This window comes from Pezoporus flaviventris, unplaced genomic scaffold, assembly GCF_033815535.1.
Source record: "Pezoporus flaviventris isolate CSIRO_AGI_PZ_B2104156 unplaced genomic scaffold, CSIRO_AGI_Pfla_v1 ptg000007l, whole genome shotgun sequence".
Taxonomy (NCBI): Eukaryota; Metazoa; Chordata; class Aves; order Psittaciformes; family Psittacidae; genus Pezoporus; species Pezoporus flaviventris.
The window spans coordinates 771,608-841,129 of record NW_026892555.1 but is presented as its reverse complement, the minus strand read 5'-3'; the positions used below and the strand labels follow the sequence as shown (position 1 = coordinate 841,129).

At 50.5% G+C, this 69,522-nt stretch overlaps 2 protein-coding genes across 6 annotated transcripts in view; one reads left to right on the top strand and one right to left on the bottom strand.

Moving 5' to 3' along the window:
* Positions 1-17,487, bottom strand: part of TOP1MT (DNA topoisomerase I mitochondrial) — a 21,441-nt gene extending 3,954 nt beyond the window's left edge. The window contains exons 1-16 of one of the 3 annotated variants that reach the window (XM_061447593.1): positions 17,432-17,487; positions 17,076-17,175; positions 16,888-16,964; positions 16,570-16,660; positions 14,947-15,002; positions 12,826-12,898; positions 11,373-12,262; positions 8,645-8,760; positions 6,712-6,833; positions 4,982-5,104; positions 4,274-4,461; positions 3,336-3,480; positions 2,384-2,527; positions 2,007-2,192; positions 1,293-1,361; positions 54-168 (exon numbers count right to left, since the gene is read on the bottom strand). In XM_061447593.1, coding sequence (XP_061303577.1) covers positions 54-168; positions 1,293-1,361; positions 2,007-2,192; positions 2,384-2,527; positions 3,336-3,480; positions 4,274-4,461; positions 4,982-5,104; positions 6,712-6,833; positions 8,645-8,760; positions 11,373-12,262; positions 12,826-12,898; positions 14,947-15,002; positions 16,570-16,660; positions 16,888-16,964; positions 17,076-17,175; positions 17,432-17,472 — 2,536 coding nt within the window. In that variant the 5' untranslated portion in view covers positions 17,473-17,487. Of the gene's footprint in view, positions 1-53; positions 169-1,292; positions 1,362-2,006; positions 2,193-2,383; positions 2,528-3,335; positions 3,481-4,273; positions 4,462-4,981; positions 5,105-6,711; positions 6,834-8,644; positions 8,761-10,171; positions 10,431-11,372; positions 12,263-12,825; positions 12,899-14,946; positions 15,003-16,569; positions 16,661-16,887; positions 16,965-17,075; positions 17,176-17,431 lie in introns of those variants that run through there. The other 2 variants (XM_061447592.1, XM_061447594.1) reach the window with 2 other exon arrangements.
* Positions 17,488-21,850: 4,363 nt separating this feature from the next.
* Positions 21,851-55,346, top strand: RHPN1 (rhophilin Rho GTPase binding protein 1). 3 transcript variants are annotated; one of them, XM_061447616.1, is made up of 16 exons: positions 21,851-21,883; positions 21,988-22,365; positions 32,930-33,048; positions 38,608-38,736; positions 41,457-41,532; positions 41,915-41,992; positions 43,432-43,556; positions 43,851-44,017; positions 44,523-44,710; positions 44,840-44,996; positions 46,912-47,031; positions 49,861-50,055; positions 50,303-50,379; positions 51,556-51,702; positions 52,915-53,073; positions 53,193-55,346. In XM_061447616.1, exons 2-16 carry the CDS (start codon positions 22,270-22,272, stop codon positions 53,385-53,387), a joined length of 2,028 nt encoding a protein of 675 aa, XP_061303600.1. In that variant the 5' UTR covers positions 21,851-21,883; positions 21,988-22,269; the 3' UTR covers positions 53,388-55,346. The 3 variants fall into 3 exon arrangements, with proteins under 3 accessions (XP_061303600.1, XP_061303601.1, XP_061303599.1); XM_061447617.1 differs by lacking the exon at positions 21,851-21,883 and having other exon boundaries at positions 21,967-22,365; positions 32,933-33,048; XM_061447615.1 differs by lacking the exon at positions 21,851-21,883 and having other exon boundaries at positions 21,967-22,365.
* The last annotated feature ends 14,176 nt before the right edge of the window (positions 55,347-69,522 follow it).

Genomic DNA, 69,522 nt, shown 5'->3' with positions numbered 1-69,522 from the left:
CCATTGGTCACACAAAGCAGTTGGTGATACCACACACACTGTTAGTAACTCACAGTTAGTAAGGGCCTTGAGCTGCTCCTGCAGGGTGATGGAGGCGTTGTAGGTCCTGAACACTTTGGCAGTCAAACCATCCATCAGATTCTGGAGGTGTTTGTTCAGGATGGATGTCTGGAGGGAGGACAACAAGACAAGTGTGGGGGAAAGGAAGGAAGAGAACAAACAGAAGTTGTGACAATAAAACCTTCAGACCCCTTCAGACACTGGAAGCTGCTCTGAGGTCTCCACGCAGCTTCTCTTCTCCAGGCTCAACAGCCCCAATGTTCTCAGCCTGGCTCCATACAGGAGGTGCTCCAGCCCCTGAGCATCCTCGTGGCCTCCTCTGGACCTGCTTCAACAGCTCCATGTCCTTCTGATGTTGAGGACACCAGAACTGCACACAATGCTTCAAGTGGGGTCTCACCAGAGTAGAGAGTCAACAATTTCTGCTCATCCATGTCCAAAAGGACACATCTCACATCTGACATACATCATATCTGATCTCTGTTCTATGGAGCACATGGGGCTGCATTAGGACTGGAAACAGGAGATGCTAAGTTATCTGTGGTTTGAATTACACCTTATTTGTACCAAGAAAGCCTGTCCCACATAAATGCTACATAACCAGACAAGAGCAGGCTCTTCACTAGCAAGATGGGCAAGTAGCTTTGTAGGTGATGCAGGCAGAGTGATGGGTGGCAGCTTTCTATTTCCCATACTGAGGAAGAGGAGGGAGGAGGGTTTTGGAGGGGTGCAGCTTGTGCAGGAAGGCTGCAGCACCTCTCCCCAGCATCCCTATGCTCCTGCAGCCTCTCACACTTCTGCTGAGCCCCAGCGAGGTGTAAAAGCAAAGAGCTGAGGTTTGACACCTCCAGCAATGCCCCGAGCAACGTATGTGTGGGCAAGTGTTCCCAGGGTAAAAATAGAGCCCAAGCAGATGAGTTAGAGGAGGGAAGGAGCAGAAAGCCACCTCCTCAGCAGGGACACAGGTAACTCGTGGGTGCAGAGAACCAGAGATGCTACCAGTGCAGAAAGAGGATGGAGAAAGATATCACAGCATCCCAACAGCCTGTTCCAACAGTTACAGTGATGCCTCTGGAGGGGAGATAGTTAAAACCAGGGTAAGGGGTGCCAGTGATGCAACACCACAGGCTGGACAAGGGCGTCATGGGTTTGTTTCTACTCCCTCTGGGCCATCAGTGCTGCTTTAAAAGCTTCCAACCCCAACTGTTCTATGATTCTATGTACCAACTCACTTTGAGCCTGTCAAAGAGCTCATCTGCAGGGCTCTTGTTCTTCATAAACAGCTTCAGGTTCTTGAACACCTAAAAGAAGAGGAAAGGATGGCTCTGGTCAGGGACAAGAGCAAACTACTCCCAGACATCTCATCTCCATCAGTGTCCTCATTCAGATAGTCCCTTATTCAGACTCGTAATACACATCCTACCACACCTCCAACCTTCCCAACTTCATAGACCCCCAAAGTCACTGGTTTCACAGGCTGTTTTCCCCCATCTCTGCTATCCCTGGCACTCCAGTTGCCCCACAAACACCATTAAAGTCATCTACCCCAAGGGCAAAGCAAAAGAGCAAGATACCAATGAGGACAGTTCAAGTCCTAATGCCCACCAGTCAACTGAGGATGCTCCAGGAGGAGACAGGACTTCTCTGATGGTTTATGGGCTAGAAACCTTCAGCACCGTGAAAGCTGTACCCCTATGCTTGTCCAGGACAGGGTTAACAACTGTGTGTCCTCATCTTCAGGACAGGGTTAGTACCTGTGTGGCATCACCCAGCCCTGTTGCATGTCAAGCACATGCTGCCATCACGGTGTTAAGAGCCAGGAGGCATCTTTGGAAGAGGTTTCAATGCAGATTTGGGGCTGGTGATCCCTGAATGAACTGAGCCACCCATCTAACACTGCACTAAGTTGTGATGTTGGTCACTGCCTCCACTTCTGCCCCCCTCACCGGCTTCTCCACGGACACTTTGTTGTAGTAACGGATGGAGTCTTTCCCAAGGAAGTCGAACTCCACCACGTGCTTCTGCCCATCCAGCTCGGGGTGCAGCCTGATGTGCTCCACACGCAGGGAGCAGCAGCCAACTGTGTCTGCGGTCTCACCTTCCTCCTTCTCATTGCCAGCTCGCAGGGCCAACTGGAAGGAGACCACAGGTTACCCAGCCCAGCTCCCCTTTCTGAGGTTATCTGGGGCTGGAGAAGAGAAGCTGCGTGGAGACCTCAGAGCAGCTTCCAGTGTCTGAAGGGGGCTGCAAGGATGCTGGAGAGGGACTCTTCATCAGGGACTGGAGCAATGGGGACCTGGAAGCCAGGTGAGACCATGGATACCTTATCAATGAAGTAAAGGGCCACTGCTCTTTGCCGCTCCTTCATCTCCTTGGACTTCCAATCGATTTGGTACTGAGCACGGATCTTGTGGACAACATCCTTTAAGCGCCGAGCTAACTCATACTTCTGCCAGTCCTTCTGCCCCTGGAAACACAGGCAGAGACTCCTTCACCAGTGCCCCATCTTCCTTCCACCCCAACCAGTCAAGCCCTGCTCTGGGAACACCTCCAAAACCTAAATACCGCCCAAATCCCATTGTGTTCCTAAGACCCATGAAGTGGCAAAATCAGAGCAGAAACAATTCCCATTGGGTTTCTGTGCCCTCTGCTGACTGGTTGGGTTTGGGATCCTGGACAAGTCTGAGCTGCTCATAGTCTGGTGTCCTCCATCAGCTAGCACAGAGCCAAATGGTCAAGCACTGCATGGCCATGACCACTGCTGCTTGGATACCACCATGGACTGACACAATGCACTTCAGCTGTGCCCAACTTCCATGCAGTGTCCTTGATTGCTTTGAGGACTGGAAATTGCTTTAAATCACCTTTCCCTCCCCAGAAAGCATTCACTCACTTCCATGGCACTATAGACTGATCCCACCTCCCCTACCACCCATTTAATAGCAGAAATGAATTCAACCCCATTGACTCTGGTCCTCTCAGCCCTTGTCTGGCCTTCAACATCCTTCCCTGGACACACAAGCAGTATGGCACAGGGATGGCTCTGCAAGTAGCAAGCCATCTCACTGAATAGGATTGATGCTTAACAGGCATCTCTGCCCTTTCCCCCCATCACCCAATGGCACACCAGTTTAGCTTAGCCCTTTTTGGGGTGGAAAAGTATGTTTTTGGTGACGTAGAACCCACTTCTCCACTTTCCCCTGATCTTTCCCCCTGACTAAAAGCCAGTGGTCCAAAAGGCACCAGCTCTGCCTGAACAGCAGCATCCCTCCAACCTTCAGCTTGGAGCTGGGGTTCAGCATGATGTACTTCAGTGTGTGCTGGATGTTCTCTGTCCACGAGGCCAGCCAGGTAACGGTGTTATCGCAGCGCACCTCCTTCCACTTGTGTCCTTGTGGGGGCTCAGGGATCTTGGAGTCCCTGTGGGCAGAGCAGGGTTACAGCCCTCAGACCAGGAAGAAACAGGTCATCAGCTCAACCCTTTCTTCACAGTCAGCCAAGGATGATCAAGATGTTGTAGTACTGCTTATAGTAAACACACAGCCCAACCAGAACTGCTCCACAACATGAACTGGATGATCTTGAGGTCCTTTCCAACCCAAACCATTCTATGATCAGGTCTTTCTCATTTGGGTGCTGAGGAAGACAGGAGGACTTGCTGGCTGGTGGGGAGGTGTTTTAAATCAAGGTCACAATGCCTTCATATGGATGGTTTAAGACCAATCCAACTCCAGTAACTTAGAGGGCAAACCCTCTTAAATCAGTCACTGCTGTCCCTCCCTCCAGTGAGTATCATGATGCTTCCAGGCACCAAAAGGGACTCTTGTTTAGGAGGAAAGCCATTCCCAACGTGCTTCATCTGGGAGAGGAGCACAGAAAGAATACGCAGTTGGCCCTTCTTCAGAGAGACCACAGGAGCACTGCAGTGCTCGCAGTTAATGTTGGGTGAACAGTGTGGGCACCAGGGAGATGGGAGCTGCGCTAGCAGCTTCCTGCCCACCGTACACTGATAAAGAAACCAAAAGTCAGACCTAATTGCAAAGCACACCTGTGGAGGTGATAAAAGAGCACCATCGAGCACCAAGTTCAAACCTCAGGGTGTGCAAAGGAGTGACTGTAGGAGGTAGCAAAACCCCATGGGAGCCGTAGGTAGAGGTGCGGTGCTCACCCCAGTCCCAAAAGCAGCCCCACAGCTCTTCCCATAGCAACTCACTTGCTGCAGTTGATGACAACATCTTCTGGCATGATCCTTTTCTTCAGCATCCCCATCTTGGGGTGGTCACCACGGCCACGGAAGAGCCCTGGCGGCTCGGTTTTGAAGTTGCCTATCTTCTCCCGGTGCCCATCCAGGATGCAATACCCATATTCCTCCTGGATCTTATCTGCCTCCTCCTTCAGCTTCTGGAATGAGCATCACACCACAATCATCCCATGGGATGATGCCGAAACCCCGTATGCCGAAACCCCATAACTTGAGACTACCTATCAGCATCCCTAGGGATGCTCGAAAGGCACAGAGCTCAAAGGGTTAGAGGAAACATGGGTCCAAATCCAATCCCCCAGCACAGCTCATCTCCACTTACTTTGCAAACACTCACAATGATGCCTTCCCAATGCAATATGGTGATGGAACAAGCCTACGTGCCACCACCCTGTTAGCAAGTTCCACCATCTCTAGACCAAGCAGGACCCCAAACCATCGTCCAAGGATGAGGGGAACCCTACAAAACTACAGGACACGCAGGATCTACAGATGCAGTTTAATGAAGAGGAGGGTGATGGTCATGGGGACAGAGAGAGTCCAAAGGGCAAACAGGACAGGGCGTAACACGAAGAAAGGAGAGAAGCAGGAGCCAAAATACCCCAGGCTGGTCCCAAACCTTACCAGCCAGTCCCGGATGCCATAGGAAACAGTGCTCACCTGCTTCTCCTCTTTGGGGAGCGCTTTCCGTGCCTCATTTTTGTCCACGAAGTACTTGTGGATCTCACTGAAGTCGCATTTGTCCAGGTCCTTGATGATCTTCTGCTCCGCTGAGGTCATCTCCTGAGCAAGAGGAGAGAGGGGATGGGCAAAGCCAGGAGGCAAAAGGGACTCCACACACAGCTGCTGCCTATGAGTCTCCTTCACACATAAGGAAGGAGACCTACATGGAACAGTCTGGGTTGGAAAGGACCTTAAGATCATCCAGTTCCAACCCCTGCCATGAGCAGGGACGCCTTCCACTAGAGCAGGGTGCTCCAAGCCCCTGTGTCCAACCTGGCCTTGAACACTGCCAGGGATGGAGCATTTACTGCTTCTTTGGAGACCCTGTGCCAGTGCCTCAGCATCCTCACTGAAGTGAGAACTTCTTCCTTATCTCCAACCTGAACTTCCCCTGTTTCAGTTTGAACCCATTATCCCTTGTCCTATCACTGCAGTCCCTGATGAAGAGTCCCTCTCCAGCATCCTTGTACCCCCCTTCACACACTGGAAGCTGCTCTGAGGTCTCCACACAGCTTCTCTTCTCCAGGCTCAACAGCCCCAGTGTTCTCAGCCTGGCTCCATACAGGAGGTGCTCCAGCCCCTGTTCAATCTCGTAGCCTCCTTTGGACTTGCTCCAACAGCTCCATGTCCTTCTTATGCTGAGGACACCAGAACTGCACACAGTGCTGCAAGTGGGGTCTCACGAGAGCAGAGCAGAGGGGCAGGATCACCTCCTTCAACCAGCTTTTGATGCAGCCCAGGACACAGGTTATCTCTGGGTTGTTAGAACGTGCCAGTTCCTCAGGAAGCCCAGCAGGAAGCAGCTATCACATCTATCCCACTCCATCCACCCTAAGGGCACACAGAGCTGCCATGGCAGGAGGGCAGGCTGCATGTGGACACTTGAGCTTGCACCCAGAGCAGCAGAACACAGCCAGGTCTGGAGCAGAGCAAACTCTAACCTCTGCTGTGGACACAGGTGGTCCCTAAGCATGACAGCAAGCAGCACCGAAGGTGTCTGGGGACATAAACTGGCCCTAGTAAGGTCCTGCTTTTATTTGGGGACTGAGCTTTGGGACCACGAGGTTAATCCTTTAGAGGAACATAGGGATGCTGGGGATGGACTCTTCATTAGGGACTGTAGTGACAGGACAAGGGGTAACGGGTTCAAACTGAAACAAGGGAAGTTTAGATTGGATATAAGGAAGAAATTCTTTCCTGTTAGGGTGGTGAGGCACTGGAATGGGTTGCCCAGGGAGGTTGTGAATGCTCCATCCCTGATGGTGTTCAAGGCCAAGTTGGACGAGGCCTTGGGTGATACGGTTTAGTGTGAGGTGTCCCTGCCCATGGCAGGGGGTTGGAACTGGATGATCTTAAGGTCCTTTCCAATCCAAACTATTCTATGATACTATGATTTGTGATGTTATCTGCAAGTCCCAGCAACAACTTTCTTATGTAGCATCACTAAACCTCAGAGGGAACACAGTGTGAAGCCCTCAAGGATGCTGCAGGCAGCAAGCCCTGGTCCAAACCCATAAGGAAATAAACCGTATCATTTAGAATCTTACCATTATAAGCCACAAAACTCATCCCCTCCATCCCACACTGTATTCTAAGATCTACCTGGGGACAACAGGTTTAATGCTGAGTGTTTAATGCAGAGGATAGACATTAAGGAGGGTAGGTACCTTCCTCCAGTCATTGAAGAAGTTGGTCTGGAAGATCTCTTTGGTTGTATATTCGTGATCAAGCATTTTGGCATAGAAAGTGGCAATTTCCTCTGTGGCCAGGCTCAGCTTCAGGGGTTTCCCTGGGAAGGGAGAGGACCTTTAGCATCAGTGATGGGGACAGCTCAACCCCACAGCTCCTCCAAGCAATTGGTTGATGAACCCTCATGCTCAACAGTGCCCAAACAGGGATGAGGGGTGAGAACAGACACTGGCAGGACTTCAGCATCCCCTGTGGGATGCTGCTGCAGCAAACCTGCAAACACACCCTTCATCTTCTCCAGAGGAGTGGAAATCATAGAATAGAATCATGGAATGGTTTGGGTTGGAAGGGACCTTAAGAGCATCCAGTTCCAACCCCTGCCATGGGCACGGACACCTTCCACTAGACCAGGTTGCTCCAAGCCCTGTCCAACCTGGCCTTGAACACTGCCAGGGATGGGGCAGCCCATTTGTTCCCCTGCAGAGCTCCAGGGAGTGGTTCCATTCTCTCCTGCACCACACACTGTGGGGTTTGGGGTTCCTGACCTCCACCTCAACTGCAGTGCACACTGGCTCACAGCCTTACAGGAGCCTCACAACAACCTCCATACACCAGCCCAGCCATGGTGCCTTCCTACTTTGCGTTGTTGCCTGTCCGCAACCAACCTTTTCCATCCAGGAATGGTGACACCTTTGGTGACCCATCACCACCCAATATCCCAGGCCAAAGCCACCAGCCTGCATGCACACAACACACAGATGGGTCTCCAGCAGCTCAGAATAAAGCGCAAACCCCATGCAAGGACCACACAGAGCTGCCGGGGTTCCTCTTCATAGAGCCAAGTTCGACAACCACATAGATGTCCCAGCAGTGCCCTCTGGTGACAGCATTACCAGACGCTTAATTTTCCCAAATTGGCCTTTTTTTTCTTCCTTTTTCTGCTCTACAAAGTCCATAATGCACAGGAAGCCCATTGAGGGGGCTTAGGAGGACCAAGATCCTACGGGACTGAGGTTCCCTCCCATTTCTGGCATCCCTTGGTCAAGTCCTTTAGTCCTTTATGTGTTTTTCCCCTCCATTTGTTAGAAAACAGCTGAGGGATGAAGCTGAGAGAGGGAAGGAGAAAACAGCCCACGAGGAAACCAAGCACCTGTCCTGTTGATCTCAGCCCCTCACTGATGCACTAAGGTGCTGCAGTGTGATGCACAGGGACGTCAGGAACCATGACCAGGAGCTTGGAGCAGCCCAGCCAAACCCTGCAGCCTCTTGGTGGGCAAGTGATGCATTATCAGTCACTAAGGCCATGGGACAGGCAAACTGCATCTCAAAAGCTAAATCCCATTTTCCTGGCTTGTAGGGAAACCATCAGGAGCTGCCTTTAAGCTCAAACCCAAAAGGCATCTTAATGAGGAAATAAATGTGGTCTGGAGGAAATAAACATCTTCACAGCAGGTACATAAGGATTTCAAACAACAGCATCAAGATGCATTGCTTCTCCTCAGGCAACTTGGGGTCTAGACCCCCCATTGCATGTTCTGCATCCAGGAGAGGCTGTGAACAGAGGTGCACGTCCCAGATTCACACATGGCTGCATTACAACACCATAAAACCAGCTGCAAACAGCTGCATAGGAGCCCTCACCCTGCTTGGGGTGCTCTGCATGGGCTGGCATGCATGAAGCACCCTGCAGCCATCAGGGCTCATTAGCTCCCTGGTAACCCTATATCTGCTACTGTGTGCAAACCCCTCCAGCTTCAAGCCAGGGTTCTGGCTTTAAAGGGCCTAAATATCCCATTGGATAACAGTGTGTGGTCTGCAATACTTCCCCCCTTACAGAAGAGAAGACAGTGGCTCTTTGGGCAGGCAGAGGACAACTCCACATGCCCAGGTCCCATTAGAAGGTGGACGTACCATTATAATAGAACTGCACATCCTCAGGCAGCGGCTCATAGAGGGGGGCAAAGTAGGGTCCTCGGTGCTCCAGCTGGATCCATTTTATCCCATCTTCTTTCTTCTCCTCTTCCCACCTGGGACAAGTGCACAGGGACCCATGAGAGCATCCCAACCATGGAGTCTGGGATCTTCTCCCAAGAGAAGATGCTCTGAGCAGCGATGGTTGCCATAAAACCCGGGTAAAATGCTGTTGTCTCTGCTCCTGCCTCAGTTACCCCATTCTTTCAAACAAGGAAGACTGCAATAGAACCTAGGGGAAGGGGTCTTGAAGGAGGAGACATACTTGGTGTGGTGACATAAAGGGATACATAGGGAGAATGAAGGGATGGCTCAGTCAACCAAACACTGGGCATAGGCAGAGACCCCATTGCTGACCACAAAGGCTGCTTAGTTTGCATAGGAGCTGCAAGCACTAAATCATACCTTCTCTTCCCTCCCTAACCCTCACTGCCTCCTTTTCTTATTAAGGAGCACCCAGACCCAGATAAAACAAGGTTCAGAGGTTCATGTGCATAGGCCAGAGATGAGCCACACACAAATTTAACATTATACCCATGATCTTAAAGCAAGTAAGATGTTCTTGCATCTCCCCCATCCAGAACAAGCAGGATTTTAATGTCACTGCAAACATTAGCTGCGAGATTAGGCTTTAAAAGGCATTTAAAATAACAAACATATAGTATATATATGTAACATATATATATGTACTATATATAACATGTAACACCCACTCTCAAGATCAGAATAGCATTAAAAGAGATAACCAGAGGTTAAAGTGCTGCTGACACCAGTGCACAGGATCCCTACCCTGGGGCTCTGCACCAGCCCCTTAACCCCAACATCCCTGGAAAAACACAAGGATTTCTGGGGAAAAAACACAAGGATTTCTGGAAAAAACAACACAAGGATTTCTGGAAAAACACCACAAGGCTTTCTGGAAAAAAAACACAAGGATTTCTGGAAAAACACCACAAGGATTTCTGGAAAAAACAACACAAGGATTTCTGGAAAAACAACACAAGGATTTCTGGAAAAACAACACAAGGATTTCTGGAAAAAAAAAAACACAAGGATTTCTGGAAAAAAAAAAAACACAAGGATTTCACCCCAGGGAAGGAAACGCTCCCTGTTGGTGGCTGGACTTGACGATATCAAAGGTCTTTCCCAACTTATTTAAGGCCGAGTTTGCGTTTCTTGCTCAGCAGCGCCCCGGAAGCGCTTCTGACCGCTCTCCTCCCCATTAGGAACCGCGGAGGAATACACCGACTGCATCATCAAACAATGAAACGTGCCAGGAAAGCATAGGGAAAGATAAAGAAAACCCAACAAGCTACAGAAAATTTGGCTAAAAGCATCGTGGAGGCAGGCAGCCACAAAGGGGATGAGCAGGACGCTGCAGCAGTGATTGCAGGACACAGAATGGCTTCATTTCTCCTCCCAAACCTATTCAAACGCCCATCCCATCAGAGCATCACCTTCACTCACCTACCACAGCCCCCCGAGCCCAACCGCAGGCAAACTGGGGTGATGGACCCCGCGGCCAAGCAGCAAGGAGGCGAGATGCCGGTACATGGCACCAGTCACGCACAGAGCATCCGATGCGGGCGGATGGATGCTCGGGTCATCGCAAGCATCCTGCTACCCACCCGGGCACGGCGGCGGTGGGACCACCGGAGGCATCGCTATGAGAGGGCATCAACGTGCTCGAGCAGCGCAGGTTGTGGCACTTCCCATGTGGCATGGCAGTGCATTATGGGAAGTGTAGTCCTTGCATGTGTTTTGGGGTAAAACTGCCCCAAATTGGGCTGATGCCATGTACCAGCCTCTTGCCTCTGTGCCAGCCCCTCCAAGCAAGGCATTATATAGGAAGAGAAGCTGCTTAGTCTCATTTTTCATGCCATCCTGGGATGCATGCATCCCAGGATGCATGCCATCCCAAGAGCCATCCCATAGGTCTAGGCATCCACAGACACCCCTGGGCGAGGTAACAACCTAAAAGCTCCCCGCAGGTCGGGTTTGCAACCGGCTCTAAATCATCCAGCTCCCTAAATGCTCCTTTATCTTTAGGTATTGGGGTGCTCTGGGCGACAGTGACACCATGTGGCTAAAGCCACTGCTCCCAGCCACCTACAAAGGCAAATACAGCCCTTCCCAGTGCTCTCCTATCAGGAAAGCTTGCCTGGATCATCCAAAAACTGCTGCAAAAGGAGGCAAAAAGGTAAATGAAGCCTCTCTACACCTCCCTGTTATAGGTCCCACTGTCTTAGAAGTGGTTTTATTACAGGGGTGTGTGTAAATCATCTCTTTCACCAGCCACGAGCATCTCCCTTCCCTGGGTGGGCATCAGCAAAACCACTTTCAGGAGGAAAACATATTGTATGTGCTGTTATAAGGCTGAAGCATACTATTATACAAGTATTATTGTGGATGCAAACCCTTGTGTTCCCTTACCCTCTTCCTCCTGCCAAAAGCGCTGAGTTAGAGGGTTAAAACACAGCAGAGAAGTTAAAATACAGTTATATAAACATAAATAATTTATATAAAATTTATATAAAATTATATAAATATATTGTTACCAAGATATAGTAAGAAAAAAGCTGAAGCTTTACCCTAAGAAATAAAGCTAAACCCCCAATTGCATTAGGGTCAGACCTGCCCACAGGCACAAGGCATGCAGGACACTTACCATTTCCACTTGTTTTCAGTGGCTTCTTTTTCTTCCTCTTTCTTCTTTTTAGCCTTTTTATTCCTCTTTCCCCCTCCTTCTTCCTTAGATTCCCTCTTTGGCTTCTTCCTCGGGGTTTCCTCCTCTTCACTCTTCTCCCCCTTCTCCTCCATCTCCTTCTCTGCCTTTTTCACCTTCCTTTTCCGTGGCACATCTCCCTTCCCTTCCTCACCCTCCTCGTCCTTCACCTCCTCCTTGATACCTGCACTCTGTGTCTCACCCCATCCTTCATCCCCTTTCTCATCCTCCTCCTTCACCCCTTCCCTATTTTCACTTCCCTTTCCCACCCCATCTTTCTCCTCCAGTTCATCTCCCACTCCATTTTCTCCTTCCTCTTCATTTGCCTTCTCCAGCTCTTGCTCCTCTTCCAGCTTTTCCTTCTTTATTGTCTTCTTCCCCATCTTTCGCACCTTTTTAACCTCCTTGCGCTTCCCCTCTTGTCCCTTTTGCTTTTTCTTCATGCCACCCTGTTTCCGGGTGTTTTTGCTGCTCCCTTGCTTGGCTCTTCCCCTTCGCCTTGTCTTACTGCTGTCCCCATCAGCACTTTCCTCCTTGATGCTTTCCATCACATTCCCAAGGCTTTTATCCAGTTTATCCTCCTTCCTCCCTCTTTTTCTTTCCTCCACTTTATCCTTCCTCCCTCTTTCTCCCAGCAATCCCTTTTCCTTCTGCTTCCTTCTCTCTTGCTTCTCTTTTCTTGTCAGGCCTTGGGCATCCTCTTGTTGCTGTAGGACAGGGAGGTCCAGCTCCTTCTCCTCACCCGTCATAGCAGTGAGCCCCACATCCATCTCCAAAGGCTCTTCAGAGAGGGATGGAGCCTCACCAGCAACACCATCACTTGGCTTTGGGACCTGCAGGAAGCAGCCATAAGGGAAGAAATCACGGAATGGTTTGAGTTGGAAGGGACCTTAAAGCTCATCCAGTTCCAACCCCTGCCACAGGCAGGGACACCTTCCACTAGAGCAGCTTGCTCCAAGCCCCTGTGTCCAGCCTGGCCTTGAACACTGCCAGGAATGGGGCAGCCACAGCTTCTCTGGGCCTCAACACCCTCACAGGGAAGAGCTTCTGCCTAAGAGCTCATCTCAGTCTCCCCTCGGGCAGGTTAAAGCCATTCCCCTTGGCCTGTCCCTCCATCCCTTGTCCAAAGCCCCTCTCCAGGTTTCCTGCAGCCCCTTTAGGCACTGGAGCTGCTCTCAGGTCTCCCCTTCAGGAGCCTTCTCTTGTCCAGGCTGCCCCAGCCCAGCTCTCTCAGCCTGGCTCCAGAGCAGAGTAGAAGGGAAGAATCCCCTCCCTTGACACTGGGAATGGAGAGAGATTATCCCAAAGACCAGGTGAAAGGAGGAGGTACCAAGGGATGTGCCCGGTGCAGCACTGGGTTTAGGGAGTGACAGTCCCCCTGCCCCGCTTTCCTTACCCCAACTCCAGCCTTGGTCTCCAAGAGCTGTTGTCCTGCTGCAGGTCCTGCTCTCCCAGGTTTGCACTGGGATCTACAACAGAAGCACGGACACTTCTCACTGCATTGGTGAGCAGCAGCATCCACCTCTTCCATGCAAAATTAGGGGATGCTCCCAGTAAAGTCCTCATTTCCCTTCAAGCATGGCAGCACCCTGGTGCTGCAGCAGGTGGAGATACCCCAAAGCAGCAGCAACTGGCCCCAGGTTGCAGCTTATCATAGAATGGTTTGTGTTGGAAAGGACCATAAAGCTCATCCAGTTCCAAACCCTGCCACGGGCAGGGACACCTTCCACTAGAGCAGGGTGCTCCAAGCCCCTGTGTCCAACCTGGCCTTGAACACTGCCAGGGATGGGGCAGCCACAGCTTCTCTGGGCACCCTGTGCCAGCGCCTCAGCACCCTCACAGGGAAGAGCTTCTGCCTAAGAGCTCATCTCAGTCTCTCCTCTGTCAAAAAGGGAGGTGGGAAACTCATCTTTGAGTCGCTCATGTTCCAAAAAGCAAAGCAAGACGTGAATGGCAAAGCAGCAAACACAGCCTAAACCAAGCTTATGTCCTGCAGGTTGAGCCTACATCTCCACAGGGTTGAGGTGACAATGTCCCCTTGCACACATGGAAGCTTGGCGTGTCCCTGACGGGTCATTACCACCTCCCAACAGAGCAAGATGCCTGCCGGGATGCAGAGCATCCCATCTCCAGCTTGTGATCAGCACTACCACCAAAGTAAAAGCCCAACAAGTCAGCTTATCCAGACCAACCACAGCCACTTTCCTCCAATCCATGCCAGGCAAGCTTAGGGCTGAGCTCAGGCCCTTACATCAGTCCATAATGGACTGGCCAGACCCAGGACCCATCTTTCACCCCTCCTGGCATCCCTTAGCAGGGCCAGTTTGGAAGCATGGCCTGATGCTACCCAGGAATGAGGTGGGAAGCCAGGTTTCCTCTCCCAGAGAGGATGTCAATGGTTCTCCTTCACATCCAGGTGACCACAAAGACCCACAGTTTCTTCTTTTAGCCAAACCATCCCATAGACATGGTTCTACAACACCAAGTGAGATTTTGGGCTCCGTCATAAGAATCCATTTAGGCTGATGCTAAGTTACCAGCCTGTGGGACATCAGAGCAACACAGGGCTCCGGAAAGCCTTTGAGCCTGCTTAGGATGGAGGCAACAAGTCCTCATAACCAAACCAGGCCCTGGATGTCTCCCTGCAGCCAGAACACATCTTACACAATCCCCACTGAACTCATTAGGGTGAATGTCCCAGCAAAACACACTCAGCCCCTCCAATCTCATTAGCACATCCATGACTCAGAAGGTCCTGCCACCACTTGGGATCGGCTCCTTCCCCACAAGGTCTTATTAGAGGCCTCTCACTGGACATGAAAGCCCCTGTCTCTAAGAGGCAAAGAGGATTAGCCTGCTAAAGACCAGCTTTATGAGCTCAGCTTCCTATCTCTGCCCAGATCTAGCATGGAGCAAAGGGAAGAAACAGCCTTTTCCCAGGTTTTGGGAGGCTGGTTGTCCCCACCAGCTTTTCCCCACCGCCTACCTCTGTATTTATGTAGGTATGTGCACCTGAGCAATCACAGCCTGCTGACTCCAGCAGCCTTGGGGAGGTTGTATGGGGACAGGAGCCTCCATTTCCATCCTCAAAGAGCTGAGCTTAGGACATTGCACTAGTCCGTGGTGGACCAGTCAGAACCATTGCCCATCTTTCACCCCTCCTGTGGCATCCCTCAATAGGGGCAGTTGGGAAGCATGGCCTCATGCTGGGAAGCCAGGTTCCTCTTCCCAGAGAGAATGAGAATGGCCCTTCTTCACATCCAGGTAAGCACAAAGCACAATTTGTGGCCCCAAATTCCACTTGTGATGGTTTTTGGTGGGCTTTAAAGTCATTGAAGACACCAGGACATGGCCAAGCCGCCCAACGAAGGCGTCAGCAACAGGGATACAGAAGGGATACATCAGCTCAGTGGTACAGGAAGGAAAAACAGGGATGTACAACCCCACAGCAAAAAGAGAAAGGACAAATTTAAAGTTCTCTGGCCAAAAAAAGCATGCAGGAAGTGGCCCAACTCACCTTGAAGAGTCTTCTGGCCCCACTGATGGCCCTTGGTGCAGGGTTGAATCAGTCTCCTCCTGAAAGGTATTAAGTGTTGATATGGGAGAGGTTAGCTGGCATGGGTACCCCAACAGCAGCATCACCCCAAGCAACCACCCATCCCCTGTGATAGCCAGCAAGGCAACAATACCCATGTCCCATTGACATCCCCCCTTCCTCATCCATCTTGGTGAGGAACCAGGAGCCCAAACCACCTTTTTCCAAGTGTTTTTCCAAGCACAAGGAGAACTTCGATGCTTTATGGGCTTAGGAAATCCCCTTCTGACTTCCAACAGCATTGAATAGGTATTTTACAGAGCAAATACATGTGAAGTCTCACTGCTCCTCAGGCACCTGCTCACTGGACGTGTTGCTGCTATAAGGGACAGAAGGGATGGGAGGGCTCCAAAACAAAGATGCATGAAACAGCAGCTTATGTGCATCCACACCAGCTTGGTCCTTAGAAGATTAAATGACCCTTACAGCAGATGGCAAGAGGGAAGGAGAGATGAGGGCAAAGCCACAAGGTGGGAAATACAACAAGGGTGACCAGAAGGCAAGGAAAAGAAGGGAAAGCAGAAAGGAAAAGGAAAACATAGAGGAAACGGAGACAGGACCCGAGGAAAATGAGCTCAGAGGGGACTCCAACCAGAAGGGTTTGCACACTTGTTTTCAAAGCTGAAGCCAGGTTGTTCTGCATCTGACCATGCAGCACCCTGAAACCCATCCCAGCTTCACCCAGCACATCAAGGCTCTTGTTCTAAATCCCAACTTCCCCAAGTTTCTCTTCCAAAGGCTTTCAAGGGAGGCCAAAACCACACAGGGATTTGTTTGAAAGCCGCTGCTGAGAAGCTGCTGGGTTAAAACTCATTAAAGGGGGGGGAAAAACCTGACTTAATTACAGGTTGGTTACAGCAGCATAACCTTCTGTTCCCTGGGAATACGCCTGCTCTCGACTTCACAATCCTTCAGTGCTGTCAGCAATCGGGTTGGGAAGTTGAGGAGCAGACAGCCACGGTCTTCCAAAACATATCCTGCATGCAAATGCCTGGAGCTTGCACTGGGAACACCAGGACATGGACCACAGGCACCCCTGAGGGGTTTCAATGCTGCAGCATTGATAGCATCCATGCAGGAGGGTTTGCTGACCTTACAGACCCTGTTTGCAAGAGGGATGGAGGCTCATGGTGGGCAGGAGAAAAAGCATCTCTGCTGGGTTTTGGGGTATAAGTGTAACATAGCGTGGGCAAAGCACAACGGAGAGGGAACTTGTGCTCCTAGCATCATCCAGGAGCAGCAGTGGAGACCAAATGCCTCAGAAAGGGGTGCTGTGAGGGTGAGTCTTATCCCAGCCTCATGCTTGGAAAGTGATATAGACACCCAGGTGCTCCCTATTAATGCCAGTTCATGCTCTTGTTCCAAGACTCCAATGACTGTTTCAACCCCAAAACCACCTGAATCTGAGCTTTGCTGTTTAACTTAGTCCAACATGCTCAAAGGATCCCTTTCAGATCCACAAGTCAGACAACACCATCCCCACAGCTCCCTTAACAGCAACCCATGAGTACTCCTTAACTCTTAGGCACAGAGACCACCACGTACCAACCCAGAAGCAGCTCCCTCCTCTGCTTGGATCCCATCCTGCAGGCTCAAACCGAGTCCTTCCCCTTCTTCAGCCTCTTGCGTTAGGGAGCTTCTTAGCCAAAAAAGGAGAAGAAGAACACAAGGTTTTCCCCAATTAAAAGCCACCTTTTTGATGCTCAAAGCAGACCAGGGAGAGCAGAGATGGACGCTGCACTCCCATGGATGGCTCTGGGGTGAACCCAGATGGGGAACCCTAGTATGGAGGAGGCAAACCCCTGCAGCTCCCACTTCCTCCTTGATTCCCACCATCCTAGCCCCATCCAACCAAGGAGTTACCTGCTGATGATGTTTTCCTGCAGCGGCTTCACCTTCATCTCTAGTGACTTCTTCTTCTTCCCTTTTACCACAGAGGGCTGTGCACCAGGATAATACAAAAGAGAAGGAAGCTCATGCACTGGGTTTGATGCCCACAAAACAATAAGGACAGACACAAGGGTCAGAGCATGGAAAGGATTGGCTAGTACCTCCACTGTGCATGGCATCTCCTCTGGTTCCTCCTTCATCACCTTTCTCCTGGGTGCCTTCAGCTCCCCGTCCTTATTCCCTGACTCTCTCTTTCGCTTCCTATGGACAAGGGCAAATATATCCCACTGAGGCCAAAGAGGCCATTCCTTCAGCAAACCCCTTGGGGGTGAGGATAAACCATGGTGTGATGCTACCTTATGTCCAAAAGCACCAAAATGGGCTCCCAAATGGAAGTTAAAGGGATTTCCCTGCTTATCACTTCAGGGCTGAGCTGCCCAACAGAGCCACCACCACTAAGTGTGATAACATTATGGTGGCCCCCCAGAAATACCCTTCCATGCCCCATAGAACTCACCTGCTGCCGTTCTTTGCCCCACTGCCCCTTGAGACCCCCATGGCTCTGTCATCCACCAGCTCTTCAAGATGTGTTATGGGATTAAAGCAGCATCTCAAGGATGGTCACTGCAATGACACGAATCAACTCATGGCTGGTAGCACCCCAGTTCTGCTCTTGAAGTAAACCCCAACAGATGCTTACTCCACAGCTCAGTTTGCAACTATGGGATCAAGATCATTTTAACAAGGTTTTGGGGATCTCAGCATGGAACAATGCCTTATTTTGCCCCCGAAATCCAACATTTTGGGGCACATTTTGCTGGGTATCATCCCCTTCCCCACAGCCTTATTCAAATGGAAAAGGCTCAAGTTCTGCCCCTGAGCTGCTGTTGGAGGTGGTAGAAGCAAAATTGCTGCTAAAACAGATAGCAAGTCCCCCCAGACTCACATATCCAGGTACAGGGGTGAATTTGCACCCTCAGAACTTGCTGGGTATCCAGCAAGAGTTATCCAGGCCTTAATTACACTCAGAAAGCAACCACGCTGGAACTATAATGAAACACAGCTGAAAGACACGAGTAAAGATGAGATATTGAGTCCCCCACCAAAGCAGGCAGCTACCACCTCTCCTATCCTCACAGCTATAGCAACCAGATGCCCCCCCCCCCAAAATCACTGCTCCCCTAGAAGCTCAAGGCCTCAAAAAGCACAAAAGAAACTCAAACAGCACCAAGTTGGTCCCTATCTATGAAGGTTTCCCAGCAGTGGGGAGGAAAGGGGGCTTCTGAAAGAGAGAACAAGCTACAAAGCACCACGAGACATGCTGCAAGCTTCCCAAGGAGTAGAAAACACATTCAAACCCTCTATGTTTTACCACCTTTACCAAGCTGTGGGTACTTGGGGCTGCTGGTGGAACCACACTCACCCAGGACAAAGCATTGCTCCAACAAAGCATGGTACAAGATCTTACCCCAGCTGCCTCCCAAGGGAAATGCTCCCCCTACAAGTCTTATTTAAAGACTCCCTCAGCCCTGATTGGAGGCTCCCAGCTCAAGATGCACCCTGGGAAATGGAGTTTGAGCCCAAAAACTGGAACTGAGGGGAATCCCCTAACCAACATCTCAACAAGGAGAGCTGCTGGGAGGAGAGCGCATTGCACCACTCAGGTGTGGGATTGAGCCAAATGCTTTGCTTTAAAGCAGCTTAAGGAAAACCACCTTTCATGAGATAAACCCCTCTTCAATTAGTAAATTAGCCCCCAAATCCAGCCTTGCTCAGCTGCCTCTTACCCATTAAAGCCCCATGGTTGGGTTTAGAGAGGTCTTTGAGCCCAAACTTTGGAGGCAGAGATGCAGTCCTGCAGGGTACCATAAACTGGTACTTACAACCCTCATCCTGAAGCACTCACTCACCCATCCTGCCCCTCTCCAGCCCTGTTCATTGCTTTCACCTGCCCACTTTGCCATCAAGCAACTCATCGCAGCTGAGCTTCAATTGGCATCAGCCATTCCCAATCTGGTGCAAGCAGGGAAGAGAATGATGCAAAGGGACGTTGCATAGCAAAGGTTGCCCCAAAATTCTGGGTTTTGAGGGCAAAAAAAAGGCATTGCTCCATGCTGAGGTCCCCAAGCAGGGCACGTAGCGGGGCCACGCGTTCCCCTGGGAAGGTGCCACCTGGTTCTTCCCAATGATGCTCCCGGTTTGTGGCTGGGAGCGGAAAAGCCCAGAGGCAGGGCTGGCTCCGGGAAAACCTCTTTGATCTCCATTGCGCCATCCCAGGAAAAAGCATCCAAGCCACCTTTCTTGCTGGATGAGTAAAAGTTGTCAAGGGATGGGAGCCAGCCCCGGGGTAGGGAGCAGGAGAGGACGACTTCGTGCTGGGGCTTGCTCCCTCTTGGCTGCTTTCTGCCAAGCCAGGGACTCGTGCGTGTTTCGTTTTCTTCCCTTTTCCCCCATGGATCCCATCTAGATTTACGGAGCAGGTTTATCCCAAGATCTCCATGCCATTTGGGATGTTCATAATGGGAAGCAATGGGGTTTGCAGAGTGGGTAAGCTGGAATAAACCACTCCTAACTTAGACCAGCTCCAGTTATAGGTCCTAACCAAGCACAACCTGGGTTAGACCTCTTAATGACTGAGTTTTATGCCATTTCCCTTTGCAGATGGCCTTCGGGATGGGGGAGATGGAAGTGGGATGGCTCCATCCAGGGCTCTGCAACGGGGAAATGTGGACCACAAAAGGAATGTGGCTCATCCTTGGGGAAAACCAGGCTACAAATGGGGTCTCTGCATGGTCCAGTGACACCACAGCGAGCTGTTGAGGGATGTATAGGTGCTAATATCCCATGAGCTGTCAATCACAGCTCCTTCATTAGCTTTAGTAGAGGAATAAATACCTCTTCCTGCACACCCTCTGCTGTGTAGACAGTTGCAGTCACACAATTAAAGCACTTTTCTTTGCAAACCGCTGCAATATTCATCCAGAAAAGCATTGCTGCTATTCCAGATTAATCAGTAATTCCACTTTGTTGGTCCAGCAGCTCCTTTAGGATTGGGAAATCCAGAAGGGAGAGAGAAATCCTTCCTAACACACTCCCTTCTGTGGAATCGCACAATCCTTGAAGCCCCAACAAGGAAAAGCTGGCTGGAAAAGGTGGAAATGGTTTCATATATTTAGCCAGCTCTAGGTTTATTCAGTATAAAGGGGTTAATGTACGCTGGGATAATTTGTTTGCCCTTCTTAAACAGCACAGAGTTCCCTGTATCCTGTTGACATGAGTAAATTCATCACACACAAGCGTGGTCTCATTAACTTCATTATGAAAACGAAGCTAGATCCTGATAAAGACTTAAGGGACCTTTTGGTGGTGACACACACAGGTGACAACCAGCTCAGCATCCCCATGCTGGGCACTGTATCCGTTACAACCCTGTATGCATCTTGGGAATGGGATTTTCCCAACTCTTGGATATTTTTCCATAATATTTTATCGGATTTAATACTGTTGCTTCGTCTGACTCATGATCCCGATTGAGAGTAAAACCCTTCTATGGTTCAACCATATGGCTCAGAGGAGGGAAAATGGGGTAGGGTTTGCTTATATCTGCCTGGAAATAGCAAGAAATTGGGGTTTACTTTATTTCATCATATATTTTTGTGTTATATTTTGTATTATATTGTGTTTTGTACTAGAGCAGCATCTTATAGCCATAGCAGGGCAAGGGCACAGCAGTCCAGGTGTTGCTCCAGCAGCTGTGCGAGCTGCAGTGCCCCCATCCAGATGTTTTGGGGTTTATTTGGGGGGTGGGAAATGATGCAGCCAGGGGACCACACAGAGGAGAGCACCTGGAGCATAGCATTGGGGCAGAAGGCTGAATGGAGGCGCCTGTGGGTGCTCCCTTATTGCACCCCACACCACAGCAGCCCAGATGTTGCGGGGGGGGGGGTGAAGAAGCCGAAGAGGGAAGAGCGGGGATTAAGGGGGGGGGGCATCCAGATGTGTCCAGGATGGGGGGGATGCCGGCTGGAGGTGGGATCATCCAGATGTGGATGGGGTGGGAGCGGTCACGCACCCAGATGTGGGGCGGGCCCCCTGAGGGACGAGGCGAAGCCCCGCCTCCCCCCGTGACGTCACCGGCGTTCTAATTCCCACCGTTGCCACGGGCGACGGGCCCTCCGCCCCTCCCCTCCCCTCTCCGTTGCTCCCCCCACCCCTCTCCTTTCTCTCCATTGGCTATCACAGCCGTCACTCAACTCCATTCCCCTCTCCCATTGGCTAAAGCTGCTCTTAGCCCCGCCCCACCACCCTCCTTATGCCCCGCGCGGCCCCCGGGGCCGGCGTCGCGTTCGCTCCCCGTCGGCAGCGCCCGGCGGTGGGGCCGTGAGGGGCACCGAGGGGTGAGCGGGGCTCAGGGCAGCCGTGGTGTGGGGTTACACCCCCTAAGGGGGGCGGCTGTGGGGCTTCCCCTTGTCTGGGCTAGCTCTGTGACGGGGGGGGACTGTAGGGTTTGCCCCCCCCTTCGGCTGAGGTAACGCTGCACGGGGGGGGGGTGTCTGAGGGGATTTACTCCCTTTACCCATATAGGGCGGCTCTATAAGGGAGTTCTGTGGGGGTTTGCCCCTATTCCCTAGCCGGGGTAGCTCTATAAGGGGGTTCTATAGGGGTTTCCCCGCTATTTGGGGTAGCTCTGTAAGAGGAGGGTCTGTGGGGCACCCCCGTTTTGGGGTATATGTAAGGGGGGGTGTCTGTAAGCTTTGCCCCCCCCATCTTAGCTCTGCAGGGAGGGTTTATGGGGCTTTGCCTCCCATATGGGATATCTTTGTAAGGGGGTCTATAGGGTTTTGCTTCTCTTTTACCCCCACCCCATTTGGGTACCTCTGTAACTTGGAGGGGGTGGGGGGCTGTGTAGTTTCTTCTCCTCTATAGTAACTCTGTAAGGGAGGTCTGTGGGGTTTGCCCCCCAATCTGGGTTAACTGCAAGAGGGGTCTGTGGGGTTTGCCCTCCTTTACCCAGCCCCCCCAGCTGGTGTAGCTCTGCAAGGGGGCCTGGGGGGTTTGCCTCCCCCCTTATAGAGGGGTTTGTGGGCTTCCCCCCCTTCATACTGGGTGTCTCTTCAAGAGGGAGCTCAGGCTGTGGGCTTAGATCTAAGTAACTGTTATATGTATGGGGACTTGTAGCATAAGTGAGCAAGGGCTAGTGGGGGTTTAAGCCCCCCATATAGGGCAGGGCTGGGCTCTGAACCCCCTTCAAGGGGTTAGCAGGGTGTGGGGCTAACCAAGGAGAGAGCCTCGAGCCACCCAGTGAGGCCAGGCAGGAGCCCCCTCATTCAGCCTGTGGATGCTGCGCTCCTGGAGATGATGCCCCCTGAAGAGGAGAGCCCTGATGGGGAAGGGGACAGGGACAATGCCCTTGTCCTCCTGCAAGGTCTGAAGAGCAGCAGCACCCGGAAGGTGAGGCACCGCGGTGGGGTGCCATGGTGGGGGGTGCAGGATGGCAAAGCACCCAACTGATGCTATATGCGGCTGGGTATCCCTGTTTGGTCTATGGGGATGGTGGTCCCCATGGGTGGGAGTTCAGGTTCATCCTGGTTATCAAACCATGCTGGGGGGGTCAGGGTACAGTTTGATAGGTGATATAAATGTGGCCATGTGCTCATCCATAAGCAGACTTACACAACTGTCTCTTAGCTCATTGTCTCTTAAACTCCACTCTTTTACTTCTTCTTCCTCCACTAATTCCGAGCTTCCTACTGACTAATTTTAACCAAATTCTCCTTTAGTTTGGCGTTTTCTCCTTCTTGCCCATAGGAAGATGGTCCAGCCCAGCACTGCCTGTCCCTCTTGCTGTTCGAGATGTATGGGGCAGTGTATTGTTCATGGACAAACTTCTCCCTTGGGAAGTTTGCTATACATGTGAGATGGGGCTGATAGCCTGTTGCCGTCACTTGTTTAATCAGTAACAGCATGGTGAAGCCAGTAAGTGTTGTCCTCAGCCTGTGACCAACCCCACTGATTGGCTTCCCTATTGTCCCTTGGGTGTCAGTGCATGCTCCTGGGGTTGAGGAGGCATTAGGGTGTGTTTCTTGCAAGAAAAGGTGGGTAAATGCTCTCTTTTGGGGTCGTTTAAGCAGTTTTCCCGTTAGGTCTGCGCCCTGGGAGCCAACTTTATAAACCTGCACTGAATTTTCCCTGTAATCTGATCTCTCCATGCAAGTCTGTAATTTTCAGAACCCGTTCTTCAGCAGAGACCTGCACTTCTGCAGCCCTTTGGCAAAGAACAGAGCCCAAAAAAACAAATAAGCAAAACTACAACCAGGCTCTGTAGAGGTGGTTTATTTTGTGCCTCTTTCCTGAGTGAGGGTTGAGATTGCAGCCAGGGCTGAACAAGGATCAATCTGATCTTCAGTCACTTGAGCCTGGACTCTCCAGCTGCAGCTAAAGAGGTTGCAACCTTAAACCAGGTTGGAGTTTATGTAGGGCTTGTCTAAATAGGTAAGGAGAGATTAAGAGGACTTTGTTTTAACAGTTTATTCTGTGTATGGACAGGGTTTCCTTTATATGAGCAATTGGTTTACCCTGTTTGGATGGAGAGTAACATAGGAAACTATTACAGCTCTTTGGGGGGGGAACTGGCAGGGGATCTACAGCGTCTGTCATAACATGATTGCTTTTCTCATTAAAAAAACAAAGCCCCTGATTAGATTTCCTGTTAAAGATACCAACTTTTTGTTTCAAAGAAATGATCAATACAACCTCCTGTAGTTGTTTGGTTGTTATGGGGCCATTGCACATTTGCTCACTTGCAGGGGATCCTGCCCACTGCTGTGCTGGTGATTATTTGCTTTCTCTGCTAGGGCTCATGTACTGAGGCTGAAGATTTAATACATCTGTTTCCTGCTGGCACCCTGCCCCAGCTCTCACGATGCCCTGAGCCTCCCCCAGCTCTCTAAAGCAGCTTCACCCTCCTAAACTGAAGCTGAATACAGGTTTTGCTGTTTAAAGCCCCCCAGTTCTCTCATATCTTTATTTTTCTCCCTTCACCACTTTATTTTTCCTTCCTCTTCTGAGTGCATTAGCCAAGAGCGAGGCACTTTGTTGGGCAATGTAAAACCTTAATCCTCTCCTCATTTGTTAAAAGGCTGTGGTGATGTAACCATATTCTCAATAAAAGGTTTTAGAGGTTTTAGCTGGTAATGTCTCCCACAGAAACCCAGCTTGTAGCCAGAGTGCTTCATGAGATTAGGGTAGTGATAGGGACTTTTCTATATAAATACATGTTCAGGGAGCAAAAACTGCTTGTTGTGACTTAACTGTTGCTTATAGTAATAGCTCATGTTCTTCTCTGAAATTGGAGAAGAAAGAAATCATTGATAATCTTTTAAAAAGGAGGATTTTAAAGCCTGCTTTTGTATGTGGAGTGTGGCTTTTGTTTTGCTCTCTAGCCCATGGGCTAACAAAGCTAAACCAGGGTCACTTGGCCACTTGTCCTGTGCAGGCCTGCCATAAACTTGTGGGTTGCAAAGGGGAATAATAATCCCACTTGACAGCTCTGGCTCTATCAAAATAACTTATAAACCATCATAGTTCTGGAAATAAAGAGGTGCTGAGAGCTTGATGATCCAGTTACCCTGTTTCTACTACATGTTTTCCAGCTGCTGGATCATCTGTGTTCTAGGAAACATCCCTTTTTGGGGGTCAAAACTGAGTGTCAGGGAATATTATTGCCCCTGAGAGAGGAGGAGAATAAGTAACTGCATGTTTTATATTGAGTGGGGGGTGTTGTAAGCATTTACTGGGTAAAACCTGCAGGTTTGGGGTTGTTCTTAGACACCATGTGCTCATGACCACAGGGTTGAGGCTTGTGGATCAAGGATACCTCTGTTAATGACACAGTGACTTGTAGTAGTGCTTCCCAGAGCTGTAGCACTTGGTGTCATAGAACCATAGGCTATTTTGGGTTGGAAAGGACCTTAAAGCTCATCCAGTTCCATCCCCTGTCATGGGCAGGGACACCTTCCACTAGAGCAGGTTGCTGCAAGCCCCATCCAACCTGGCCCTGAACACTGCCAGGGATGGGGCAGCCACAGCTTCACCAGGCACTCTGTGCTAGCACCTCACCACCCTCACAGGGAAGAACTTTTCTTGCATACAACCTAAACTTCCCCTGTTTCAGGGAAACCCTGAAACCCATCACCCCTTGTCCTATCACTCCAGTCCCTGATGAAGAGTCCCCCTCCAGCATCCTTGTAGCCCCCTTCAGACACTGGAAGCTGTTCTGAGGTCTCCACACAGCTTCTCTTCTCCAGGCTGAACAGACCCAACTTTCTTAGGCCGTCATCTTTGACTGTGCCTTGTCTCTGCACAGATATTTTACTCTAGTTTTAACTACAGAGCAAATGTCGATATTCTGGAGTTTGCCTTGATGCAAGCTATGTGGAGAGCAAACACAGCTTAGACTTGACCAAATGTCATGGAGTTGGTCATCACTGCTTGAATTGCACTTGATGGTTGTTGCTTGACCTGCCATGCTCTGATCTTTGGCTCTTCAGTAATCATTTCTGCTTGGGTTGAAGGCTTCCCGGGTGCAAGCCAAGTGATTTCCTTGTTCTTTAGCACCTCTGTGCTGTTTTAATTCCATCGTGAGTGCAGACTGGTAGTGCTGGAAAGGTTGGTTGGTCACTCAGTTGGTGGTGGTGAACGCTGGAGGAGCTCACCCACTTAACAGCTTTGAAGCCTGGGGACCTTAAGGGTTAGTAGCAAACCATCCCCAGCACTGGCATAGTTTTTCATTGCCCATGAATCCTGGTCCTACCTAAAGGAATTCTCCTTTGGATGAAAGAGCAGTTTGCAGATGGGATGATGCTTGGAGTCCAGTGGTTGTGGTAGCTCTGTCTGAAGTGTAGCCCTCATGGGTATTGGGTGTTAAACTGAAATATCTCAGGCTTGTTGTAGCCCTGCTTGGGTTTACCTTCAGAGTTCTAGGGTTTATTTACTGTATCCTGTCTGCCTGTTCTCTCCCTGTGTGTGTAGAAGGAGCACCTGCGGTGGCTCTTGTGGGAACTACTGGGGTAGGGATGAAGTGGAGGTGAGATGTGGATCCAGGCTCCAGAAGAGCTGCTGCCATTTCATCTGAGGGGTGTATTTGTGCCCTGAGCAACCAACCTCACCTATTGCTTAGTGAAGAGGGAACAAGGGAGCACTGAAGAGGTTAAAAGAGTGTAATCCCAATGGGTTGTCCAACAGGAAAGATGAACTATGTCCTCTTCCTTCAATGGGGAAGGGCTGAATAGTAACTCTTATAAAATCATAGAGTAGTTAGGGTTGGAAAAGACCTTAAGATCATCTAGTTGCAGCTCCCCTTTTGACTCCCTTCCCTTAAATAAAGCAATAAGCTGTCTATTCCCTGGGAGGGATAATTTATACAGTTAATCCAGAATAATCCTCAAGGATTTAGGGAACATATGCAGCACTTTGGGATAATTGAAATGCTGAAGGCAGTTGAGGCTTCAGGAGATGCAGCAGTGGAGCATCACTGGTACCTTTCCCAAATGCAGCTGGGTTATGCTTAACATCCTCATGATAACCACAGTCTCCTGAGTTGGTCTCAACAACAGAAGCTGAGGTGGACCTTGTTCTGCCTTTGGTCCTCAGCTATGTCCCTAAACTCTGGTTGTCTGATTATCGAACACATCAGCTTTGCATTATGAGACTAGGGGTAAGCTCATGTTGCTGGCCATGGGGTACTTGGCCTGCAGCGCAGATGTACCCATATGCAGTGCATGATTTTAATGACAAATCTCAGTGCAGATAACTTGATTTCCATCAATGTTTCCATCCCATATTGAAAAAAAGGGGCAGAAATGCCTGACTCTGAAGCAGCAGCTCATCCCTTACATGTTGCATTGCCTGGCACCAGGGTTCACTTTATCACTGCCATGTGGGCATGCAAACATAAGGGGTTGGCTGCTGCTGTGCCCCCCTTGCAGCTTTCTCCTTGAACTTCCCTGTCCTTGGGGATGTGAAGGTTGTCCAGTTGGAGGTGATGTCTGTAGGGCCTGTGTCAGCACAAGGTAATGACTCATGTCTCGCCACTGACATATTATGGATGTCACCAGACTATGTGCAAATTAAACTTGAGCTTCTCCTCCTATTCTGTGGGTGCTCTTCAGCTGTTCCAGTTTTTAGAAGCCTTGATGGTGACTTTTGTGACTAAAGCTGGTCTTGGAGATCATAGAATCCCAGACTGGGTTGGGTTGGAAGGGAACTTTAAGCTCATCCAGCTCCAACCCCTGCCACAGTCAGGGACACCTTCCACTAGAGCAGGTTGCTCCAAGCCCCTGTATCCAACCTGGCCTTGGGCATTGCCAGGGATGGGGCAGCCACAGCTTCTCTGGGCCTCAGTACCCTCACAGGGAAGAGCTTCTGCCTAAGAGCTCATCTCGGTCTCCCCTCTGGCAGGTTAAAGCCATTCCCCTTGGCCTGTCCCTCCATCCCTTGTCCCAAGCCCCTCTCCAGGTTTCCTGCAGCCCCTTTAGGCACTGGAGCTGCTCTCAGGTCTCCCCTTCAGGAGTCTTCTCTTGTCCAGGCTGCCCCAGCCCAGCTCTCTCAGCTTGGCTCCAGAGCAGAGCTGCTTCAGCCCGCACAGCATCTCTGTGGCCCCCTCTGGGCTTGCTCCAACAGCTCCACGTCCTTATGTTTGGAGCCCCAGAGCTGGATGCATTAGTCCAGGTGGTGTAGAGGGGGAGAATCCCCTCCCTTGACCTTCTGGTGGTACAGCCCAGGATAAAGTTGACTTTCTGGACTGTGAATGGATCTTGTTCAGGTCCCATGGATTTATACACCTCCTCTTGTTTATAACTTTAACAGCATGTCCTAGGCTTGTGTCTTACCTTCTCACAGGTGTCACAGTAAGGGCTTGTGGTTGTCCTTTGATCATAGTTACCCTTTGATCACTTCACATGCTGTTTTCAGTTTTGCTTTTACTCATTTGCTTCCAGCAATTGAGCTCCTGTTTTTCTATCAGAAAATAAAGAGCAGAAATGAGTCCCTTTGTGCACAGCTTTGCCCTTTGGACTTGCTGGCATCCACCTCTTCCTCCAGGTGATTAGTTTTATCTGTTATTAGTGCTGGGAAAGCTCTGAGGCAGTGGCCTTGTTTTGGAACCAGGGTCACAGGTAAGTGCTGTAGGTGTGCCTCATCACTCAAGACATCCAGGCTCCATCTCCTTGTGTTTACTGGAGTTGTGAAGTGCAAAGGTGATCATCTCTAAACAAACATTGCCTAAGGACTTGCTTATAGAAGGAAACCTAACCACATAATTGCTCTATTTAACACCCTAGATGGGTGCTTTTGAGCTGGAAGAGGTGTTGTGGTTGTGCTTCCTGCAAATATAGGGTTTGAGTTGGCTGCAGGCTTGACATCCCTCAAAGGGGACCCGTTTGTCTTGGCCTCCTCTGGAAAAGAGGTCTTTTGGCCTCTTTCTTGCCTTTTCTTCCTCATATGAAGGCATTGGTTGAGTACTTTCTGTAACACCGATGTCTTCCCATGCTGAGGGTTGAACACAATGTCACTTGGCAGATGTCTCCTGAGCATCAAATTGGCCTTTCTACAATTATACTGCCTCTAATCCTGCTTTGTCAGAGGCAATAATCCTCAGAGCTGCACACGACTATATAACTTAATGACCCACATTCATTTCATGGCTCTCTTAACAGGCACTGTTCTCTGTGTACATACAAGCTATGCAGTTCTTTGGCTCCTGCACAGTCTATGGGCTCTTCCAGTACAAGTTATGTCCTTGCCTCTCCTTTGTGAGAGCTTTAAACTAGGAAGGCTGAGAAATCTCATATTCAACCTGGCTGTTTCTTAAGCACCCAACTTTACCCTTCTATTCATGTCCCTAGGTGCAACCTAAAGCCCATGAAACTGGTTCAACCTTAAAGGGTTGACCTCAAAAAAGAATTAAGCAAGGACAAAACCATTTTATAACCAAATAGCACATTTTGGTGGTGGTTTTTGATTTTTCCCTTATGTGAGGCATGATCAAAACCATCACTGCTTACTTTAGGAACTCTGCTGTAGTTTTTAACTTGGAGAGTATGGGCACAGGCAAAGCTTTGGGTTCCTTTGAACACAAGCTGTTGGAGGATGGGCTTTCCTCTTGTGTCTCCATCTTCCCTATCTACCTTTTGATTTAAATACGGCCTGTTTTGCTCATGATGGTATTTCCTTTCATATATATATATGGTAACCTGGCCTAAGCATAATGTTCTGAAGCTGAGTTTCCTTCATGCTCCTGTATACGTGAAATAGCGCCACTTGTGCTGTGCTCCAGGAGCAGCTGCAGACTGGGCTTGATTGTTCCCCATGGTGGCCTTGGCATAATGCTTATATTAGTCCCTGCCAGCCAAGAGTGATGCTTTGGGACCAGCAGATCTTCTGGAGGTGAGATGTGCTGTAATCCCATGGGTTACTGCGCTTACTCAACCTCATAAAGGGTGAGGAGGAAAACAACGTGTTGGGAGATCACATGAAGTCCCTAAGGACAGCAAGTCTCAAGATCCTTACTCAACATCTTCACAAGGCTTTGGTGTTACATCAGGTGCTCCAATAATACCAGACTTTCCAGTATGGTTTTGCTGTTGGCTTAGAAGCCTGGATAATTATCTTAGGAAATCCATTTGAGAAGGCATAATTTGGATGGGAGTGAGGAGAATGGGACTTTGCAGCTCTATGGATGGCTTAGTGTCTCTCAGAAGAAGTCTAGGTAAATTGTAGAATGGAATATTGGATGTTCTGGATGTTGTTGTGCTGTGTTTGGTCCCCAGCTGCATCAGGGCTTACAAGTGTTCCTGGAGGGCAGCTCCTTTGTGTTCTTGTGGAAAGATGAAGACATTAATGATCATCAGCTCTGATTATGCTTGAGGGGGTTCTTGTTCATCAGCTGTGACACTTTGACTTGAATTTTGCCTCTTGGTGTTCTCAGGCTGGGCATGGGAGAACTGGGGAGCTGCCTAGTCATTTAGTTAAACCCCTTAATGCTTTTGCAGTGAAGAGGTTTTAACACTGTCATTCTACATCTTGTAGAGCCATCCTAGTGTCTTCTGATGCCCCTTTTCTTCTTTATTTTCTTCTTTCCTTGCCTCCAGACAAGGAGCTGTTCATGGACCTTCTCTGTGGTTTCAGATAGTCCTTCCACTTGTACCTTTTCCATCATATCTCACCTGCAGTTCCTCTGGCCTCCTGCCTATGTATTCAGGAGGTCTTTGCTCCTCCCTTAAAAACCCTTTAAAATTCTTTGACCACTTCTGAGCAAAGCTTTGCAAGAAGTGGAGATGCCTCAAAGGTGAATGAAAGCTCCTGTAGGTATTGCTGAAGGCAAAGAGATGCTTCCCACCTCCACCAATTGCTACTGGGGCTGTTGAGTTTTGGATGAGGCTTTCTGGCTCTGGAGGCAGGGAGAGTCCTGGTTCCTGCTCAGTTCCATGTATTTGTATATGTTTGTGTTTGTGGCTCTGGGAATGACAAGTGCCCCCCTGTAAACCTGAGGGGCTGCTGAAGTTTTAATATGCACCAACTTTTGTTTCTCCTTTTCCTTTCCCTTAAGCTTTAACTTTCATTTCTGGTTAATGTCTGTGAAGAAACATCATTGAAGGCACAATGCTTGTAATCACCCTTTAATAGAAGGAGTACTTGTGCAACATCCTGGCCTATGTCTGCATGAGAAGCTTCTTTCTAGAGAGGAGTTTGATGTCTCTTTTACTTTGAGGGCCTCTAGGGTGCTCAGTTTTGAGAAGTCCCTGTGTGGTTGGCTTCTAGTTTTCAAGGGCCATGTTTAATAACGACTCAAGCTTCTTGCTGGAGAGAACATGGTATTGTCCATTCTTGGGCTTCATGGTGTCTAATTCCTCATCCTTCCCTTTTCAATTTATGGATTTTTCCCAATGGAGCCAACAGTGTGTGCAGGATGTGTGAGTACCCCCAGGGCACTTTGAGATCAGCCTTTCATGTTATTTGCACCTGGTTGTCTCAGACCCAAGATTTGTACAGCTATGGGGGTGTTTTCCTTAACATCCCACTTAATTACTTTTGTAGAGTAATCCTGCTCCCCTGCTCCCAGCTTGTTCCATCAGTAATTTCAATGGATTACTGTAAAGCACTAAGCCTGCAGATTTATGGACCAGATGGAATGGCTCTGATTCCTCAGTTTCCAATTAGGAGCTCGAATCTTCCACTTCAATGAAAATGCCCATGTTAATCCAGCCTCTTTTCAAAGGGGACACCACTTAATGGCCTTCAAACACAAGAAACTAATGTTCAGAAGCTGAAGTCCATGAAAATGCCAAGTTTTCCATTCCCTACTTCATCAAAACTGGTCTCATACCTTTTTGAGCAAGAATTTCTCTTTTTTTCCTTTCCTATTTCTCTTAGGAAGATAATTTTAGAAGCAAATTCTCCCAGAGTAACATTTGGACCTACAATGTTTGTTGGAGGGATAACCAAGCATTGACCTGGCTTGTTGGATCTGAGACTGTTGTGACCCATCCTGGAGGATAAGACTTGAAGCCCAGAGACATGTCTACATGGAAGAAATTAGATGAGAAGGTGTATTGGGCTGGATGAGTGGGCACTCTTGGAGCTCTGTAGAGTCTTTTAAGTGGCAAAACCCCTTCATATGGAGACAAGGGGTCCACCAGCTCTGGTGGAAGAAGAGCAATGAGGAGCAGTGTAAGACTGATGTGCACAACAAATACAGATTTTATAAAGTAAGGCAGTTGGGGCTGTTCAGCCTGGAGAAGAGAAGCTGTGTGGAGACCTCAGAGCAGCTTCCAATGTCTGAAGGGGGCTACAAGGATGCTGGAGAGGGACTCTTCATCAGGGACTGGAGTGATAGGACAAGGGGACATGGCTTCAAACTGAAACAGGGGAAGTTCAGGCTAGATTAAGGCAGAAGCTCTTCCCTGTGAGGGTGCTGAGGCACTGGCACAGGGTGCCCAGAGAAGTGGTGAATGCTCCATCCCTGGAAGTGTTCAAGGCCAGGTTGGATGGGGCTTGCAGCAACCTGGTCTAGTGCAAAGTGCCCCTGCCCATGGAGGGGGCTAGAACTGAATGATCTTAAGGTCCTTTCCAACCCAAGCCAGTCTGATTCTATGAAATAATGCCTTTGAGGAATTTATTTCAGTGCCTCAGTGGATCTTCATATGTTCTTGGAGGGATCTGCCCATGTTTTGCACTGATGTATGAAAAGCAGGAGGTCTCCATCCTCTCCTCTCCATCTCAACTGACCAACTATGTGCTCTCCCAAACAAGGTTGTTTTCCTGGGGGTTTTTGGTTGTTTGGGTGTATTTTGGGTTTGTTTTATCCAGGGGTCTTTTAGAGCCTCACTTCATCCATCTGAACCTCTCCTCAGACAATGGAAATCATTCGCTTGGGTAGAGCTTTTTGTGGCCGCTGGATTCAGAGACCCTCCTTGTTTCAACTGCACTGCCTGGGGCATCCCATAATAAACTTTTCCCTCCTGTGAGACAGAGGGATATTGCTGTCTGTCATTTCCTGAAGTCAGAGATTAAATGTGTTTCCCTGTCTGCAGAAAGAGCCAAAGCCAAGGAAGGAGGAAGGGATGGAATTCGTTTACTGCTTTGTGCAATTCATTTCTCCACCCCTGTGAACTCTTGACTTGCCATCTGCACTTGATCCCCTATAGCTGGAAGGAGATGAAAGCACTTATAGGCATGGGGTCACATCTGTTACAGAGCTTGAGGGTTATATAGAGCTCATCTGCAGCCCCCTGGGTCTTGTCTCATGTCTGGATGATAGGACATTAGGAAAGAGATGCTTAGTTCCTGTTCATGGTTGCATTTGGGAAGCATTTTGAGTAGCCTAGGAAATAAAACCCAACACATGGTGTTAAAGACTAAACCTTTTATTTCAAGTGCAATCCCAGGCTATCAAAGTGCCATTTCTAACCATAAAGTGGTGCTGGTTTTTTGGTGAGACCCTGCCCTTCTCTCTCAGCAGGGCTGTGACCCATTTGCGCAGACCCAACGCAGCAAACTGCAGCATCGCCGGGCCCGGATTAACCAGCAGATCAACAAGGAGATGAGGATGCGAGCGGGGGCAGAAAACCTCTTCAGGTGAGTGCTGGTCCCCAGAGCATCCCTCTGGCCCAGGAGGGATTTGCCAAGAGATAGAAATCCGTTATGTAGTGATGGTGGAATCCATAATTTCAGCATTAACTGCTTCCCTTGACGGTGGCTGATGCTGAAGCTGTGGCTGCCCCATCCCTGACAGTGTTCAAGGCTAGGTTGGATGGAGCTTGGAGCAGCCTGATGTAGTGGAGAGTATCACTGCCTGTGGCAGTGGGTTGTAACAGGATGAGCTTTCCAACCCAAACCATTTTATGATGCTGGCCCTTCCATGGCTATGGTTGAGGTTTGTTCAGTGTTCCCCAGGCCTTGCAGCATTCATCCTGGATATAGCTGCTTCATTCAATGCTAATGCTATGAATTTTAACAAAAGCGTCTAGTTTTAATGTCCTGCCAGACTGGTACAAAGCAGGGTGTGAGCAGATGGAATAATGGGAATAAAAGTTTAACTGGGTTTGAGCTTGGACTGCAGAGCTCCTGCCTGATAACCCCAGGGAGTGAGTCACATCCAGCTTGATTTCCAGAAAACCCATGCCAGTGCTTCCAGCAGAGCAGAACCTGAAAATTCAGGGATGTCTTTACATATGGGCATGGCCTTCACCTTCAACAGGCTCTTCACCCTGTCAGAAGATGCATTTATGGGATGGTGCAGCAGTTGGCACCTTTACATGGCTTTCAGATTGCAGCTGGACCAGCACAAGGAGAGCCTGTGCATTACTGCCTTCTGCTGTATAATGTTCATGATACAAAGACACAAATTTTGCTGCTATTTTACCTTATTTTAACCCAAGGATGACCTTTTTTGTAGGTCTTCTGTATATCTCATGTTCCTGTAGGATATTGGACCACATGGAGGATGGTCATGTCTTTAAATATAAGGAAATATCGTAAGGCTGCCCTATAATAGCCTTTTGGGGCATATTTTGCCAGTTTATTTTCTCCAATTAAATAACTGTTATATATGAGTATATATGACTATTCAGTATATATGACTATATATTGAATGATTTAACATCAGTGGCCTGGAATTGAAGGGAATATTGAATTCCATACTGAACCTGGAACAAGGGAATAATAGTTTTTCCACCAAACCATAGGAAGAAATGGTGCTTTACTGGTGGCTGACACCACTGGTGCTTCCCAGGGGAGGTGTGGATACAGTCCTTGCACACTACTGCTTCAAGCATGCTGCTATGCCTCATCTAATTAAACTGAGGCCATGAAATCTCATCATGTGCCTCTTTTTCATTATTAAAAGCAAATAATACGTAGGGGCAAATGTGCTGGCTCAGCAGAAATGTGCCTGGCTGCGGTTTGGGTGCAAACAGTGGAAATCATCACTACATGCAGGGGAGTGAACAAGAATGTGATGCAAAACACATCTTAATTACTCAGCCAGGGCAATGCAGTGATGGGGCTGCCCTCTTTTTGCTGGATCAGCACTTTGAATGTCCTTTGGGAGCAGCCACTTCTCCCTCCCTCCCACACGTCCACTTTGCGGCTGAGTGATAATGGGGGTTTCTGGGTGATCTGATGCCCAGAGCTTAGAAAATAGGGGAAATCTAGGAGGAAGAAGAATCAAGCTTGGGCCTGAAATTAAAGGCTGAGATGGGGGATATTATATTGTAATGTTTATTGCTTAAAACCTATAGACTCGAGTTGCAGGGAGAAACTTCCTTTGCATGTAAGTGCTAAATGGAAATGGATTAAAGCTGTGGATTGCCCAGCCTGAGTTTGCAGCTGAAACAAACCTAAACCAACCCCCAAATCTCAATGCTTTAAAGAAAATAACTTCCTGAACTGTTCTCTTGAGCATATCAGCCTCCTTTCCTGGGGAGGTTGCTATGAGTGTGGTGTTGGAACTAAAAGATACATGTGGTGCTTGCTCGGTGTGTGTTAAGAGGGGTTGTTTGCTGGATAAATAAAGGGGAAGAGGCATCAGAAAGCTTTTCTTTTCATGTTCTGGGATTGAGAGAAGCAATGGGGGAGATAAAAGTGTGGCAAATAAACCATTTCCATAATGAAATAAAGAATGAATCAGAAATCTTTGATGTTGATTAAGCAAACAATGATTGTCTCCATCAACCTCCTCTATGAAGTTACATAGGCTCTGTGTGCTCATATAGAGCTCAGTGCTTGCGCTGGATGGAGACCATGAGGTGCATCAGCGTGGGTTTGCACACAGAAAGATCAAGTGCTCCCCTAAATTCTCTCTCTGATAGGTAACTGTGCTCTTACTGCTTCATGTGGCCCTTGCAGAATGCAGACTGAAGTGCTCCAAAGTGATATTAGGCTTTCAAACCTGGTGCCAAGTCTTGGAAGAACTTGCATATACATGTAAAATACTGCAGAGCAAAATTGGGCTTTGGAGGGTGGTGTGTCCTTTCTGCTTCAGAACAGGGGTGAAAGCACTGGTCAGAAATATATCATGGATATGTGTAAATGTTACTCTGGTGCTGCAAATCAGCTATTAGTAATGTAAGAAATGAATATATAGAGATATATAAAATGGGAAGTTCAGGTTGGAGATAAGGAAGAAGTTCTTTACTCTGAAGGTGGTGAGGTGCTGGCACAGGGTGCCCAGAGCAGCTGTAGCTGCCCCATCCATGGCAGTGTTCAAGGCCATGTTGGATGGAGCCATGGGCAACATGGTCTGGTGTGAGGCATCCCTGCCTATGGCAGGGGTTGGAACTGGAGGATCTTAAGGTCCTTTCCAACCCAAACCGTTCTATGGAATGCTGAAGGATGTTTAAATAGAAGTGGCCACAGAGATATTTGGACCTGTTATGATTTTGCTTGGTTTAGAATAAAGCAAATGCATTGATCTTGGGAAAATCCCAGCAAAGAGGAGTCAGGGGAGGAGACACTAAAGGACCAGCATCTTAAAACCAGCTTAATACCAAGTCAAATGCACCGTGTTCTGTAAAAGCTGGGGGAAAGCAGAGCTAGTGTTGTTTTTCCTGGAGCATGGTTTAGCACTAGCAGCCAGAGCCCCTCTGGGCTGAGGACTGCAGCTGTCAGCTCTGGCTTATCTCTCCCCACTTTCCTTTGGAGCAGATAAGGAAGGTGTAATCAGCCTGGGAGCAGGCAGCTGAAATCAGTCCTTGCTGTTTACATCTCCTAATGGGCACAAGTGGGGAAGGGAGAGCAGGGTCCAGCTCTGCTAATGGGTGAGTACTTTTCTTATAAAGAAGGGGGTTTTGCACCCAAAACTGAAATTTTTCTCCTCAAACCTCACGTTAATCACTATTATTTGATGTGGATGAGCAGCTTGAATGCTCATAGCCAAAGCTGAAGCTGCACTGGAGGTGGCAGTGTAGATGGGCAAGGGGAAGGTTGCAGAAAGAGCAGGTTCTCCCCCTGTGCTGGGCACTGGTGAGGCCGCACCTTGAATCCTGTGTGCAGTTCTGGGCACCTCACTACAAGAGAGACATTGAGGTGCTGGAGCGGGGCCAGAGAAGTGCAACGGAGCTGGTGCAGGGCCTGGAGCACAAGTGTGATGGGGAATGGCTGAGGGACCTGGGGGGTTCAGTGTGGAGAAGAGAAGGCTCAGGGGGGACCTGATCACTCCCTACAGCTGCCTGAGAGGAGGATGGAGCCAGGAGGGGCTGGGCTCTGCTCCCAAGGAACAAGGGATGGGACAAGAGGAACCGGCCTCAAGCTGCACCAGGGCAGGTTTAGATGGAGCTGAGGAACAATTCCTTGCCCAGAGGGTGCTCAGGCATTGGAACAGGCTGCCCAGGGCAGGGCTGCAGTCACCGTCCCTGCAAGTGTTCACACACCGTGGAGAGGAGGCCTCAGTGCCATGGGTTAGTGGTGGCCTTGGGAGTGCTGGGGCATGGTTGTACTGGATGAGCTTAAAGGTCTTTTCCAACCTGGTTAATTCCATGATTCATCTGAGCAGGGTGCAACAGTGTAAGGAATTTTGCCTGGCCTCAGAAATTCTTTATGCTGAGGTGGTGAGGCACTGGCACAGTTTGCCCAGAGAAGCTGTGGCTGCCCCATCCCTGGCAGTGTTCAAGACCAGGTTGGACACAGGGGCTTGGAGCAACCTGCTCTAGTGGAAGGTGTCCCTGCTCGTGGCATGGGATGTGGGACTAGATGAGCTTTACGGTTCCTTCCAGCCCAAACCATTCCATGATCATATGCAAGGCAAGAGGTTCTTCAGGTAGGTTTGGATGGATGCACTTGGAATCACACAATTGGATAACTTCATCTCTATTTCTGAGTGCAACCAAACATTGACAAATAGAATCATAGAATAGTTAGGGTTGGAAAGAACCTTAACATCATCAAGTTCCAACTCCCTGCCACCGCCAGGGACCCCTCACACTAAACCATATCACCCAAGGCTCTGTCCAACCTAGACTTGAGCACTGCCAAGGATGGAACATTCACAACTTCCCTGGGCAAACCCATTCCAGTGCCTCACCACCCTTACAGTAAAGAACTTCTTACTTATATCTTCCTCTGTTTAAGTTTTAACCCGTTGCTCCTTGTCCTGTCACTACAGTCTCTAATGAAGAGTCCCTCTCCAGCATCCTTGTAGTCCCCTTCAGACACTGGAAGCTGCTCTGAGGTCTCCACGCAGCTTCTCTTCTCCAGGCTGAACAGCCCCAGTGTTCTCAGCCTGCCTTCATACGGGAGGTGCTCCAGCCCCTGAGCATCCTCATGGCCTCCTCTGGACTTGTTCCAACAGTTCCATGTCCTTTTTATGTTGAGGACACCAGAACTGCACACAATGCTCCAGGTGAGGTCTCACAAGAGCAGAGTAGAGGGGCAGGATCACCTCCTTCGACCTGCTGGTCACGCTGCTTTTGATGCAGCCCAGGATACAGTTGCTTTCTGGTCTGTGAGCTCACACTGAAGCTGGCTCATGTTCATCAACCAACACCCCCAAGTCCTTCTCCATAGGGCTGCTCTGAATCTCTTCTCTGCCCAACCTGTAGCTGTGCCTGGGATTGCTCCGACCCAGGTTTAGGACCTTGCACTTGGCATGGTTAAACTCCATGAGGTTGGCATCAGCCCACCTCACAAGCCTGTTGAGGTCCCTCTGGATGGCATTCCTTCCCTCCAGGGTATCAACTGAACCACACAGCTTGGTGTCATCACGCGCACTCAATCCCACTGTCCATGTCAGTGACAAAGATGTTAAACAAGACCGGTCCCAACACCGATCCCTGAGGGACACCACTCATCACTGGTCTCCAGCCGGACATTGAGCCATTGACCACAGCTCTTTGTGTGCAGCCATCCAGCCAGTTCTTTATCCACCGAGTGGTCCATCCATCAAATTGATGTCTCTCCAATTTAGAGACAAGGATGTCATGCAGGACAGTGTCGAACGCTTTGCACAAGTCCAGGTAGATGACATCAACTGCTCTACCCCTGTCCATCAGTTCTGTAGCCCCATCATAGAGGGCTACCAAATTGGTCAGGCAGGATTTCCCCTTAGTGAAGCCATGCTGGCTGTCGCTAACCAAATGGGTGCAAATAGAGGCACTGATGAAATGGGGGAGGTTTGATCCATGTTGTGTTATCTTGCAGGGCCACCAGTAACCACAAGGTCAAAGAAACAGTTGCCCTGGAGCTGAGCTACGTGAACTCCAACCTGCAGCTGCTGAAGGAGGAGCTGGAGGAGCTGAACAGCAGCATGGATGTGTACCAGAATGACAGGTACAGAGCCTATGGAGTGCAAAGCGCAGCTTTTTCAGCTGGCATTGTATTATTACTGCTACTAGTAGCTGATTTTTGCTTTTCCTGGGAGCAGGTCAGCATCTTTCGTGTACCTATTGCTCTGCCTCCTGCTCTGTACAGGGTTTGGCCCTCTGGTAATGACCACTAAGTAGTGGCTGAAGGATAGGGGAGGACTTGGACATGAGCCTGGAAGCAGTTTTTTGTCCTGGGAACATCAGTGTTTCATTTATAGAGCTGTAAGGAGACCCAATTCAACCTCTTTTGCTAGTAGATACTTAGATGTTTGGGGATGTATGGTGCATAGAATCATAGAATGGTTTGGGTTGGAAAGGACCTTAAGATCATCCAGTTACAAACCCCTGTGGCAGGGACACCTCACACTAGACCACATCACTCAAGTCTCTGTCCAACCTGTCCTTGAACACTGCCAGGGATAGGACACACTGGTGTCCCAAAGCAGGAGGAATAGGTTAGAAATGACCATCTTTACTTGTATCATCCACTTTCCTGAGCAAGAGATTTTTCCACCATGTGAAATAAGGTTTTTAGCGGACGAAACTCCACCTGAGGCACTGGAATGGGTTGCCCAAGGAAGTTGTGAATGGTGAAACACTGGCACAGATTGCCCAGAGAGGCTGCAGATGCCCCATCCCTGGAGACACTCAGGGTGAGCTTGAGCAGGGCTCTAAGCAACCTGGTCTAGTTGAAGTTGTCCCTCCTTATTGCAGGGGGCTAAACTAGATGACTTTCAAAAGTCCCTTCCAACCCGAACCATTCAGTGGTTTTATGACTTTATGTCCATCCACATGCTTTTCCCAATGCTTGCTCCTTTCTCATGGGAGGATGGTTGTGGTAGTGGGAATAGAAAGAGGTGCAAAGACCAGGAGAGCATCAGTGACTTCATCTTGTAGGTTACTGCAATGACATTAAATGTGGGACCAGGATGATCTTGGGGCAGAAATGAGTTAGGTTCATGGGATCTCCTATGGGGAATAAAGCCAAGTGAGCCCCATACGTCTGCCACCCTTGGGTGTTTGTAGTCAGAGGGTCTGTAGCCTCTGAATGGAATCCTGGATGTTGATGCTTCTTCTGCACTAGAAGCAGGGATGCAACATCTGTGTTGCATGCATCCTCCCAGAGTTCTTCCTTATCAGGGCTCAGCTTTTCTTACCTGCCTCTGGTTTGCCCTGGTTTAAATAGAAACCAGCAACAGCAGCAACCCCAAACCCCTGCCCAGGCCGAACAAACACTCCTTTGTTTGCTGCAGGCATTGGATTCGAGCGGAAATCTTGGTAGGGACAAACAATAATGGCTTTTCTGCTCTAATTATAGCTCTTGAAGCTGTTTATTCAGTAGGAAGGGATGAGAATGTGGGTGCAGCCTCCCTGCCCTGCTCCCCTGGTTTCTACAGCTTTCTTTGCCTCTTTTCCTCCCTGGATTAATGAGTGATGTGCTCACAAGTTAGCAGCAGTTTCTGGAGGGAAGGAGAAAGAGTTGTGCAAATCTGGGTTGGGAAGAGCTTGATCCTGCCTGACCCAGCTCCCATCTCACCCTGTGCCAGACTTCCTTGTCTCTTTAAATTAGGCCAAGTGGCCAAGGATTCAGTAACGTGGCTCAGTGATAGTATTGGGGGCATCCCCAAGGGATAAATGGGTATGAGGGAAAGCATTTGTGGAGCAAATTTGAGCTGCAGGTGCCATGTTCTCTGTCTTTGTGTACAGGAATTGGGTGATGGGTCCAGCTTGTAGTGATAGGACAAGTGGTGATGGATTCAAACTGAAACAGGTTGGTGATAAGGAAGAAGTTCTTTACTGTGAGAGTGGTGAGGCACTGGAACAGGCCGTCCAAAGCAGTAGTAAGTGCTGCATCCCTGGCAGTGTTCAAGGCCAGGTTGGATGGGTCTTGGAGCAACCTGGTCGAGTGTGAAGCATCCCTGCCCATGGCAGGGGGTTGGAACTGGGTGATCTTAAGGTCCTTTCCAACCCAAACCATTCTATGATTCTTTGAAGGGCTGTGAATTGCATGCTGCAGGCTCTGCTCTTCATACACACGATTTCTTTACCTGTTGGCAGCAGAGAATCAGAATAGCTGCTAAATCCCCTGTCAGGGAGAAGATGGTCCTTTCTGGCTGTGGTTCTGCAGCTCTTCTTCCTCAGTGCTGTACACCTGCCCCGTTTTCATGCTGAAATACAAACCACTCCCTAACTGGGTGTTCCCAACGTCATCATCATCTTCAGGGCTTTACAATATCAACTGAGCTCTGTAATAAGAGCTATTAATAGACAATTTCTTTTAATAGAGGTAGAACATGTCAATATCAGGCACAGTGTGCAGCCTGAGCAAGGCTTTATCAGCACCAGAGCCCAGATTAGCACACAGGAGTGGGTGAGTCCATGACCTGTGCCTGGTTACCAAGGTATTAAAGCAGCTTCATTGCTGGAGCTGATTTTGTGGCTGTTACCTTTGTTAGGGAGTGACAAGGAGAAGCTGGAGGAATAAGGGTGGTAGGTTCAGGTTCTATTCTTCTCTTGTGCTGCCATTTCCATTGGGAAGAGCATCCTTCTGCTGTGCAGAATTGAGTCCTCTTCTAGTTTTAGCACAAACCCAGGGCAAAGAGCTGCTTTATTTTAGTCCCTGACACAAAAGGTCTCTCTAAGGCTTTTAAACCAACCACCAAATATGTTGCTGACTTCTTCCAGTGAGTCCATCAGCGTCCCCATGATCCCTTTGGGTCTGAAGGAGACGAAGGAGCTGGATTTGCTGACACCACTGAAGGTGAGCATCAGGGTTCCACACTCTTGACGTGATGGAAGATGATGGAAGGGAATGACTGTGCACTTTGGGAGATATTTCAGTACATGGGGATTGTTGGGTGCTGTAGAGGAGATGCTGCAGCAGCTCCAAAACAGTTTCTGTCTTGGAAGAGCTGCAAAACCCCAAGTTTATGTAGAGGAGCTGGACTTACAAAATGGGAAAATGGGAGGTGAGGGTCTAGAGATATTGAACACCAAGAGCCAAGCAGGGAGGAGTTGTTTTTCACTTGTGGGGAGAGCTGGCAAGTTGCTTATACAGAACAGCCCAAAATCAGCCTTTAAATCATGCAAATCTGTTTTAAAGGGTGACTCAAGGTTTTCTCTTCTCTTGTTTCCCCATCCAGGATTTCATCAGTGAACACTATGGAGAAGAGGGCATCTTGTTTGAGAAAGAAATCAAAGAGTTCATGGAGCTGAGACAGGTTGGTATCTTCAATTACAAAGTCTTGCTTTGACTTGTCCAGAAACACTTGTTGAAGGTGCCACATTTTGCTCCAGGGGTCTCCTCATCCTCTCTCCAAGCTGCATCCTTATCCTTCTGTCTTAGGGTACAGGATTCCTACACTAAGCACCAGTAATCATTTGTGACTGTTCACCCCAGTAAGGCCAAACAACTGCTCTCTCCCCAGTTAGCATCTGGAGAAGGGGAAATGTAAAGCAATCCAGTAAAGGTGGATTTGCTCCTCTCCTATATAACAGCTTTTGTAGGTTATTTCATGTTTTGCCTTTGGTTCAGGAGACTGGAAATAAAGAGACTGGATCAAGCCCTTATGAATGGGCCTGATCCTGCCTTTAGCCTGTGGGAGGGGAACCCTGCAAAGCCAGAAAATGGCAAAAGGCCTGTCTTTAACATTAGTTGTTAGGAGAGCTCTGACCCTCCTCGCCATGCCAGGTCAAAAGCTCAAGGGCTTTTATTAAAAGCATAAATCCTATTTCTTCCATGGCATTTATTTCATGAGACTTTGTATGACTTTCTTTTGAAAACAATAATAATCCCAGCCTGATTTAGATGAGCATCACATCCAGCACAGCTCTCAGGCTGCTGGCTCCAGGTTTGGGCGCCCCATCACCAAACTGGTACCTCCCCAAACTTTCTTGCAGCTGAATCTGTGCCGTGGGGCTGCCTCCCCCTGCTGCACAGCATCTTCACTGCATTTCCCCCTGTGCTGGGCACTGGTGAGGCCGCACCTTGAATCCTGTGTCCAGTTGTGGGCCCCTCACTACAAGAGAGACATTGAGGTGCTGAAGTGGGACCAGGGAAGGGCAGTGGAGCTGATGCAGAGCCTGGAGCACAAGTGTGATGGGGAACAGCTGAGGGACCTGGGGGGTTCAGTCTGGAGAAGAGAAGGCTCGGGGAGGAACCTTATTGCTCCCTACAAGTGCCTGAGAAGAGGATGGAGCCAGGAGGGGCTGGGCTCTGCTCTCAAGGAACAAGGGATGGGACAAGAGGAACCGGCCTCAAGCTGCACCAGGGCAGGTTTAGATGGAGCTGAGGAACAATTCCTTCCCCAGAGGGTGCTCAGGCATTGGAACAGGCTGCCCAGGGCAGGCTGGAGTCACCATCCCTGCAAGTGTTCACACACCATGTAGCCGAGGCCTTCAGTACCATGGGTTAGTGGTGGCCTTGGGAGTGCTGGGGAACGGTTGTACTGGATGAGCTTAAAGGTCTTTTCCCACCTGGTTGATTCCGTTGATCTAATCCTATTGATTGTATTGATCTGATCCATTTGATCGAATAACTCAGGTGGAGTTTTCCCCTCCCTGGCCTGACCAGCATGTGCAGCTCCATAAATCCATCATTTCCTCTCCCATTTTTCTCTCTCCCTTTCCCACCCTCATGTCTCCTCTCCCATCGTTGCAGGCGATGCGCACCCCAAGCCGCAATGAAGCTGGGCTCGAGCTCTTGATGGAGTATTACAACCAGCTCTACTTCCTTGACAGCCGTTTCTTCCCTCCCACCAAAAGCCTGGGTGTCTACTTCCACTGGTTGGTGCAGTTTTCCCCATCCCCCTTAGTGAACTGTGAGTGGGGGGGGGGAGCTGGGATCAAGCCTCCACGGTGGGATTGCAGCCTCTGCAGCAAAGCCAGGGCTGGTGGACATAAGGATGTGGGTTTGCTGTTGCCATGGGTGAGTTGATTAGGGGATGCAGGGGAAAGAACACACCCTATGGGGATGAGCTGTGATGGGAACAGTGGCTTTGGGCCCATAAAGAACACTGAAAACCTTCCAGCCTCCTTCTCCGTGTGTAGTAATGGGCATCCAACTCTTCCCTTCCCCAGGTACGACTCCCTGACTGGGGTCCCATCCCACCAGCGAGCACTGGCCTTCGAGAAGGGCAGTGTGCTCTTCAACATTGGAGCTCTGCACACCCAGATTGGAGCACGGCAGGACCGTGCCTCCCTGCCAGGGCTCAACCAGGCCATCGATGCCTTCCAGAAGGCAGCAGGTACGTGGGTTCCCCCCTTTCCTGGCTCTCTGAGGGCAGCATTTCCCTGGGCTGGGAGTATTCCACACGTGTGCAAAGAGGGATGAGGACAGGGCATCTCCAAGGGACCACAAATCAAGTACAAGTTGGTACCATGCTGCTTCTGTGGGTGATGAAGAGAAGCTGGGATGACCCAAGAGTCACTCAATGTGGCTTCCACACAGCTGTAGGGATGTTCCAGCTGGGAACAGGAGAGATGCTGATCTATCTGCAAGCAGCTGGGAATAAAAGAGACTCCAACAACTGTGGTTACCCAGGCCTTTGGAGAAGAAAGATGTGGGCACAAGGATGGTTTAGATAGCAAGGGAGGGACGCCCCATCTTTTTACCCACTGGTTATAGTGAGATGTTTCTTGGTTGCTGGCTCTTCTTCTCCTGTGCTGCTGGTGGGGAAACGTCCGTGGTCCAATAGCCTGACCCTCCTGCTTATAAGCCCCGTGGCTACCAGGAGCTTCTCCTTTGTGCAGGTGCCTTTAACTACTTGAAGGAGAACTTCTCCAACGCTCCCAGCTTGGATATGAGCGCTGCCTCTCTGAACATGCTGGTGCGGCTGATGGTTGCCCAGGTCCAGGAGTGTGTCTTTGAGAAGATGACGCTGCTGCGTGCCCAGCACGACTTCCTCACACAGCTCCAGCTCGCCCAGGAGGCAGCAAGGGTGAGCACCATGGGGAGGAGAGGACTTGGTGGGGATGTTACCACTGGAGAGGTTCCTTCTGTGGCCTGCTGTCACTGTCTTTTGATGGATGTCCTACGTCTCAGCCCATGTTGTCCCTTCTACCCACAGGTAGAAGATGTCTACTCTCTGGTTCACCAGACGATGACGCAGGCCCACGTGAAGGATTATGTTCCCTTCTCTTGGACCACCATGGTCCATGTCAAATCGGAGCATTTCAAAGCCCTCTCTCACTACTTTGCTGCCATTGCCCTCTGTGACTGCCCTGGTGAGTGTTACATCTCAGAGGCAGCTGCCTGCTCAGCCAAGTGCTGGCTCCACGTGATAGCCTCTTGTTTAGGAGGAGGGGTTGCAAATAAAGAGGTGGAGACATGCACAGGGTAGATGGATACAAAACCTAAAGTTTTTGGGATGCTCTGCGCTGTTGATCTTGCCTATTGACTCAGGGATTCATGCATATGGCAGATTTCCCCCATACTTCTGGTTTGCACAATGCTTGCTAAGTCTTCCTAAGAAGGTGAGCAAAAGAGGTGCTGTCGAGATGTCATTTGCTGTCCCCTTTGGGACTGGGTGGGTAAATAGGGGGTCAGCTACCTGTTGACCATGTGTGTGCCCATGTTCTCAGCTGGGTATCCTCTGGGGCACCCATTACTTGTGCCAGGACAGCTGAGGGCTTCAGAAATGAAGATAAACCCAGAAGAACCTTGAATTTAATGGCTGGTTGTTCTGGGAATCCCATGGTGGTGAGTACTGGCAGTGGGGTACATGTGGCTGTGATGGAGCCAGGCTGATATGGCTTCATGGAGCCAGCTGGAGCATGGATATAGGATCCAACCCATGCTCTCCATTGCACGATCACCAACACCCTTACAAGCAATTTTGGGTCAGGCAGAGGATCTGGGGGCAAGCAGGTGATGCACACACTGTGACCTGTGGAGCTGACCCATCACTTGATGAGGTGGCTGAGGCCGGGCTGGAGGGTTCTTGGGGGATGGCTGCCAAAGCAGAGCTGTGCCAGTCATGGGGAGAGCTGCCAGTGATGGTGACTGCTGCCAGACTTTCCCTGCATCCTCCCCCATTCCAGAGCCTGTCCAAACCTTGCTGCAAGGCTTGTGTCATGTGGGTGTTGCAGAAGCAGAATTGAGCTGCTGGGGCAGAGCTGGCAGACAGTGAGGTGCAACTTAAAGACAGAAATGGCAGAGAATGGTGATGGAGCTGGGTTTGATGTGGGGTTACAAGGGACAGGGCAAACCTCTCCCCTAACATTTGGAGGCTCCTGGTAACCTTAATGGTGAAGGAAACACAAATCTGGTGGAGATGCAGAATTTGTGTGTCTAGGGATTGCTTATTGCTGCATCCAGAGCAATGATGTTGAGATCTCAGCTGCTTCCTCACTGCCTTTCCCTGACCCCTTGTTCAGAATAACAGATCTTTAGCTCCCATAACCAGCTGGCAAGAAACTCCTTAAGCTGCAGTTTAATCCCCCAGGGGTGCTGCACAGGGAGAACCAGTTCCCAAGCTTTGTGCTCTTCCTTTTGGACCAGGAGATCCACAAAGGTCCTTGGGAGCCTTTTGAATGCACTTTGTGCCTGGGGAAGGAGGCTGCCATCCAACCCTGAGCTCCCTGTGAACCAAAGGGGATTAGGAACAGGTTTGGCTGGAAATAAGAGTGTAAAAAGGACACATACAGAGCCCAACATGGTGCTCAGAGCTCTGAATCCATCTCAGTTTCTCCATTGAAGGACCCCTTTGGTTGTACTGCAAGCTTTGTGCTCATGCAGGGGTCCCAGGTACAGCAAGGAGGGCTCAGCTCCCAGGTTATGCTTTGGTCTACCCTGCTGTTGTGCTTTAGTTGTTGCTTCCATGTCGCTAGCCTCCAGATGAGGAAAACCCAGGGCTCTTTATTTCCAATCCTGCTTCCAGATTGGAGCAAAGAAGGGAAGGGGTCAAAAGAACCAGATACTTGTGCTATGCCTTAAGTGTGATAACTCTTCCCTCTCCCCGTCAGTGATGCTGTGGCTGTCGCAGGCTGTGGTTGGAAGTTTGGCTGCTGCTGAAGTTTGGGGCCATGTGAACATGGATGTGGCTTCATTGTCCTCCTGTCCCCACTGTCTCAGGGGTCTGGGTGGTCAAGCGGTGCCTTGACCTCTCCAAACTCATCCCCTCCCATCTGTTTCACACAGTGGCATCTGATGCTGAACTGCCAGAGCAGGAGAAGGCTTTTATCCAGTTCCATGTCACCATGCCAGAGGGACCATCACTCCGTGTCCTGCTGCAGGACCCTGAGGAGAGGAGGAAGCTGGGTAAGCACATTGATGGGGGCAAAGCCCCCAGGGCTTGCAATGAAACCTTGATGTATGAGCAGTGAGCCCCACAGTAACCCTATTCATGGATGCATGGTCTTCACAAAGGTGTGTGATGAGCTGTTGTGGGGGGTTTCTCCATGAAAGTACATAATGTTGAGGCTTTCTTTGGGAAGAGCCTTTCCTGGGAAGGCAGGAAAGCATCATGGATCTCTATTAGGGTGCTGAGGACCAACTCACATTGCTTGCACCAACTTTTCCAGCCAAGTTTAACAGTAAAACCTCAGGCACAAAGATGTTCTAAGCAAGGTAACATCACCCAACACAGTGTGGAGAAATCCACAGGGACACAGAGATCCTGGAAGCTCCTTGCTGCTGACTTGGCTGGATTACAAGAAGACACAGCAGATGCCAGGGGGTGGCTTTTTTAGCTGCATCAAAAGGTTTGGGAAACAAAAACTTCCTCCCATGTGGATTTTCAGCTTGAGGGACAAAACCAGAGTGTTGCTTATTCAGCTTAAGTCATGATTTGGCAGCTCCTCCCCAAGGAGGCTGAAAGGAGAGCAAAGCTCAGCACCCTGGTTTTTGGGTGTCATCTGTTTGCCTCCCCCATGAGCTGCCTCCTGGTGCTCTTTCCACTCATTGCACGTGTGTGAAAGGAGACAGGTCCCACCAGGAAGGAGTTTTTATCACATCACCAACCCCAACAAAATTCTCCTGGCTGCTTGGCCAGATTTACTGCTGGGGATCAGAGGTGAAGGACATACAACGAGAGACTCTTTATACCCCCAAACCAGAGTGTTATGGTAACACCACCCCAACACCCTCAGCTGCTGTCATCTGGTGTCTAGAATCATAGAAGGGTTTGGGTTGGAAAGGAACTTAAGATCATCCAGTTCCAAACCCCTCCCATGGGCAGGGATGTCTCACACCAGACCATGTCACCCAAGCTCCGTCCAGCCTGGCCTTGAACACTGCCAGGGATGGGGCAGCCACAGCTTCTCTGGGCACCCTGTGCTAGCCCCTCAGCACCCTCACAGGGAAGAGCTTGTTCTTTATATCCAACCTGAACTTTCCCTGTGTCAGTTTAAACCCATCACCCCTTGTCCTATCACTACAATCCCTGATGTAGCCCCCTTCAGACACTGGAAACTGCTCTGAGGTCTCCATGCAGCTTCTCTTCTCCAGGCTGAACAGCCCCAGTGTTCTCAGCCTCTCTTCATGTATGATATACATCAGCCCAGCTTCAAGCTCTACCTGTGTTCTTGTTGAATGGAGCTCATTCCCAACATCTGCTGGTGAAAAATGAGCATGCAGCCACCAGCCTCAGCTCTGGGTTTGGTTTATAGTAAAGGAAGAAGCTTGTGGCACTAAAATCATCTCTCTGGAAGGATATTTCCCTCCCTCTTCCCTTGTCTCCTGGTCTTACAACATTATGTTTTCTCAAACATAATATATTCCCACATCTTAAGCAGGGTGGAGCCATGGACTTCCATGCCCAACCTCCGTTCCCTGTAATCTCTTGGAAATCCCAGGACAGTCACTAGATAGTCATTAAAACCTAGTTGCTTTCTTGCTGGCAGTGGATGCTTTGATAAAATAGGATTGATGGATATGATACAGTTTTAGGGGGAATCTTCCTCTCTGTGTTCTATTCAGCCTCAAAATACTTCCTCGAATGCGACTTATGGAGGAAAGTGAAGGTCTTGAAGCCACTGCCTTTAGTCCACATAAACCTGGAGCAAACCCCATCATCTCCCTGGAGAAGAGAAGCTGCGTGGAGACCTCATAGCAGCCTTCCAGTATCTGAAGGGGGCCTATAGGGATGCTGGGGAGGGACTCTTCATTAGGGACTGTAGTGACAGGACAAGGGGTAACGGGTTCAAACTGAAACAGGGGAAGTTTAGATTGGATGTAAGGAGGAAATTCTTTCCTGTTAGGGTGGTGAAGCACTGGAATGGGTTGCCCAGGGAAGTTGTGAATGGTCCATCCCTGGCAGTGTTCAAGACCAGGTTGGACGAGGCCTTGGGTGATATGGTTTAGTGTGAGGTGTCCCTTCCCATGGCAGGGGGGTTGTAACCGGATGATCTTAAGGTCTTTTCCAGCCCTAACTATTCTGTGATTCTATGTTGCCACCGTGTGTCCTAACCGAGAAACGCAACAGGCACCCGGGTTTCTATGATACGAGTGCGTAGACAGAGCTTTTTTGGTAGTTTAGCTTATATAGCTGTTTTCGTGGCTGCTTCGTTTCCATGAGGATAGAAAACGCATTGAAGGCAACTTAAGAGGAGCAAAGCAAGAGCAGATGCCGAAGAGGATGGCAAGCAGGACCTGCGGGGCAATGAGAAGGCTTTCCTTAGCCTAGAAAAGAGGGAGACGTGTTGCATCTTCCCGAAGCTGTCACCAGGAGGACAAGGCTTGATTGTCCTTCGTGTATTTGCCCTCCCGTGGGATGCAAGGTGCCGGAGAGAAGTTAATTTGCAGAGGAGATTGAGGTTAAAGCATTAGGAGGGACTTTGGGGGTGGCACAATGTGGTGGCAGCTCCTTTGCTGCTTGCTTTTTGGGAACATCTGCCAGCTCCGGCGCCGGGGGAGTGAAGTAGGTCACCCTTCAAGGTCCCTTCCCAGCCCTACATTGGGGGCTCGAGCTGACGGCTGGGACCTACTCCATTTAGCAGCACGTTGAACGCCTGGCAGGCTGCAAACGTGACTGGGCTGTCCCTGAGTCACGTCGGGGTGGCACAGCCCTGGGAGCTGCTGTCATCCGTAGGCAGCCGAGAGGGAACAGCTCCGCTCCGCTTGGGCTTAGATCTCTCTGCTCCTTTGCAGGCAAAGCGCATCTGAAGAAAGCCATCATGAAGCACGAGGAAGCCATGAGGATTCACGGCTTGTGTAAGATCCTCAGGAAGATGGATATCCTGCAGGAGGTCCTCTCCTTTGCCCACAAGCGTTCATTGAGCAAATACTCTGAAATCGACCATGAGGAGGACTTCTTTGAAACTGGAGATGCTCCAGATATTCACCGTAAGTGAAGCTGAGGTTGCATGGGGTGGGCAAACTCCCATGGCGAGTTTGGGGCATGTTGCTGGGGACCAGAGCTCCCTGTCATCACAGGTAGGAGCCTGGCTCTGGGTTGCATGTCTGGCAGCTGCCTGAGCACGTTGCAGCTCTTATGAGTTGTAAAATCCCTCTTCAGGGAGCACAGTGTAGAGGCAGAAGCTGCCACAACTGCCTGACCACAGTGTATGTGCTTTCCTCTCCCTTCTGCCAGCCAAAACGCACCAGAAACCAGAGATCAAACCCCCCAACTTCTCCCAGGTGAAGGTGACCGACCTCTTCCACAGGCTGGTACGTACAGCTATGGGATGAAGGGTGCCTCATGGGAGCAGACATCTCCTCCTCCCCTGCATGCTCCGCTTGCCTGGTTTCCTTCCTCCCCTTTCTTTCTGTCTCTTCTCCCTCTCTGGTGCAGCCGTTGCACCCATGGGCAGCTTTCCAAGGAGGAAAAGAAGGCAGGGGCATGTGCAAGAGGAGGGTTAGGGTGCATGGATCTGTCTTTGTAAGACCTAAATGGGTCACAAAGCTCCACCAGTGCCCAGTGGAGCAGCACAGGCATTTAGGGTGGGTTTTGCCTGAGAAAGGACCAAAGGGACCCTTTAGAGGAAGCTTTCTGGGGGCAGGATGATGCCAGCTGAAAGGCACTAGGAATATCCCACTGGACCTTTATATCCCTCCCCTCTTTAGGTTTACAGGGTCCTGGGGAGCAGAGCTGAGCTTTGCGGCTGCTATGGGACCTGATTGTGCTGTCCCTGTGCCCCATGCACCCCAAGGGCTGTGCAGCACCCCAGGGAAAGGTTGGTTGAACAGCCCCAAGACAGGCAGGTATATCCTGCTCCTGTGGGAATAAAAAAGTGGGGGAAAGACAGGAAGATAGGATGGATTTGGCCGGATTTGACCACTACCTCACACCCTGCCACTGGTCCACCCTAGTTAGGCTGCATCCCCCAGAGCCAGGCAGCAGGGACAATCCTCACCACCCATCATGCCTCCTTGGGTACTGTTGTTTGTTCCTAAATAGGGGAGTTAATAAGCCAGGGAATTAAGCTCTTCCCATCAGAGCTTTATGTTTTCTTTGCTCCAGGATTATAGTGTCTAGATAGATACCAGCTCACTGCTATGCCTTGCAGGAGTGGGGCAGTGCTGGGAGAGATGTCCAGACCTTATCTCTGGGCAGAAACCTCTTAAGCTCCTTCCCAACCTGCACAAAGCTACTGCTGCTCGTAAAACCAACATCTGGCATGGGCTTTTAAGCACCTCTAGCTTTATAGTGCATAAATCTACCTTTTGGGTGTGCAGGAAGTGTAAAACTCCGGCCAGGGTCCAAATCACATCCTTTAAGAAAAGCAAAAGATGCGCTTTCTTGCTCTGCCTCCTCCCCATCAGTGGGTGTTTTGCAAGGTTGCACGTCCCCAGGGTGTTGTTCTTGCACCAAAATGTTCTTTCCATCTTTCCACCTCATCCCAGGGGCCCCTTTCAGTTTTCTCAGCCAAAAACAAGTGGTACCCAGTGCGGAGAGTCCATCTGATGAGAGGAGAGAATGGGTTTGGATTCACACTCCGAGGAGACTCCCCTGTCCTCATTGCTGGGGTTATCCCAGGGGGCTGTGCTTCTGTGAGTACCCCAGGATCTTCTTGTCCCCATGGGGATGCTGGGATTGAGATGTCAAAGGATACCTTGAGGGGTATTGGGGTGGTTTTAGGTCTTAACACTCAGTTGATAACTGCATTGGTGTGCTGAGGTGGAGACTCATCCCTGTCAGATCTCAGCCTGGGGCTTGCAGGTGGGTGTCAGGAAATAATTGAGTTGTTTTTAATTCCTTAGGAGACAGCTAAGGAAAAAAAACACAGAGATTAGCTCAGTTTGTAACTGCTGGCAGCTTCTCTTTGGCAAGCACCCAGCTCCCTTCTCCCCCATTTTGGGACGTGACAGTGGATGGAACAAGATGGCAAGTCTGAAACATGAGTTAGAGCAGTGAAAACTTATTTCTGGGCTTTCTGATGTATCAGGGGACGCTTTGTGTTCCAGCAGAAGCTTTCAGGAGCAGGCTGGTGGGATGTGCAAAAGGTCTCCCTCTTCCCTCAGCACTGTTCAGCATCAAGTCTGCCATCCAGAGCCCGGCATCTCTGTAACAACATGCTCTTGGCAGCAGGATTTCCCTTTTTCGGGAGACTAAATCTTCTCAAAGACCATATGTGGTCCATATCTTGTCTCATGGGCTTTATTGCACTTAGCTGGGGTGGGATTGGACTCCAGATAGACATCAAAATGTGGTTGTCCTGCATGGATAAGCTTCTAAACCTCCACTGCAGCTGGCCTGACATGTGCTGGCTAAGTTGCTTCTTGCTCTGATGCTGTCCCCACAGCCCTGAGCTGCCACGTCAAGAGCCTTGTTGATGCATTGATAGATGAAGGGTGTGCAGAACCTTGCTGAACCTGCTGTTTTCTGAAGGATCAAGGCTTGCAGGCAATATTTTTTTATATATATGTAATTTTTTCTGTCGACCTGCAGCATTTAACCTTTATGAGAGTCAGAGCTGGATGCTTTTTTTTGCAAGGCTGGATGTTGATTGTGGTCGTCTCCAGCAGCAGCAAAAGAGGTGCTTAGTCTCTAGAGCATCCCACACGCTGCAGAGCAGATGTAAAAGCTTTAGGATGATGAAGGCATTGTGTGTTTTATGCTGTAGGTGGAGGATGGACCCCAGCCCTCCTTGTGGTCCGTATCTCTGTAGGACTGGCACCCATGGAATGGGGTGGATGTCAAGCAGACCACATGCAGTGACATCCATGAGCTCAAACATGTGCATCTTCTCTCTTTCCCTACAGGAAGCTGGGTTGAAGGAAGGAGACTACATCATCTCAGTGAATGGCAAGGATTGCAAGTGGTCCAAGCATGCTGAGGTGGTGCAGCTGCTAAAGAGCACTGGGGAGGAGGGAGTGGAGATCGGTGTGATAACCCTGCAGGGCTCGGAGGGACCGAAAGCTGTAAGTCACATCCCAAGCCTTAGGTGGGAAACACAAGAGGTTCCCCATGCTCCTGCTGGCATCTTGTCTGCAGCTCATGTGCTGTGCTGTCTTCATATCCCTCTCTGCTTCCCAAACAGGCAGACAAGAAGGCAGCAGCAATGTCCTCGGGCAGTGGGGTGCTGAAGAGCAACAAGGAGAACAGCCGGAAGAGCCTGATGAACAGCAAGAGCGCCAGCACGCTGCTGGTGTGGAGCAAGAAGAGCAAGCGGAGCAAGAAGAGCACCTACGGCATCCCCTTCACCACGGTGGGAGACAACGAGGTCATGTACTGAAGCAGCTACAGGGTTAGTTTGTGTCCTACCACTCCAGGGCTAGCTGCCCATGAACCCTTGCAAGCACTGGGTGGCCTCCAGGCTGTGCTGGTGTCAGTGCTGCAAGGAACCCCCCTGTCCCAGGGATGTGCCGCTGGTCGGATCCTCTCCAAAGAGGCGAGTGATGCACAGCACCAGCTCCTCCATCTCCCTTCTCCTGTGTTAAACCATCCTCAGCCTAAACAATACGGGGAAACACTGATTTATCCTGGATTTTTAACTTTCATTTTGCTCTTAGGGGGGACCTGGGGGGGAGCTGTGCTTCAATATAAAGCAGGGACTGGTTTGTGTCTTCTGCTTGGTGCGAGGAGCAGCCAAACCAAGCCCCAGCCATTAAAGCAAAAGCTGTAACCTTCTTTAGCATCTCCTAGGCTTTCTCTGCAAGGTAGAAGGTGGCATCACTGCTCACCAGGAGCTGCTGGCAGAGCTGAATCCAGTTCCACCTTCAACTCCCCTTTTTCAGGAGAGAGGATAGTGTGGGACTTGTGATCCCATTGTGGGGTCCAGCACAGGCAGCAGCGGGCTGCGCATCTCTGCCATGATACCAGTTAGGGGACGTCCCAGTGGCATGGGTTGAAATTAGAATGGTTTTGACCATATTTTTAGTGCTTTTTTTGTTTGTGTTTTATTAATAACCACCCAGGTTGGTGCAGCAAATGCAGCTCAGCTGCTTCTTTGGAAGAAAAGGGAAAGACTTAAGGTGCATTTGTCTCGCTTCTTTTAATCAGTAGACGTGGATTGCCCTAAATATGTGAGTAGATTAATAGCTAAGAGTCTTGCTGGGTTTTTTTTTTTTTGCTTGGTATGAGATTAAAATTCCAGGAAGATAGCTCCTCCAGATTATTAAACTACTAAATTTGTGCTAGTATTGGATCTTGCACACGTTGCTAATACCCTAACACTGTGCTGTCAGCATTCATACCGGAGCTGGGCTGATGGATACATGCATCTTGGTAATTGTACTGGAAACGCTGGGAGACTCTGAATACGCTCTTAGATATATTGGCACCATTTTCTCCATCCCATTTCTGCCTCGTGCATTATTTTTCTGAAGGCTAAAGAGCTGTCTGCTCTTCAGTGCTTGGATGATCTTGGTAGGTATAAAATACCCTTCAGAGATGCAATTGTATTTTTGTACTTTTTAAGTGGTGACACATTTAGTTTAAAGGAGTGAACGTGCAAGGGATATCATCACGAGTGCATCCCCATGGGGTTGTATCATGACTTCTTGGTGGCACAATGCCCGAGTGCTGAGCTTTCAGCCCTGGTTTTAGTTAGGGAGAACTGAATAACGGAATCATGGAATGGTTTGGGTTGGAAAGGACCTTAAGATCATCTAGATCCAGCCTCCCTGCCGTGGGCAGGGATGCCTTACACTAGAGCAGGTTGCTCCAGGCTCTGTCCAGCCTCGCCTTGGAGCGTTCACCACTTCTTTGGGCAACCTGTTCCAGTGCCTCACCGCCCTCCCAGTAAAGAACTTCTTCCACAGGGCTTCTAGCTCTGTATTAACAACCAAGAAGCCTCTCTATAGACTGAGACATCATCAAACCGGATTAGAGATCCGGCTGCCACCATCTGGTGCAGGCAGATTTCCTGCGTCATCTTCCCAGCTGCTTGAGTGCCAAGGAAGGCGGTGGGTTCACAGGAAAGGCCACCTTCCTGCTAAAGCATCCCAGCAGCATCTTCCCTCTCATTCTAAATGTGTTGCCAACAGGGACATCTTGGAGCTGGGGATGTATTTATTTAGAAGCCTGCACGTCGCGTTTCCACCCGCATCACCCAACTCCTCCATTGGCATCAGCGGAGGGGTCGCGTGTTGTGTGAGTTGGATGATTTCCCTAACACCAGTGGTTTTGTTTTGGTTGATTTTGTACATGGACTCTCACCTTTTATGGATTAAAAAGCACTGATTCCAAAACACTTTGTAGTGTGCATCTCTGTTGTGAATTACTACGCAGGTGGGGATCGAGGTTGGGCTTCCAAATGGGTCATTTTTTCACCCATTTTCATTTGGATCACTTAAATCTGAAGCTGTTGAGGTTTGGTGAGATCATTTGGATCTCATACAGCCTGACCCAAAGCAAACCAAAGTCCTAAACACCCAGATTAACCCTTGGTGAGACATCGTCTTCATCTCCAGCATGGTGAAATGGGAGCTGGGGCTTTGTCCCGTGAGTTATTCCATGGAAGTAATGTGGAAGGTGAGAAGGCTGGGTCCACTGGGGGCTTTTCTCCTGGATAAAAGGAAGGAAACTGTTCAAGAAAGTCATGTTTGCTTCTCACAGCAGGGTTGTGTGAAGCAAACTTGGTGGGATTTGGGGTTTCTTTTGGTTTTGGGTTGCCAAAAAGGGTTTCCAAACCTCTTGTTTTTGGAAGAGCACATCAATGGGAACAAAGGCATCAATGGAAACAAAGGCATCACTGGTGCTGGAGGAGCTCATGGGTAGCTGACAAAGAGCAATGCCTTGACATGGGAGACCCCCCCCCCACCTTTTCCCTTTGGAGTCAAGTGTTTCAATGGAGCCCAACTCTCCACCATCCAGGGAGGATGACCAAGCCCATAGGGCTGTACCATGGGTCCTGGCAGCACACAAGTCCTTGGCTCAGCGAGCATGCACCCCATGGGAGATAAAAGGACAGAGTAATTCCTCTTTGGAGGCACAGAGGTGCATTTAACCCCCCTTAGATGGGACTGAACCAGGGTGAGTGCTTTCAACATTGGGTTAATACACAAAAGGATGTTGGGAGCCTCTTTCTCCTGTCTACCAAACCAGAGTTAAAGCATTATCTGCCTCTTTTATCACATCATCTTGTAACTGAAGGTGTTTTCCCTTCCACCAGCCCTCCTGTACCCAGCTCCAACCTCAAAGCCACCCACAGGGAGTCGTTCTGCTGCAGAACATCCTTTTCCCACCTACGCTCAGTGGCTGTGGGAAACCCGTGACTCCAGCGCCGGGATCACCTCCTCCTCTGGTGACGTATTTCAGATGAGATCTGTGTTCCATCAACAAGAGCCTGGTGTCTCCCTCCCTCTATGCTGAGAGGGCACGGAGCTGGATCATTCCATGCTTTGTCTTCTTTTCCATCTTGATCAGGAGGTGAAAGGGTCCTGTAGGATCCTGGTGCTGGGGGTCAACAAGAACCACTGCAGAAATAGCTTTATTTAACCAGGGGGCTGTAGTGATAGGACAAGGGGTAATGGGTTAAAACTTAAACAGGGGAAGTTCAGATTGGATATAAGGAAGAACTTTACTGTAAGGGTGGTGAAGCACTGGAATGGGTTGCCCAGGGAGGTTGTGAATGCTCCATCCCTGGCAGTGTTCAAGACCAGGTTGGACAGAGCCTTGGGTGACATGGTCTAGTGTGAGGTATCCCTGCCCATGGCAGGGGGGTTGGAACTGGATGATCTTTTGGTCCTTTCCAACCCAAACCATTCCATGATTCTATGATTCTATGAATTTGAGGTTTCTCCAACCTCTGTCCATGCAGAGGGGAGCTCCAGGTAGGCTCAGGAGCTGAGGCAATGTGTAATGCTCCTCAGTCTGAGCATAGCATCATAGAATGGTTTGGGTTGGAGCGGACCTTAAGATCATCCAGTTCCACCCCCCTGCCATGGGCAGGGACACATTCTACTAGGCCAGGTTGCTCCAAGTCCCGTCAAGCCTGGCCCTGAACACTGCCAGGGATGGAGCATTTACCAGTTCTTTGGGCAGCCTGTGCCAGTGCCTCAGCATCCTTACAATGAAGAGCTTTTTCCTTATATCTGACTGGAGCTTCCCCTGGTCTGGGACCAATTAAAACAGCTTTTAGGAGCATCCTATGACCAGTTAAAGAAGCTTTTAGGGGCATCCTATGACCAGACAGGAGATGCAAAGAGGGGTTTGGGTTGTCTTTGTTATCCCTTGTTGATTTCTAGGGTCCTTGACACAGAGAACATTGGTTCCCACCATCCTGAAAACCCCATCACGAAGACCCCAGCAAATCCACAAGGTTTGAGCCGAGTTTCCTGCCTTTGAGGTTGAATTTTCCTCCTCTCAGAGCTTCACACTCAATGCTAGGAATCTCCCAGCCCATACATCAGCGTGGTGGGAAGGTGGTTTGATTTTCCCCTCCATTAAGTGCACAACATCTCTCTTAATAGTGGAGGAGAAGGTACCTGTGGTAGTGTCACGATGGCCTTGTGCCTGCTTCTTGCTTCATGGCTCGTTGGCCCCGTAACCCATAATGGCTCTTGTGGAGCTGTCACTGGCTGTGAATTAATGCTCCTACCTGGCCCTGGGGACAACAGTAGGGAAGCAGCTACTGAGTGGGATGTTAGTGGGATCAGGCCCTTCAGCAGCTGCAGGTGCTGCTTTCAAACAGGCCTGGGCCAGGAGCACATCACAGATCATCGCAGAAGAATGAGGCAGAGCAGGTTTGGTCCAGTAACCAGAAGGAGGAGTGATGCTGTGACCGCTTGGTCCCTTCCCAGTGCTCACTCCATCCCATGGAGGGTGTTATCCTCAGCCCCATCTCCCACCTTGGCCCTCTGAAGCACCCATGTGCTCAGTGCAGAGTGGGGTACCACTGCCGCATCCTTTCCAGCCTGAGCCCACTGGAGGGCAGCAGTACCTTGTCCAATGCAATTCCCGCAGTACAGGGACCCCACATCTGCCCAGAGCAGTGGCATCCCTTGACTTCCACCCAAGGGTGAATAGAGGTGTCCCTGGGATGCTTTGGAGACCAGTGCATTGTAAAACATGGCAGAAAAAGTGGTTTTTTTAAGCCATGTATCACGGATTCATGCAGTGGTTTGGGTTGGAAAGGACCATAAAGCTCATCAGTTCCAAACCCTTTCCACTAGAGCAGCTTGCTCCAAGCCCCTGTGCCCAACCTGGCCTTGAACACTGCCAGGGATGGGGCAGCCACAGCTTCTCTGGGCACCCTGTGCCAGCGCCTCAGCACCCTCACAGGGAAGAGCTTCTGCCTAAGAGCTCATCTCAGTCTCCCCTCTGGCAGGTTAAAGCCATTCCCCTTGGCCTGTCCCTACATCCCTTGTCCAAAGCCCCTCTCCAGGTTTCCTGAAGCCCCTTTAGGCACTGGAGCTGCTCTCAGGTCTCCCCTTCAGGAGCCTTCTCTTCTCCAAGCTGACCCAGCCCAGCTCTCTCAGCCTGGCTCCAGAGCAGAGCTGCTCCAGCCCTTGGATACATCCTGCAAAATCCTTATGGGGGAAGAGAGCAAGAAGCCGTGCACGGCAGAGCAGCGTCCTCCGGGATAGAGCTCCCTGAGCTCATGGCAAGCTCCATCCAGCCTCTAAAAGGAGGGGTGAAGTTCTCCTGAGAGCACCCATTCTGCTCCTTCAAGCTGTCCGTTGACTACACTGGGGCTGCAATAGGGGACTTCTCCCCTGGGCTGGTCCTAAAAGCTTTGCCAAGGTGCAGTCTGAGACTTCCCAGCAGCTTGGAGAAGCCAAAGCCCCCCTGCGTGGCCTTGCAGAGCAGCAAACAGCACTGGGAGGCTCATCAGCCGTAAGGCCACAAGAGAGGGGCTGTGCCGGAGGGATGGGTGGCCACCAGGGCAGCGGATCGTGGTGGGTCAAGGCTGGGCTTCACTGGGGCTACAGGGGAGAGATGAGGAGGAGCTGGTGGAGATGTGAGCTGCAGCGTGGCACTAGAGGGCAGAGTCGGAACATGCTCAACCAGAGAAGCACAGAATAACAGACCCATGGAATGGTTTGTGTTGAAGGGATGTTAAAGCTCATCCAGTTCCAACCCCTGCCATGGGCAGGGACACCTTCCACTAGAGCAGGGTGCTCCGACCCCCTGTGTCCAACCTGGCCTTGAACACTGCCAGGGATGGGGCAGCCACAGCTTCTCTGGGCACCCTGTGCCAGCGCCTCAGCACCCTCACAGGGAAGAGCTTCTGCCTAAGAGCTCATCTCAGTCTCCCCTCTGGCAGGTTAAAGCCATTCCCCTTGGCCTGTCCCTACAGGCCCTTGTCCAAAGCCCCTCTCCAGGTTTCCTGCAGCCCCTTTGGGCACTGGAGCTGCTCTAAGGTCTCCCCTTAAGGAGCCTTCTCTTCTCCAGGCTGACCCAGCTCCAGAGCAGAGCTGCTCCAGCCCTCGCAGCAGCTCCGTAGCCTCCTCTGGAACTCTGCACCCCACAGCCCAGACACCCTTATCCACCCGGATACCAGGTGGAATGGTGCTGGAGTCCTGTATCGTCACATGCCCCCATGCATGTAGCTCCATGCACATGACTCTATACAAACCAATCTGCATCCCTCACACCAAGTCAGCTCCTGCTCTGGAAACTGCCTTCATGCTGCCCAGCAGCGAGTCCTCTTGCATCTGTGCAGCGAGCAAAGGAGAGGATGGAGGCCTAGCCACCATGAGCAGTGTTCTACCAGGCTCTTGCCTGTCCCTATACCCTACCACCCTCATTTGCTTCCTACCAGGGACATAAGCATTGGATGGGGATACCCCCCATTGCTTTGTGGTCCCTGGGGAGTGCTCAACCACCTTGCATTGGAGCAAGTCAGACCTGGCCTAGGTGGTCCTGACAACGGTCAGGGAGGGAGAAGGGACCTCCTTTGGTCTTTTGTGCCCTGTTGTGTGTGGGATATGAGTGTTTGTGGAGGGTCTGTGCTCTGCAGTCCATAAGGATGAGGAAGATGCTGATCCTCTACTGGGTTTGTCCCCAGAGCTTGTCCTCTACTGGCACAGGAGACAGGCAGACCAGAGATGTGGGACTTTCAGGATGCACTGGGATGAACTGGGATGCTGTCCTGCTCTTGGCTGGGATAGGGTTAAACCACCACAGATGCACTGGGAGAACAGTCTCGGTCTATACCAAGCAATGAGGGCAAGAGGGCCACACTGTGGGGCAAGGAGATCATGGTGGGATGAAGGAAGGTCATGTTATGGAGCAAGGTGGACATGGTACAGGGCGTGGAGGTGATGTGTGATGGATTACATCATGCTGTGGAGGAGGGACATGGTGTGGAGCAAGAGAATCATGCTGAGAGGCGAGTGTGTCAGGGTATGGAGCGACAGGGCCATGCTCTTCGCCAAGGACATCATGCTACATCACAATGGGGTTATGCCATGGAGCAAGAGGGCCATGCTATGGGTCAAGGGGGTTGAACTATGGAGTGAGGTCGTGCTATGGAGCAAGGTAGACATGCCTCAGGGCAAGAGGGTCATGCAATGGGGGTCATGCTGTTTGCAAAGGGGGCTTCCAAGGTGCTGATACTCCATGGGGATCCCTCATGGCTTGGAGCATGTCTCACCTCACTCTGAACGGTTGGATTTGCCCCTGCGTGGAGCTGAACCAGCAGCATCCCTATGGGATCTGTGGGTCCTGCTTCTAGGAACCAAGGGCAAATAAACCCTGGAGAGGCCCCAGCATCACCCATGGCCAATAATGCAAAGCAAAGCAGTGCTGTGGAGCGCATCCCCTTGCCCTGCCTCTTCCCTCCTTCCCTCTCACCATGTCCCAGGGCTCTCCCAACAAACCCATCCCATCTTTTCCCTGTCTTTGGAGCATCCCTCCCCTTTTCCCCCTGCAGTCACGAGGAGCCTCCTTCAGCAGGGTCCAGTCTTTAATGGGAAGGCCAGAACTGAGCCGTTCGGAAATGGCTCCTGAATCTTTAATAAAGCAAACATTGCCTGGGCCATAAACATCTGATGACAGCAACAGAGGCTCTCAAGCTTATTGCCTGGCCGCTAGTTCTTTACTTAACTCTGCCATAATGGCTTTAATAGCCCGGGAGGGAGCTGAGGTGAAAGTCCTATTAAAAAATGTATTTCCGAATTTAATTGAGGCTCCATCTGTGGGGAAAGGCAGAGGAGAGGTCGCTCCACAGGAGAGCTATGAAAGGGAAGAAGAGCTCGCTTCGCCTTCCCCCATTCCTGCCTTGCAGTGCCCAGCAGCAAATCCCACCTCGACCAGTGGGACCTTCAGTGTTCCCTCCATGGGGACACCCCTGGGATTGTCCCTTGTATGAGAAGCGATGCATCTGGCTTTGCAAGGGTGTTCCTTTTATAGGGTCCACAAAGCCCATCGGCAAGTGCCCACAGCATCCCTGTCCATACTGGGATGCGCTGGTTGCCCATGCTCCATGGTGGCCTCATTGGAGGTATGGCCTAGGTTGTTTCCCCATCTATCTGACCTGTATGTGGCCCCTCAGTGATCTGTCAGTCTATTGCTATAGGTCCCATAGGCACCTGGTCCCATACATAAACATGCACATGCATGTTGGTGTCATCAATCTATTTCCTTTTGCCCCATCAGTATCCGTTCACCCGTTCATCCATCCATCAATTCCTTTACTTCTATAATTCTATCTAGCCACCTATCAACCTGTTTATCCATCTATCTATCCATCCATCTATCCATTCATCTATCCACCAGTCCACCTATCTACCCATCCACCTATCCATCTCTCCACCTATCAGTCTATCTATCCATATATCTAGCCACCTCTATCCTTCCATTGATCCATCTGCCCATCCATCTTTCTCCATCTATCCTGTCACCCAGCACTGAGCTTTTCTCCAGCCAGGTAAGCTTTGTACATTGAGACTTTAAAGAAGTTACCAGGGATAAGCTCAATGCCCCAGGCTGGGAGACATCCCCGTCTCCTGGATCACCACTATTTGGGGTTAGACACCTTGAGATAGGGTCATTTCTTCCCTGAGATGTGCCTGTGGGAAGATGGATGGGTGATGGAACAAATAGGCAGGAAGGTATCAGATAGGGAAAGGAGGAATCATGGAATGAGCCAGGTTGGAAAAGCCCTTTAAGCTCATCCAGTCCAACCATTCCCCAGCACTGCCAAGGCCACCACTAACCCATGGCACTGAGGGTGTGTGAACACTTGCAGGGACGGTGACTGCAGCCCTGCCCTGGGCAGCCTGTTCCAATGCCTGAGCACCCTCTGGGGAAGGAATTGTTCCTCAGCTCCATCTAAACCTGCCCTGGTGCAGCTTGAGGCCAGTTCCTCTTGTCCCATCCCTTGTTCCTTGGGAGCAGAGCCCAGCCCCTCCTGGCTCCATCCTCCTCTCAGGCAGTTGTAGGGAGCGATCAGGTCCACCCTGAGCCTTCTCTTCTCCACACTGAACCCCCCAGGTCCCTCAGCCCTTCCCCATCACACTTGTGCTCCAGGCCCTGCACCAGCTCCGCTGCCCTTCTCTGGCCCCGCTCCAGCACCTCAATGTCTCTCTTGGAGTGAGGAACCAGTTGGGATCAGGCTGGGACTCACCCCCGTGTGCTCAGTGCGGGCTCACAAACAGTGATGAAGAAGAGGGGTTGAGGAGAGGAGGAACTGGCTCCTTCCCACCTCCCCTCCTGGCGAGCATCACCCTGAGTCAGCAGATCTGCCGAGGTCGCACCACCCGCTCTATTAATTGGATTAATAAAGACGTACGTCACTGAGGTAATTACCCGCTAATTGGGGGTGACAAGGTTGTCAGGCTCTGTCCCTCCAAGGGACAATTTCCCGTCCCCGGCCCTCCCCTTTCCCAATGCGCACCGAGTCAATCGCATTAATTCAAACTCCCAGAGTCCATAACCTTGTGCTGCCGAGCCCTGGGGGAATCCAGGGAGTCACGGAATCAGGGAATGGTTTGGGTGGGAAAGGACCTTAAAGCTCATCCAGCTCCAGCCCCTGCCACGGGGACCCCTTCCACTAGAGCAAGGTGCTCTAAGCCCCTGTGTCCAACCTGGCCTTGAGCACTGCCAGGGATGGGGCAGCCACAGCTTCTCTGGGCACCCTGTGCCAGCGCCTCAGCACCCTCACAGTAAAGAACTTCTTCCTTATCTCCAACCTGAACTTCCCCTGTTTCACTCTGAACCCATCACCCCTTGTCCTATCACTCCAGTCCCTGATGAAGAGTCCCTCTCCAGCATCCTTGTAGCCCCCTTCATACCTGGGGAGCATGGTCCAGGCTGCCAGCATCCAGGCAGCAAGTTGGTGGGGTCTCAAAGGTCCCTTCTGCCTCCCCTGTATCCCTTGATGATGCTGCAAGGTACCAAGAGGAGACGCACGGATGCTGCAACCAATGTTAATGAATACACTGATGTGTAGCACCTCTCGTGCACTAATATCATAGAATCAGAGAATGGTTTGGGATGGAAAGCACCTTAAGATCATCCAGTTCCAACCCCCTGCCATGGGCAGGGACACCTCACCTTAGACCATGTCACCCAAGGCTCTGGCCTTGAACACTGCCAGGGATGGGGCACTGCAGGTAACTCTTTCCTCACTGGAAAGAGGAAAGGCTCACTGGAAATGCCTTGTTAACAACACGTTCCCCGAGGAAAGCTCTCAGCCTGATGATAACTCTGTGATGAAACGTCTCCATTCTGCCAAAACAGTCCCTGCCCTTTCCCTGGAGCAAGCCCCTGCTGTCATCGCCTGGCTGTGAATTGTCTCTGCCTCTCCCTGGACTCCTCCCGCAGTGGAGATGTCCAATGTGTGTCCAAGCCCATTCCCACCATGGCCAGGATTCCCCAGGTGCTGAGCCCTGCACAGCTGGATGCTGGTCCTGCAAGCTCCGTGCAGTGCCCTGATGCTCTGCACAGCTGGATGCTGCACAGCTGGATGCTGAGCTGTGCTAGGGTAGTGATACAGGGATGAGGTGATCCAGCTGGATATGGCTCTGACATAGCTGGATGCTGAGGTCTGCACATCTGGATACGATGAGGCCTGATTCTGAGCTGAGTATGAGATGGTGCTGGGTCACAAGGAGCCTGGCCCAGCTGGATAGTGAATCTGGCACAGCTGGATGCTGAGCCTTGCACATCTGGTTGCTGCTCAGTCTGGTACTGAGCCCTGTGTGGGCTGGTGCTGAGTCTCGCACAGGCATGAGGAGCCTGGCACAGCTAGATAGTGAATCTAGCACATCTGGATACTGAGCCCTTCACATCTGGATGCTGCTCAGTCTGGTGCTGAGCCCTGTGTGGGCTGGTGCTGAGTCTCACACAGGCATGAGGAGCCTGGCACAGCTAGATAGGGAATCTAGCACATCTGGATACTGAGCCCTTCACATCTGGATGCTGCTCAGTCTGGTCCTGAGCTCTGCATGGGCTGGTACTGAGCCTCGGGCGGGGATGAGAAGCCTGGTACATCTGGATATCGAATCCACAACATCTGGGTGCTGAGCTCTTCACATCTGGAAGCTGCTAGGCTTGGTGCTGAGCTCTGCATGGGCTGGTGCTGAGTCTTACACTGGCATGAGGAGGCTGATGCAGCTGGATAGTGAGCTCAGCACAGCTGGATACTGAGCCCTCCACATCCATTTGGCCTGGTGCTGAGTCTTGCACAGGCATGGACAGCCTGGCACAGCTGGATAACAAACCCAGCACATCTGGATACTGAGCCCAGCACACCTGGATGCAAGGAAATCCAATGCAATGAGATTGTGGGGTCTCAGCACAGCTGCAGCCTCAAAGTGCTGAGCTTTGGGGATGGGATAATGACTGTGGGTTAACAGCGAGGTGGGGGGGCTGTTCCTATGGAACCAGCAACCAGGACAGCCGAGGGTCTCCACAAGGGATCAATCCTGCCAATGCCAACGTGTTTGCCACAGTTTCATGTTTACTGTTAGGACAGCAACAGGCTCAGCACCAGAGATCTAGTGGGATGTGAGTGAAACCTGTGAATCACTGCTTGGCAAAGCCCAAGAATGAATAGGATGCGGTGGGACTGGGAGGGTTGTGGGGTCCAGAGTCTGTCCCCACAGTGGGCATGGCTGGTTGGGATGGGAGGATGCTTCTGACCTCCATGAAAAACAAGAAGCAGCGTTATGTGGCTTCCAAAGGCTTGGGGCTGGGGGGGTGCTGCTTGGATTCAGTTCATCCCTATGTGAAAATATGGCTTTTCCTGTATGTAGTTGGCTTCATCCTTCAGTCAAGGCCCCCAAATCTCTCCTTCTGTTCCTTCCTTGGAGCAGCAAGTTCTACAGAGAGGGGAAACTGAGGCACATGTGGCCAGCTGGTTGGTCTGGATCTGCTGCTCCCCCTTATCTTCTCTAATCACCAGGTTGAGGGATGGGAGGTGGCATTTCCTCAGCTGCTTATGTGATATAACCAAAGCATTTAATCCTTGCTGAGCCCAAATCAGCCTCCCTGCCCAGGCCCTGTCTTGTGGAGAGCACAGATAATATTAAAGTGCTTGAACAGCCATTAAAAACTGCCATATATGTGTAATGCTTCTAAGCTAATGTCTCTACAGGGACTTGAGCATCTCAGTTACCCGTTTTGGGGCATGTTTGCTTCCTCCTGGCTTTATTTTTGTTCTTACATTTGAATCAAACTGAAGCCAAGGTGTTTCTTTCTGTATTTAGGAGCCAGCTGTAGCTGGAGGTGGCATCTTCACTATGGCTTTTCCCCTCCCATATCCACAGTGAAAGGCTGCAGGTGTTGGGATGCGCTGATGCTGTCTCCATCAAAACTCAACAGAAAGGGAAAGGAGAATGGGAAAGTCAATGAGCTCTATTTCTACCCTGGTACCAGGACAGGTAGAACACATAGAATCATAGAATGGCTTGGGTTGGAAAGGACCTTAAGATCATCCAGTTCCAACCCCCCTGCCATGGGCAGGGATGCCTCACACTAGACCATGCCACCCAAGGCTCTGTCCTACCTGATGTCCAACATGATGCATCAGAAGATGTGGAAGAAGGTTTTTGATCTGTCTGTCCAAAGGGAATCGGGTTTTTCTTTCTGTTTTCCTCCATGGAAAGAAAGACAGCAGCCTCAGGCAGCCGTTAAGGGAAGGCTCATCCCCAAACGGTACCCTGGAATAGTGAAGCACCAGCAGCACTGTGTTCCCCAAATCAAATCCCTTTGGGGGCACTTGCAGAGGACAAGGAGGTCGAAGAGATGTCACATAACGGCCTAAGACATGAAGACAGGCTGAGAACACTGGGGCTGTTGAGCCTGGAGAAGAGAAGCTGTGTGGAGACCTCAGAGCAGCTTCCAGTGTGTGAAGGGGGCTACAAGGATGCTGCAGAGGGACTCTTCATCAGGGACTGCAGTGATAGGACAAGGGGTGATGGGTTCAAACTGAAACAGGGGAAGTTCAGGTTGGAGATAAGGAAGAAGTTCTTTACTGTGAGGGTGCTGAGGCGCTGGAATGGGTTACCCAGGGAAGTTGTGAATGCTCCATCCCTGGCAGTGTTCAAGGCCAGGTTGCACAGAGCCCTGAGTGACATGGTCTAGTGTGAGGCGTCCCTGCCCATGACAGAGGGCTGGAACTGGATGATCTTTTGGTCCTTTCCAACCCAAACCATTCCATGATTCTATGAGACTCTCCTTTTTAACCCAAAAGCTGCTTTTTTGAGAGCCCTGGTGTGAGTGAGGCAGGAGACACTGAGCTGAGGCCATTGGGTGAGGAAGGAGAGTGATTACCCAAGCAATAAATCACAGCATGGGGCTGATGATATAATAATGGTGATATGATGTCATCTCAATCTTGAACATCGATTTTTCCTTTTTTTCCCCTGTTTTTCCCTCTCAGTGAACTGGCTTTTCCCATCCATTATCCTGCCCACGCCGATGCTGCAGCTACTGCAGCTCTTCACATCCACAGCTATTGACTGAGCCCCGACACTATGGTGGCAAACAGAGATGCTGGTATGGATGCAGCACCTTGGGGGTCCCCTCACCAGCATGAGGCACTAGGATGCTCCTGGTGAGCTGTCAGAGCAGCTCAACTGGTCTCTTAAACCTCACCCATAGGGAGCAGGAGAGTCTTTGCTCACAGACAGGAACTTGTGCAACCCTTGGTCCATGAGCTGGAATCTTCCTTTTGTCCTATCCTTGCTCTTCCTTCTCTTCTGCTGCTGCAAGTGGGGTAGAAACAGCTCCCAGTCCTCTCAGGCAGCATCTGGATACAGGTATAGGGTGAAAGGAACTGATGGAAGTGAATCAGTGGATCCTCTTGGTGGAGGCATTTACAACCTCCTCAAGGCCTGGATTGGGGTCTGAGCATCCACACTTCAGCAGAACCTCACTTATTTCACATTGCTCTTAGCTGTGGCTGCAGGTTCTAACCTGCTGTCAACCCTCCCCATCCCTGTGAGCAACCATCCCCATCCAAATCCAGGTCAGCATCCGCACTGCACTGGCATCCGTAGCTGCTGCCCCATGCATGGAGCCCCACCGCTTTCTCCATCGCCTTGCAGCATCCTCCAAGGGAGGCTTCTCAATGTCCCAGCATCCAGGTTTCAGCAGGAAGAGGACCAGCAAGCAGCTGCTCCAGAGCAGACAGGTTTCCATCCGGAATGCAAGGACAAGCATTAATCCTCCACCTCTTTGGAATCTGGCTTTTCCAAGCACAAGCTTAAGGCAGGGAGCAGCAACCCCAGCATTATCCCCAGCCCCACTGTCCCTCTCTGCCACCCCATAGTCTGTCTCCCCTCTCCTTGCCATCCTGAGCTGACCCCCAACTCAGATCAGGCTCTCCAAGGGGACAAGACCCGTCACACAACCAGGTTGGTACCCAGTTAAGTCTCCGATTAAACATCTGGAATTCAAAATACAGATGTGAAGATGCCTTCTGCCTGGTTTTAAGCACTGAAATCCCATCCCAAGCCTTATGGAGTGAACCCCATGAGGATGATCCTGCTCTCTGGGACCCCAGCTCCTCCTGCCCTTATCCCCATCCCCATCCCAGGCTTTCTGAGCCTCGGGGACAGGCTCTGGCTCCCAGGCTCACCTGGGGGACTCCACAGCGGTGAGCAAGGGGCAGCTGATGGATCGTCCGAGCTGCTGCCAGCAATTTCATGCAGGATAAACCCATTTATCACCCCGGCCCGAGGAGAGGAGCCACCGGCAGCACGAGCCGCCGGCAGATGAACACATCTGTCACCAGCGGGCAGGGAGGAATCCAGGGCCTCCTCTGCATCAGAAAACCCTGGGAATTATCCTGATTCCCAGGAAGAGGTGTCTGTTTGGGAACGGAGATGCTAAGAAGGACGTGGGGGTGGTGGTTGATGAGGAGCTGAACATGAACTGGCTTCAGTGTGCGCTTGAGTCCAAAAAACAGCTCTGTCCTGGGCTGCATCTAAAGGAGCGTGAGCAGCAGGTTGAAGGAGATGGTCCTGCCCCTCTACTCTGCTCTGGTGAGACCTCACCTGGAGCATTGTGTGCAGTTCTGGTGTCCTCAGGACATGGAGCTGTTGGAGCAAGTCCAGAGGAGGCCACGAGGATGCTCAGGAGCTGGAGCACCTCCTGTATGGAGACGGGATGAGAACATTGGGGCTGTTCAGCCTGGAGAAGAGAAGGCTGCGTGGAGACCTCAGAGCAGCTTCCAGTGTGTGAAGGGGGCTACAAGGATGCTGGAGAGGGACTCTTCATCAGGGACTGGAGCGATAGGACAAGGGGTGATGGGTTCAGACTGAAACAGGGGATGTTCAGATTGGATATAAGGAGGAAATTCTTCACTGTGAGGGTGCTGAGGCACTGGCACAGGGTGCACAGAGAAGCTGTGGCTGCCCCATCCCTGTCAGTGCTCAAGGCCAGGTTAGATGGGGCTCGGAGCAAGCTGCTCTAGTGGAAGCCTCCAAGGGACACGTTCAGAGCCAGATGGGCACAGAATGAGCACATTGGAGCCCCCATCCAGGCAGCATCTGAGCAGCTCCATGTGTGTGCACGCATGCAGTAATGCCATGCTTCAGGCATGCAAGCGGGGCTGCCATCCATCTCCAAGCATACACAGGCACTCTATTTACACACAGGAAGATGCTGTGTGTGCAAACCCACATTCAGGTGCTCCTGTGGGCCTCTGGTGGGGTGTTTTGGGGGATGCCCCATGCGCTGGTGGGGCACAGGCTGTTCTGTTCTGTGGTGCTTTAAGAAGCAGCCGTGTTTCGCGGCGTTAGCACTTTGTAGCTGTAATGTTAAGGCTGCGGTGGGAATTGCTCTCTGATATTGAACAGGTAAATAAAGCAGGGCTTGGAAATGGGCTGCGTGCGAGGCAGCCTTCCCTAGGGTGTCCTTAACCCGCAGCCCTCCTCGCCACCCTGAGACCACGGTGAGGGGCTGCCAGCCCCACTGCAGGGAGCCCTGAGCGGCCTTCAATCCTATTAACCCTTTCCTCATCCCTCTGC

Coding starts and splice junctions, on each gene's coding strand:
- RHPN1 (XM_061447616.1), top strand. CDS start 22,270: ATGATGCCCCCTGAAGAGGAGAGCCCTGATGGGGAAGGGGACAGGGAC. Junction 33,049..38,607: donor GGGGCAGAAAACCTCTTCAG/GTGAGTGCTGGT, acceptor GTTATCTTGCAG/GGCCACCAGTAACCACAAGG. Junction 41,993..43,431: donor AGTTCATGGAGCTGAGACAG/GTTGGTATCTTC, acceptor CCATCGTTGCAG/GCGATGCGCACCCCAAGCCG.